Genomic DNA, 72,089 nt, shown 5'->3' with positions numbered 1-72,089 from the left:
ACAGTATATCATAGCACATATCACGTAAAAAGATATAATAAAGCGAATACGAATGTTATTTATTACATTAATGACAAAATGTCTGATACAGCGGAAGCGAGGTACAAATACGATAAAAACTCTCCGAAGCTGAGCAGGGCGCCACAGGGACGTCGACTGGGAGACGAACGCCTAGAAGTCCTCGTAGTCCTAGTAGCGCTGAGCGAGCTCCCTCGCATCGGCAGGAACTGAGCAGCAGTAGAGTGTCCAAGAGGAAAAAGTAGAGAAGAGTCAAGAGTGAGTACACAACTTGTACTCAACAAGTATAACACAAACTATGAGGCTCTAGGTTGGCTGACTGACTGCATTAGCTTTTAAGTCTTGGCAAAATTTTATTAAAGCTATTTACTACAAGTTGATAATTTACCATAAAACCCGGTTACATAGTAATTAATCAAAATTAATCATGTTACTACTGAGAACCAAACCAAAACCACCAAGGTAACCCCGAGAGGCACCTCCCTCGTCGGAAGGAGATAACCCCACTAATCAAAAGGAGGATCTGGGCTGCTCATGACCATGAGCACGGCTAGTATACTAGTTTTACACCCTGCAGAGGTTGCACATCTTTACCCACAAGTCGTGAGCTACGCCATTTGTTCATCACACTTCCTTAGGTGAGATGACTAGCAAACTCACTACGAGGCCGTTACAAAGAATCTCGTTGGTAAGGCGTAACCGCGAAGAGTTAGATCGGCGACATTGGGGCCCACCTCCAGGGGTACAAGCACCGGAGCGCAATCCTAGCACAGACCAAGCCGGAGGAGCAGGGACCATTGAAGCTTACTACTCTTGCCCCGCAGGTACGTTACTCCAAACCAAAAAGACCTAGTTAGTAAGCCAGGTCTATCCCATTCTAGCCTTGTGGTAGCGCTGTTATCCCAGATTGTCGCTCTATGAACCGGTCCTTATGAAGAGTGGCCAACCAGGCAGTAAGCACCGTGCTGGCCCCCTAAACCATGTTTCTACAAAAACCAATTTTAACGAGACGTGAGCCACTCAAGCCACACAGAGGGCCACTCTCAGAATTAAGTTGCATATACCATTAATCAAATTAATTAAAAAAAGGACCGAGTGTGTTATAGTGCGGCACCTAGCACAACTAACCAAAATGCAACCCAAAGGATATATATAAAGGATATAAAGTGGCTAGGAAATCCTTATAGGCATACAGTATTAAAATGCAGTATGAAAATGTATTTAAGAGTGATAGGTTGTTCATGTTATACTTGCCTTCCTTGTACTGCTCCTGCTGCTGCTCAAACTGGTCAGAAGACTGCTGCTCCGGGTACTCCACCGGTAGCTCAACGTCTACTCATGAACACATGGCCAAAAACAATGCACAACATAAACATACACGCAAATACAAACAAAAACTAAGAAATAGTACATCAATACATAAAAACAGCACACTAAACTAGTCTAAACCTATTCTACGCATTACAACAATCGCGTGGACATAAAGAACACCTAAAACGGAGCTAAAACGCAAAATCTAGGCCTAAAACAAGTTCCAGGGACCTATTTTTAAGAAAACTGGAGTTCCAGAGGGTTTTTGGGCAGAACCGAGGACTAAAACGTAATTAAAGGTTAGATCTGGGGTCTAACTCGCAAAAACAGCAGCCATGGACGGCGGGTTCCATTTCTAGAAAGTTTGGGGGGGTTTGTGCAAAAATCTGGGCCTAATTGGAATTAGTTTTGAACACAGCTGGACTGCGGGATAATTCCAGTAAAACCCAGGGGCTCTTTATAAAGTCTGCCAGGCCAAAGGGGTACGTTTCAATATGGGCTCTTGGATCTGGATCTAACGGTTTAGATTTAATGGCCTCGGGATCTAATCTGATCCGTTGATTGCGGATCGGATGGATCAGGTTGAAAGGGGGCGACGGCGGCGGCGCGGGTCACCGGGAAATCCTTTCCCGCGGCGGCGCAGCTCGGAATTTCGCCGGAGGAGGCCAATCCGGGGCTCCCGTGGCTGATTCGGGCCGATGTTGGGCTCTGGAGCATGCACGCAGCATGAGTCAACCTCCTGTGCACCTAGAACGGGGCTTTCGGGCTTGGACAAGGCTTGCCACGGCGAGGGGTGGCGCGGGGTGATGGTGCTCGCCGGAGCATGTCGAATGCGGCCTTCCCAGGATCCAAACGACTCGCGCCTGGGTCGGGGAGACTCTACAGGGCACGCGCGATCTACAGGTGGCCCTAGCGAAGCTTGGGGAGGTCTGGAGCGGCGATTTCGTCGGCGGTGGCGGGGTTGAGCGGCGGAACACCGCCGGAGTGCGGCGTGCTGGCAATCAGAGGGTGCTATGGCCTACGGGATCTAGCGCAAAGGAAGCGGGGAGTTGAGAGGGTGCTCACCGTGCGCGGAATCGATCGGAGAAGAGACGTAGCGATGCCGGCAACGAGTTCCCGTGGCGGCGCACTGCGGGGCTTGGTGACGAGACCGATGCAGGGGTTGGAGCGGGGGCAGTGGATTCGGGGAGGGTACTGGTCCCACGGAGACGCTCCTGCAGGGTCTTTCCGAGGCGTAGGTGCTGTGTGGCCACGTGGCCGCGGCGGCGCTCGAACTCTGCACGGCGGAGCGAGCGGGCGTGGTGGCTGCAGTGCAGAGGTGGCGGTTGCAGGATGGGAAGGGATCTAGGGTGCAGCTACGGTGCTAATTAAAGGGATCCCGAGCCCCTTGGTGTGCGCAACCGGCGTGGACGCAGCGGGGATCGCGGCCGTGATCCGAGCGCATGATTTGCGGATCGCCCAAACGGCTCGGCGTGATCCCGAGCGGGGGAAGACATCTAGAAGGTCGGGCATGGGCGTGGCTGGTGGGTGGGTCATGCGGAGTTGGGGTGGCCCACGGGGCAGCGAGGTCGCGGAGCGGGCAACGCGGAGCAGAGGGCCTTTGGCAGCGGGCTCGTGAGGGAAGGTAGGGGACGAGTCTGTCTTGTGGGACCGGGCTACCAGCGACCAAACAAGGAGAGAAGGCGTGGGTTGAGCGGCGCGTGCGGTTCTAGCAGGGCTGGGCGACGCGTTAGGCTGGGCCAACGCGGGACTGGTGTGCGGGCCGAGCGCGGCAAAGAGAGTGAGGGAAGTCTGGGCCGTGCGGGGTGTGAGTGGAGCGGAGGCGGGCTGTGCCGCGCGGGGAGTTTGGGCCATGCACGGGAGTGAGAGGAGCTGGGCTGGGTTGATGGTTGGCTTTGGGCCGGGTTTCAAGTTGGGTTGGGGGGTTTTCTATTTTCCTTCTCTTTTCTAATTCTAATACAAACTCAGGCTAAAAGAATTCAAATAAATTTGAATTCAAACTCTAACCAAACAACAAAAGAAGAAGATGCTCCAGCATGAATGCAACACCAAAGTTTAACCTATGATGAAATTTTAACTACTTGAGGAACAAAAATTAGATTAAATGCAACACTAAACACAATAAACCTTAGAAAATTAAATAAAGCCAATTAAATTTATTATTAATTGCTGAAATTTAAATTAGGGTGTTACAAATCCTACCCCCTTACAGGAATCTCGTCCCGAGATTCTGGGCTAGCTAGCAAAGAGATCCGGGTATGTCTCCATCAACTCTTCTTCCTTCTTCTGGCAAGTCCGCCGGAGAGACATCCGGGAATTCGGACACCACGCGAATACCATCCGTGGGTCTAGCCTCCATTTGGTGAAGAAAACCAGAAGCCTCTGTCGCACTGACCGTCACCTCTTGGCCATCAGATGCTGACAAGTGAACTGTCCGCTGAGCACAATCAATACGGACTCCCCATCTGGTAAGGGTCTCCATGCCCAAAATCACATCTATCCCCGAGGAATCAATGACAACCAAACCAGTGCATAATTCTGCCCCCTTTATGACAATACTAACTCTGGAGCATATAGAGCATGTGTGTATTTGGCCCCCAGGTGAGGTAACTACCATAGCTGTCCTCATACACAAAACTGGTATACGATGCTGCTCGGCAAATGACTTGGAAATGAAAGAATGAGTAGCACCGGTATCGAAAATCACTGTAGCTGGATGAGAGTTGACCATGAACGTACCAATAACCACGTTAGTAGCCTCGGCCGCTGACTCGGTCGTCACGTGGTTCACCTTCCCCTGTCGTGGCGCCCTGGGTTGGGCTGGGCGCCCCTGCTGTCCTGCCTGCCGTGGATTCTGAGGTGCTGGACAACTTTTGGCATAATGACCTTTTTGCCCGCATTTGTAGCACATGCGGTGGTGGTGAATGGCGCTACTTGGTTGACCTCCCTGTGAACTTAACATCACATCTTGCATTATTTCTGCTGCGTGCTCTTTGGACCCCTTGTGACCGTGTGGCTGAATCACATTGATAGTGATTGTCAACCCATCAACATAATCATAGAGTGCTTGGTTCTTGACCTGTGTATCTCTAGAGCATTCATGATCCTTTCTCTTCTGGATGGTCTGTAGCTCATTGACCGATGGACTATCGAGGAAAAGGGAATCCTCTACTAGCTGCTCTTGATGAGACCTCTTCCTCTTTGTACTGAAGAACAACCTCTAGTTCCTCCTAGTTGTAGCTTCATCTTCAGTTGCACGAACTTGACGACAAGGGACGCCGTAGAATTGGCAACATGGGCAATCTTTCTCACCATTCTTCGGATGGTATGTTGTTTGCGAAGACTGATCTTGTAACGTCATCGGCTGCTCCACAGAGACTGTTGCATGAACACCATCACCCATTGCACGGTCTCCAAGGTCTTTTTGTTCTGCCGACATCTGAGCTGGGGTAAAGAGGAAACACAGATTGGTAAGGTCAAGGAAGAGAGAAAAACTCCAGATAGGTGTTACATAAATCCGAGAAAAAGGGAACTGTAGCATAACTCTTCTGCCTCGTCTAAGAGATTCTCAAATTCTCCGGTACCAATTGTAGGCCGGGGTGTCACATCCCTACCCCCTTACAGAAACTGACATCCTCGTCGGTGACGTCCTTATCGGTGAATCCCTGGATATCACATCCTCTTCACACTATCCTTCTTCTCAACAAGTAAGACAGAAGAAACCCAAGGCAGGATAAGGTAGAGAGGATTGAGTGGTCGGTTTTACCCCCAACGATCTTACTCGTTTTATTAATTAATTAACTTTAACTTATGACTGATTTTCATTAAACAATTTAACTACTAAGCTATGCAACCAACCAAAGATCCAAATCAAACATGTAGCATAATAACAAGCATACAAATTTCACAACTTAGCTGAGTTTAGCACACGACTCGACTAACACAACGCGTCGCAGAACGTGCTATCGTATTATTATAAAAGGGTCACCTAGCTGATACTTATGGTGGTCAGATGACTGATTCAGGCCCAAATCTACGAAAACTATTCTTTAGAGAGAAATCAAGGCAAGACGGGTAAAGGTCATAGAATTCAAGGGGTATAATAGTAAAATAGTTTCAGCAGGCAAGGATTGGAGAGAAGAAGTCCTAAAACTCGACCAGTTCTATCTAGACTTCGTCCTACAATCGATATAGCTCTGATACCACTCTGTAACACCCGGTTTATAAAAGGATATAAACCGAGCAATCATATACGTGCCAGGATCAAGTCACACGTATATACAATAGAATGAACAGTATATCATAGCACATATCACATAAAAAGATATAATAAAGCGAATATGAATGTTATTTATTATATTAATGACAAAATGTCTGATACAGCGGAAGCGAGGTACAAATACGATAAAAACTCTCCGAAGCTGAACAGGGCACCACAGGGACGTCGACTGGGAGACGAATGCCTAGAAGTCCTCGTAGTCCTGGTAGCGCTGAGCGAGCTCTCTCGCGTCGGCAGGAACTGAGCAGCAGTAGAGTGTCTAAGAGGAAAAAGTAGAGAAGAGGCAAGAGTGAGTACACAACTTGTACTCAACAAGTATAACACAAACTATGAGGCTCTAGGTTGGCTGACTGACTGCATTAGCTTTTAAGTCTTGGCAAAATTTTATTAAAGCTATTTACTACAAGTTGATAATTTACCATAAAACCCGGTTACATAGTAATTAATCAAAATTAATCATGTTACTACTGAGAACCAAACCAAAACCACCAAGATAACCCCGAGAGGCACCTCCCTCGTCGGAAGGAGATAACCCCACTAATCAAAAGGAGGATCTGGGCCGCTCATGACTATGAGCACGGCTAGTATACCAGTTTTACACCCTGCAGAGGTTGCGCATCTTTACCCACAAGTCGTGAGCTACGCCATTTGTTCATCACACTTTCTTAGGTGAGATGACTAGCAAACTCACTACGAGGCCGTTACAAAGAATCTCGTTGGTAAGGCGTAACCGCGAAGAGTTAGATCGACGACGATGGGGCCCACCTCCAGGGGTACAAGCACCGGAGCGCAATCCTAGCACAGACCAAGCCGGAGGAGCAGGGACCATTGAAGCTTACTACTCTTGCCCCGCAGGTAAGTTACTCCAAACCAAAAAGACCTAATTAGTAAGCCAGGTCTATCCCATTCTAGCCTTGTGGTAGCGATGTTGTCCCAGGTTGTCGCTCTATGAACCGGTCCTTATGGAGAGTGGCCAACCAGGCAGTAAGCACCGTGCTGGCCCCCTAAACCATGTTTCTACAAAAACCAATTTTAACGAGACGTGAGCCACTCAAGCCACACAGAGGGCCACTCTCAGAATTAAGTTGCATATACCATTAATCAAATTAATTAAAAAAAGGACCGAGGCTGTTATAGCGCGGCACCTAGCACAACTAACCAAAATGCAACCCAAAGGATATATATAAAGGATATAAAGTGGCTAGGAAATCCTTATAGGCATACAATATTAAAATGTAGTATGAAAATGTATTTAAGAGTGATAGGTTGTTCATGTTATACTTGCCTTCCTCGTGCTGCTCCTGCTGCTGCTCAAACTAGTCAGAAGACTGCTGCTCCGGGTACTGGTACTGGGGCTCCACCGGTAGCTCAACGTCTACTCACGAACACATGGCCAAAAACAATGCACAACATAAACATACACGCAAATACTAACAAAAACTAAGAAATAGTACATCAACACATAAAAACAGCACACTAAACTAGTCTAAACCTATTCTACGTGTTACAACGATCGCGTGGACATAAAGAACACCTAAAACGGAGCTAAAACGCAAAATCTAGGCCTAAAACAAGTTCCAGGGACCTATTTGTAAGAAAACTGGAGTTCCAGGGGGTTTTTGGGCAAAACCGAGGACTAAAACATAATTAAAGGTTAGATCTGGGGTCTAACTCACAAAAACAGCAGCCATGGACGGTGGGTTCTATTTCTTGAAAGTTTGGGGGTGGTTTGTGCAAAAATCTGGGCCTAATTGGAATTAGTTTTGAACACAGCTGGACTGCGGGATAATTCCAGTAAAACCCAGGGGCTCTTTATAAAGTCTGCCAGGCCGAAGGGGTACGTTTCAATATGGGCTCTTGGATCTGGATCTAACGGTTCAGATTTAATGGCCTCGGGATCTAATCTGATCCGTTGATTGCGGATCGGATGGATCAGGTTGAAAGGGGGCGACAGCGGTGGTGCGGGTCACCGGGAAATCCTTTCCCGCGGCAGCGCGGCTCGGAAGTTCGCCGGAGGAGGCCAATCTGGGGCTCCCGTGGCTGATTCGGGCCGATGTTGGGCTCTGGAGCATGCACGCAGCATGAGTCAACCTCCTGTGCACCTAGAACGGGGCTTTCGGGCTTGGACAAGGCTCGCCACGGCGAGGGGTGGCGCGGGGTGACGGTGCTCGCCGGAGCAGGTCGATCGCGGCCTTCCCAGGATCCAAACGACTCACGCCTGGGTCGGGGAAACTCTACAGGGCACGCGCGATCTACAGGTGGCCCTAGCGAAGCTTGGGGAGGTCTGGAGCGGCGATTTCGTCGGCGGTGGCGGGGTTGAGCGGCGGAACACCGCCGGAGTGCGGCGTGCTAGCAATCAGAGGGTGCTATGGCCTACGGGATCTAGCACAAAGGAAGCGGGTAGTTGAGAGGGTGCTCACCGTGCGTCGAATCGGTCGGAGAAGAGACGTAGCGATGCCGGCAACGAGTTCCCGTGGCGGCGCACTGCGGGGCTTGGTGACGAGGCCGATGCAGGGGTTGGAGTGGGCGCAGCGGACTCGGGGAGGGTCCTGGTCCCACGGAGACGCTCCTGCGGGGTCTTTCCGAGGCGTAGGTGCCGTGTGGCCACGTGGCCGCGGCGGCGCTCGAACTCTGCACGGCGGAGCGAGCGGGCGTGGTGGCTGCAGTGCAGAGGTGGCGGTTGCAGGATGGGAAGGGATCCAGGGTGCAGCTATGGTGCTAATTAAAGGGATCCCGAGCCCCTTGGCGTGCGCAACCGGCGTGGACGCAGCGGGGATCGCGGCCGTGATCCGAGCGCATGATTTGCGGATCGCCCAAACGGCTCGGCGTGATCCCGAGCGGGGGAAGACATCTAGAAGGTCGGGCATGGGCGTGGCTGGTCGGTGGGTCATGCGGAGTTGGGGTGGCCCACGGGGCAGCGAGGTCGCGGAGCGGGCAACGCGGAGCAGAGGGCCATTGGTAGCGGGCTCGTGAGGGAAGGTAGGGGACGAGTCTGTCTTGTGGGACCGGGCTACCAGCGACCGAACAAGGAGAGAAGGCGTGGGGTGAGCGGCGCGTGCGGTTCTAGCTGGGCCGGGCGATGCGTTAGGTTGGGCCAGCGCGGGACTGGTGTGCGGGCCGAGCGCGGCAGAGAGAGTGAGGGAAGTCTGGGCCGTGCGGGGTGTGAGTGGAGCGGAGGCGGGCTGTGCTGCGCGGGGAGTTTGGGCCACGCACGGGAGGGAGAGGAGCTGGGCTGGGTTGATGGTTGGCTTTGGGCCGGGTTTCAAGTTGGGTCGGGGGGTTTTCTATTTTCCTTCTCTTTTCTAATTCTAATACAAACTCAGGCTAAAAGAATTCAAATAAATTTGAATTCAAACTCTAACCAAACAACAAAAGAAGAAGATGCTCCAGCATGAATGCAACACCAAAGTTTAACCTATGATGAAATTTTAACTACTTGAGGAACAAAAATTAGATTAAATGCAACACTAAACACAATAAACCTTAGAAAATTAAATAAAGCCAATTAAATTTATTATTAATTGCTGAAATTTAAATTAGGGTGTTACAGCTATGCAGTTTTCAGACATTAAATTGGCCAAACCGGAGGGGAAAGTTGATGAGGCTATTGTTGAGGAGGTGGAGCAGGAGGCTGCCAAGTTGGTTGGGCCATATTTGGTGAAGGAGTATGACTCCTTCATGGTTTGTTGCCCTAGGGGGTTCGAGTGAACCGTTCTTTTGCGGTAATGGGGGTGAAGTATATGGCCCGGGAGGAGCCTCAGCGGCCCGAGAAAAGGAGCAAGGGAACCTCGAATGAGGATCCTGTTGCGAAGAAGAGGAAACTTGCTCCTGCAGCGGTGGAACAATCGTCAAAGGCTGCTGGCGGGAAACCTCCACGGATGCCCTCTTCGAAGGTCACCATGGGCAAGCTAGAGTCTCTTAAGAGAAAAGGTACCCAATTGAGCAGATACCTTCGAGGGATTCCAAAGAGCAAAATAGGGAGTAGGTCTTTTATGAGGGAGCTGGAGGAGACGATAAGTTATTCCCCTCTTCGAGGGGAGACGATGGAGCTTTATCTTGATCAATTTGGGTCCCTTCTTTCAGGCGCAGACAGCGTGGGAGAAGTCATTGTAAATCTTCATCGGATGCACGGAACAGGAGGCCGAATGGCTAGCCTGCTTGATTTTGGAGTTGAAGTTGAGGCGGGAGCTTCGCCGAAGCTGCGCCCATGCCTCCTATTGCTCCTGTGAAGGAGGCCGACCCGAAGGTTGCGTCTTCAGCCGGGGCTGGAGCTGACTCGGGCGATGCAGCAGGCACTCCAGAAGCCTCGCCAACTCGTGAAGCTCTAGGGGAGAATGCTGAAATCCCAACTAGCGAGGACGCGAAGATGGACGACTTCGAGCGCTTCGCGGAACTAGGTGGGGTTTTACTGCCTCGTCCTGTTAATTTTCAGGGTCCTGATATTGACCCCTACCTTCCTTGGGTTCGTGAAGTAGATGTTGCCACCATGATGGCGACGCTGAGTGCGGAGATTGGGCTTAGCGCCCCGGGGGCTATTTTGCCTTCGGGGGCTGGTACTTCCTCCGGCGGTGGGGCGGCTCAGTTGGAGGCAGAAAGTATATATATATATTTATTTATTTGAAGGTAACTGAGGGTTGCCTTGTTTTGAGCAGGTTTCAAGAAGGAGCTAAGCGCGTACGGGACTGGTGACATGGGGCGAATTGTGGCGTTGTTGAGCGTGAAGGTCTGCTTCGTTATGCTTTGTTCGTAAGATTCTTATCTGGGTCCAAGTCCTTACGTTGCTTATTGGGTGTAGGCTTTGGTTGCCAGCAAGGAACTTGTGTGGAGAGCCAAGTATGGAGAGCCAAGACTGATTCAGATAAGATGCTGGCGGCCACCACCGAGAAGCTTTGCCTGGTAATGGAAAATGAAAAGCTCAAGGCGGAGTTGGCAACCCTCAGGAAGATTAACGATTTACAAAAAGAGCAGAATGAGGAATTGAAGAAGAAGGTTGAGGGTCAGGATGCCTCGATCATTGAAATGCAAAAATCCCTGGATTCGAAGGACGAAACCATCGAGGGATTGAGGCCAGAGATTGTGAATAGTGTTGAGAATGCCAAGAAGGCAGAGACCCTGGCCGTGCAGCTCTCGGCAGATTGTGCTAAGAAGGACCATTTGATCGAGAAGCTGCAAAAAGAGGCCGATGAAAACTTGAGTTTATTTGAAGATGCCTGTGTTGAGATAGAAGAGAAGAGCGATCAAATTTACGAAGAGTACCGGAAGGCTCTTGCTACCTTCGGGGTGGAGCCCGAACCTTTGGTTAAGGCGCCCAGCCAAGGGGTTTCCGGTTTGCTGGACTGGATCCTGAATAAGTTTTGTCTTAGGAAACATCTTGATGAATGCTTCAGACAACTCTGTTGTAGTCGCTTGCGAGAACGCCTTTGCTCTGCTAGAGCATGAGGGGTGCCAAGACTTGGAAAAACTGACTTCTCCTGGCCATCAGCTCCCTGAGTCTTAGGAGATGGAAGCTAGCATTACAAGGGTTCAATCTGTGAAGAGGGCTTTTCTGCGAAGGTTCTGGTTGACTGCTGGGCGGCAGATCATGCGGGATGCTGCTTGGGCACATCTCGAGGAGATTAGTGTCTTTGGTTGTTGTTAAGTTGGATTTTGTATACTTTTTGCTTGGCTAAAAAGCTGCTTGTATTTTCCTATGCAGTCCAAGCGATCTCGCGAAGCCAGAAAGGAGGTGGTTGAAGAAGGAGCGAAGGCGACGGACATTGCAGGGACTTCTGGTGGAGCTGAGGGTGATGATGATGATGCCCTGAAGGTTTAGGGCTTAGCTTTCTGTGAAGAACTTGACATTCAGATGACTTTGTGATCTCAGACTGATGTAAATATTCCCACCTTGGCTAGGCAATTGTTCCAGCTGAACAAGCGCTTTCAATCTTGCCGTTGCGGGTTGGATGTGATGGCGTCGCTGCGCCCTGGTCGGACTGGGACCGATTCAGCTTCGAGCATCCCAGCACGAGCGTCGCTGAGTTTTTGTGTGCTAGTGGGGCTAGGAGTATATGAGCGACTTGAACTGAGTTGTGTAATGAACAAGTTATCCTGTGTATGTTCGTTGCGATGAATGTGAACTTGGTTGGTGATGTATTTACGCTGGTAGCCCTATGATTTTTGGGTAGGCGAGGTTGTTTTGTCTTCGAGTGCTTATTGCGCTTTCGAATTTTTAGCGAATGTGTTTTGGCTTCGACCCATTTAGGGTTGTCAATCCCTTTACGTTCTTAGTGCTCATTGCACTTTGTAGGTTTAGGCGAAGGTGTTTTGGCTTTGACCTTTGGTCGATAGCCCGTTGCCGTTTTAGTGCTTATTGCACTTCGAGTTCTAGGCGAAGATGTTTTGGCTTCGACCTTTGGTCGACAGCCCCTTGCCTTTTTAGTGCTTATTGCACTTTTGTATTTTTAGGCGAAGGTGTTTTGGCTTCGACCTTTGGTCGACAGCCCCATGCCTTTTTAGTGCTTATTGTACTTTTGTATTTTTAGGCGAAGGTGTTTTGGCTTCGACCTATGGTCGACAGCCCATTGCCTTTTTAGTGCTTATTGCATTTTTGTGTTTCTAGGTGAAGGTGTTTTGGCTTCGACCTGTGGTCGACAGCCCCTTGCCTTTTTAGTGCTTATTGCACTTTTGTATTTTTAGGCGAAGGTGTTTTGGCTTCGACCTGTGGTCGACAGCCCCTTGCCTTTTTAGTGCTTATTGCACTTTTAGTTTACGCGAAGGTGCGCGGATTATTTGGAGCGGTGGAGGCAAACTGAGTTGAAAAACGTCTCCACCCCCCCCCCCCCCCCCCCGCCTTGCCGATGGTGCTCAAAATAATTTTCAGGTACCTTCGCTTTTTGAGGTGCGCATATTTTATGAGTCTGTGTTTTTGCGTTTAGGTAGAAATTTAGATAAGTATGCTAGCCTTGCGAGGAGTGCGAGCCTAGCTGACTTAGCTTTTGATTAACTTTCGAATGATGGTCGAAGTTCGCAGCTTTGACGCTGCTTCGTCCATTGAGAGCTTCGGGTTGAGGGGTAAGGATTCTTTATTCAGATTGGAGGAAGGTTCTTTGTGGACGGTTCATTACCGGAGAGGCTGTCTTACATTTTTCTAAATGTAGTACTTCTTCAGGCTGTCAGCATTCCATGAATGTGGCAGCTCTTTACCTTCAGAGTCTGCTAGATGAAACGATCCTGGTTTTTTGCTTGAAGTCACAAGATATGGGCCTTCCCATTTTGATTGCATCTTTCCAACTTTTTCTGCGTTTGGTTTTCTCTTTAGGACCCAATCTTCGATGGGGATGTCCTTTTTTACTACTTTCTTGTCTCGCCATTTCCGCGTTTCATGCTGGTACTTGTCCAAGTTGGAGGCGGCATGCAAGATGTCGAGCTCTATCTGGTCGGACTGGTTCGAAGGTTGGCCTTGTTCTTTGGCGAAGGTTGCTCTGAGGCTTTGGTGCTTGAGATCTTCTGGATTCATTGCTTCGGCCCCATAGAGGAGTATGAACGGAGTGAACTTGGTTGTTCTAGACTTAGATGTGTTGTGAGACCAAATGACCTTCGTGAGTTCATTGACCCATTTTCCTTTTTTCTGGTCGAAAAGACATTTTTTATGCTGGAAAAAATTATGTCATTGGCACGCTCGACAGCTCAGTTAGATTGCGGGTGATAAACAGAAGCAAACATGACCTTCATGCCTAAGCTTCGACAGAATTCCTCAAATGGCTGCGAGTCGAACTACTTGCCATTGTCAATTGTGAGTTCACTGGGCACTCCAAATCTGCACACAATGTTCTGCCAAAAGAATTTGTGGACTGCCTCGGAGGTGATGTTTACCAAGGGTTTGGCTTCGATCCACTTTGTGAAGTATTCTACAGCAACCACAGCAAATTTGTAGTTGCCTTGGGCTATGGGTAAAGGGCCGACCAGATCCATCCCCCACCGTTGGAGGGGCCAGGCAGGTGCTATCAGCTGCAAAGGTTCCGAAGGTCTACTGGATTTTGGACCCATCATCTGGCAAGCTTCGCATGTTTTGACAATTCTCTCAGTGTCTTTTAGGGCTATTGGCCAGAAGAATCCTTGTCTGAATGCTTTTGCCACCAGGGGGTCTTATTCCAATGTGAGAGCCGCAGATGCCAGAGTGAATTTCATTGAGCAATTCTATGCCTTGTACTGCTGGGATGCATTTGAGCCATGGTGTCACAACGCCGGATTTGTATAGCTCGCCTTGTGAGATCACGTAACCTCGTGATCTCTGTGACAACCTCTTTTCTTCTGCCTCATCCGAAGGTTCATAGTGGCCCCGAAGGTGCGCCATTATTGGCGCTCTCCAATCCTCACTGAAGATGACATTGATCTGCTTTCCTTCTTTTGTTTGGTCGAAGGTATGGTGATTTCTTCGAAGAAGACATCTGGGGGGAGTTGTTGCTTTCTGGCCGCAGCCTTCACAAGCCTATCAGCTTCATCGTTTTGTGATTGTGGGATGTGAATTATTGTGAAACCCCTAAAGTTCTTCTCCATGGCCCTCACTGCTTCCAAGTACTCGATAAGCTCGGGCTTCCTGGCCTCAGACTCCCTCCGCAAATTCTTTGGAGGAAGGTCCTCTGTGGACGGGTTGCATCGGGCTGCGTCATGTTCTTGGGATTTCCAAGATGGAAGTTCTCAAGGAATGGCATCTCCGGTAATGAGACAATCCTTGTTTAAACGTATTCAGGGAGAAAGAGAAATTCCTTTTCAAGATGTAAGAAGAGGACTTGCGAGGCGCTTACTGTAATCTGCCTCCTTGCTCTTGAAACTTTTCTCCCAGAATATGAGTATCGTTGTTCTCAATCTAGGAACAACAAGTTTTGCATCGTCCAAGCTGCAGCCGTCCTCATCCAGGAGGTCCAGGAAGTGCGCGTGCAGGTCTAGGCTGATTGAAACCTTGTAATGAGTATTCGAAATGTAATATCGAGTAGTTTTGTAAGATCTGAGCATTTTCTTTTATCCAGAATGTAATCCTAGAAAAAAGAAATGTCATATCAAGTAGTTTTATGGGATTTGAGTATTTTCTTTTATCGAGGATGTAATCCCAGAAAAAGGAAATGTCAAGGAAAAAATCCCGATTTTACCGCGAGAGGTAACTGACTCTCGGACTTCCCGATATTTATCTTATTACCACTGCCACTTCTATTTAAGTGAGCAGTAAATTAGGTTTTACCCCACCGCCCGCCATTTTCCGTTTCCGCACCAGATTAGATCTATTCTTGCTCTCTCCGCACTTCTGCTCCCAAATCCACTCTTTTTTCTTCCCGTTCGTCTTCCTTGTCCTTCAGATAGGATAGCTAGTGCATGCGCGAGAAGCATCTGGTGAGTTTTCGCATGGCATCCAAGAAGTCAATGAAGGGGAAGGAGGTGGAGACTGGACCCACCCGTGAGGCCGTGATGAGGGGTGGTTGGCAAGTAAGTGCTCAGAATCTGACTTGTAATCTCTTGTTAGCGAGGGTCTTTTGCCTTCTAGATTTGTGGTCCAGTGGCGTCCTGCCTTGGGCCATAGTCGTCTGTATGAAAATACGGATGAAATCGTTGCTTCTGCCCTATATTTTGAATAGGGATTGGGTCTTCCTTGCTTGATTTTTTTCTCTGGACTTCTGTATTACTACGGAATTCAATTGCATCATCTCACCCCCAATTCCTTCGTCCATATTTCTATCTTCGTGCATTTGTGCGAAGCCTTTCTGAGCATCGAGCCCCATTTTGAGCTCTTTCGCCATCTTTTCCATCTCAAGCCCCAACCCAACTCCAAAGAGCGATACGTAGTTGGCGGAGCAGGTATTCCGCTTAGACAGAGGATGGATAAAGTTTATATCCCATACAAGCTATCAAGGAAAGTAATCGACTGGAAGCAGAAGTGGTTCTATATTGGAAACCACAGCAACACTCTTCCAGTGATTGGCTAGGGCCACCAACTATCCAACCCGAGTGGAAGAAGGAGCCCATCGATGCAAGCCAGATCCTAGATCTACTTGAGTGGATTGCATATCTAAAGCATGACCGAATAACCGGGGAGGCTGTAGTAACGGATTGGAAGAAGTGTAGAATCCAACCGCTACAAGCCCGGAACACTTTTGGTTTTGAGTATCGAGGAACAAGTGACCCGTCGTGGTACTCGACCGCAGAGATCTCAGATAGGGAGGCGCTGCGTCGAGTACAACGACTACTTGAGAAGGTGGACGGAGTTCCACATATTCCTAATACCTTTTCAGTCTTGAATCCTCCAAGACAGGTATGTATAAAGTAATCGATTTGTTTTTTGAGTACTTTATCTTTGTTGATATCATATGTCTGACAGCCTTTCTTCTGGTTAGGAGGGCGTGGATGTTTATAGGAGCAGCCCTCCTTTGCCAGGCATATATCGCCCTTTCCATCTTCTTCCCAGCACCCATCTGCCGCCAAAACCAAATCCCGAAGATTCTTTAGTAATGAAAGACTATATAGATAGTTCTGACAGTGAATTTGGTTGTGCAAAAGCTGGGGGATCGACAGGAGATGAGGAAGAGGGTGCTCGGAGCCCTAGTCAAGGCGAGAAAGTGGGAGCTGATATTTTGAAGGCTCCAAGCTCAGCTACGCGTAAGCATCGAGCTTCTTCTCAGCCTGAGGATGCCGGGTAAGTCTTTTGATGTAATGTACTCGACTACTTTTTGACTTTCATTGGTTTGCTTTTCCTTATTTTTCTTCATTTTTGAAGTCCGGCGGACAAAGTCCCACAATCAGCAACATCTGGGGATGATATAGGGGCGGGAACAAAAGTCCCCTCTGCCTCTGTGGACCTGTCAAGAGGGCCGAAGGTTGCCCAATCGAAGAGTGCTACCTCTACAAGTAGTTCCAAGGGTGATGCCGCCACCCAAGGAGAGAAAAGAGCTGCAACCGGCAAGGCGCTAGTTATTCAGTCCCTCCCGAAGCTCACTGCGGCGAGAAGACTCCCTTTGAAGAAGGCGGCCATGTAAGTGCTTAATTTGTTGTAGCCGATTTTACTTTATTTGTCGAGTACTTTTATACTGATAGTCTCTTGCAGAACAGCAGACCTGGGAGTGGGGGATTCCTGCAGTGATTTGTCTGCAACCCCCAATCCCGCAGAGGAGGCTCCAAAATCGGCTGTGTGGACCCTCAAGGATACAAATGATGTAGACACCCGGTTTGCAGAGGAGCTGGAGGATTCCATGCTCAGGGATTCACCGCTCCCTGACATGGAAGAGGAGCGATTTCCTCTAGAAGAGATCCCCACAGGTGAGCCCATTGTGCCTTCTCCTCTTGACTTGAATTTACTGCCATTTGCTCAACCTTTTTATTCGAAGAACTTTTCCCTAGGTCCTCATCATCAAGAGGATCTAGTGGAGGAAATTAGTTCCGTGCCTCAGACCCAAGTTGAGGCGTCACTGGCGGTGGGGGCAAGCACTTCCGCGGTTCCTTCGGGAAGTGCTCTACCACTAGTCGACAGGATCAAGCTTGCATAGGAGAGCATAAAACTTTGCAAGCCCAAACGTCCGAGTGCCAGAAGCTCCTGGCAGTAAGTACTCAGTTTATCGAGTAGTTTTATTTCGTAGATCGAGTAGTTAATTACTGATCATTGTTTATATTTGTCTAGGAGATGGTAGAGCAGGAAGGCAGCAGGACTTGGGACGCCTCGGAGCTACTCGCTCTGAGAGAACATGTGTCCTGGCTTACTGCCGAGAAGGCTGTTCTAGCTGAGAAGTACGAGGAAAGCTCTAAAGAACAAAGGGGTAAGTCGTTTAATGACTTATTGTTCTTTATTGACAAGTAGTCGACTAGTTCTTGTTCGAGCATTTTGATACTTATAAGCTTGTTGACGCAAAAATCAACACACTGGTATCCGAGGGCAAGTGTTTGCCGAGTCACGGAAAGTTAACCAAGGTACCAGTCAATTTGACCTGAAATTGACAAGGGAGAAAATAAAGTCAAATTCGAGAGCGTATCGGCTGGGATTCCGAATATCTCTCAGATGGGTGTATCGGCAAGCTTTGCCGATACTATAGATGACAAAAAGATATTAAATGCAAGCGCATAGTAAATGACCATATCGGCAGGATCAGCCGATACACTAAACGACAGAACCAGCTTTGAATAGCCGATCGTGTGTGTATGACAAGATCTAAGCTACGAATGTGTAACTTAGATGATGTGAAGCTAAAAATTAGATCTAAACCGGCTCTTGAGATAACAAAAGTGTTACTCCAAAACCTAAAGCCGATCTAGTATGTTTTTAGATATGATAATGGCCAAAAAGCATAGGAAAACCTACAAATCTAGCCGATATCGATAATTGGTGAATAAATCTAGACGAGACAATAGCGATGCACTCGGAAGTCAAAGCCTAGATAAGCTCGATAACTTTTGAATAGATTTGAACGATGCCACAGCAATGCGCCCGATAGTTAAAGCTCAAATATACTCGGTAAAACAAAAACTCACCAGCAAATCAAGTCGCTCGAATGTGAGGCATCCTTGATCAACTTGAAAGAACTCGTCGAAAAAAGAAGAGAAAAGGCGAAGTCGCTGAAAAAGTGCAAAGGAATTGTAAAGTTTGTTGTATTGGATGTGTATCAAGTTTTTCCGATCCCTTACAACTGATATATATATAGCTTAGCGCTATCAAGTCCTAGCCGATTACGGCAAACATTACTTGACCCTAAAGAAAATACTATCTAAAAGATAAACTACTTAAAATATTACAACCAAATCATCAAGATTTTCGTAGAGTCCAGATCCTCTTCTCCTTCCTTGACTTCATCGGCAACTCTCCATCGGCCGAGCACCAGAGCTGGCGGATCAGCATCTTTGCAGAATATTCCTCTGGCCCATCGGACAGGCTCCATCGGCCGATTCCAACCCTGTCTATCTTTTGGTTTCTTCCAAATCGGTCATCTTCCCTTCACAAGAATCACCTTCCTTGACACGTGTCAAAAAATGGTGTCAACACATGCCCCCCAGTTTCGGAGTAATAGATCTGTTGCTCCGAAATTACTGTTAATCATTACTGCCAACATTCAAATTTATCTAAATCTCCCAATCAGACGGTGTATCGAATCCCCATTTTGCCCTTGAGCAAAGGTTATAAATATCTCTGTCTTCCCTTCCGCTGGCACATTTCCTGTAGCACCTCTACCTCCTCTCTTACTCAAGAACACATCTGACCTGCCGCCGCCATCGCAGCCTCCTAGGGTTTCAAGGACCCAAGTCCAAGAATCACTCTCCTGGCAATGGCGTCCATCTCCGAGGTTCCAGAGGTACATCTCCTTTCTTCACCCGCAGCATTTCTTTTCATTCCCCTTTTAATTTCTTCAGTTGCGTCATCTTATCTCCGTCCTTTTCTTCTAGAATCTTAGGGGCAATATGATTATTCCGCTAGAGAACCAACCCAGCATGATGTATTTAGGCCCTATGGGAAACCCAGATCTGATCAACATAATTAATCTAGAAACCAACAGAATCCCCCTGAAGTCCTTCGATATGAATCTAGATTGGTCTCAGGCCTTTAGATCTTGGCCGAGTGTCACTCCTGGGTGGAGAAATTGGTTTCGTAGGATGGCCAATTCTCAGAGAACCAATTGGGAACAGTATGATATCAGCCAATGTCTGAACTTATATTTATCGGAAATGATTAGAAATGAGCCGATGCTCATATCAGGCTCTTATTTCTGGTCTGACGCTGTTAACGCGTTCATGTTTAACCATGGGCCAATGACACCTACCCTGATGGATGTTGTGATGCTCACTGGCCTAAATATCAACGCTCCCGATAGACCTTTCCATTTGCTAGAAAAAGCATCTTTCAAGATTGAAACAAAAAGCATCAGCGGATGGAAAGGATATATCGGCAAGAATATGAAGACCAGATCAGTATCTGACAGAGAGCATACCGCCTTTCTTGACATGTGGCTTGAAAAATTCATCTTCTGTGACAAAACAGTTGGCCCAACAAATACTAATCTTAAGCTGGCAAAAACTCTAGCTACTGGCAATCCTGTCCCTCTCAGCAAACATCTTCTAGGGTCAGTTTACCACCTGCTTCATCAGGTATCATCCAGACTCAGAAAGAGCCAACCGATCACCAACTTGGGAGGCCCCTGGTGGTTCATTCAGTTGTGGCTGCATATGTACATGCACAAAACTATGACGGTTGAATTATCAGAGATAGAATTCCCATCAGAAAACTTCTCTGAAGAAGAAGAAACCGTCACTCGCCGATGCACATCATTTGGCGAAGCAGTTATCATGATTGCCAATGATACTAAGACCCCATTACTGACTTTTCAAATCCTTCTATAATGGGTTCCCAGAAATCTCCACTATTTGGTTTGCATATCAGGATGAAAAAGTTATGTATGAAAATCCCTTCAAATTCTAGTTTGACTCATGGAAAACTGATGAAGAAGCCACCAAGATTATGATGGAAATAATATCCCCAAGGGTGCTGCCAGTTAACTTCGCAACTGGTAAAGATATCCATAGTTATGAATTGTATAATCCATTAGTTGCAGCTAGGCAATTGGGATTTGGCCAAGTGCCACCCTCTCTTTTCTTTGCCGGCAAAGTCCAATTCAGAGAAACTCTCAATAGCTCTCTCTCTTACAGTCGGTTGAAAGATCTGGAGCATGATATAGACATGACACTCTTAGCCAATTGGCAGATTACACCTTTTGCTGCTACCCCTTTCATCCAATGGTGGTCTGAATGGCAAGAGCCTATCTTCTGCAAATCAGCCAACCTATATTGCATGGCCTTGGACAACAATTACCAATCAGGCGAGAATGAGGTACAATTCAAATTACCTCCCAAAATATCTTAACATCTTTCATTTGCAGCCTTTGATTTCAACTCTTTGTAGGATAATGATCGGAATCCTCCAACAATCAGCAGGAGTGGGCAGCCGATCAACTATGCCTTGCCAGCCAATAAGCCAAATATCGGCTATGGTGCCCCAACTCTGATAGATGTGGCCACTGGGAGAAAACGCAAGGTATCTTACACTAAGGTAACAACCCGTAAGAAAATGAAATCTCCAGGCCAATCTTCAGCACCAACAGCACTTCAAACAGATGTTCCAGTCAATCTTCCTTCTTCTTCAGAAGGTAAGAAAACTCGAATCCTTTATGACTCCACTTTATCTGAATGCTGATCATATTTCCGTCTCACAATCAAGATACCCCTGAACACCAATCCGAATAAGAAGAAAATCCTCAGAAAACACCTCCTCCTCCATCACCCATCATTCAGGTATGATTCTGTTTACTCAGTAAGTATCTAAATCTTTTCATAATTCTGAATCTGGTATTATTTCCTTTTGGTTTCATCAGAAACAGCATTCGCCTCCAACTCCTAGGCAATCCAGGGCGGATTCTCCATTGATACAAGTACGATTTCAGAACTTGCTCATGAACATATTCTGTATATTTCTGACAATCATCCTTCAGCTGGCCGACCATGCACTATCTGAATTACTTGGCCAGACAAACACTGCAATCTCGAGCTCTTCATCGCAACCCCTCATCCCTGCTAGCTCTAATCTAGAAGAAATACGCCTAAAGCAGGTAAACAACCTTCCCCTTGGCCGATTTCATCATCCCTTTGCCTCCATCGGCCATCCTAATCACATCTCCCTGTCAGGCACAAGAATCTCCAGACAATAGTCTGTTTCCTTTTCAAATTGGAGCCACTTCCCAGGAAGAAGGAGAAGAAGCAATATCGGTCGATCCAGTTGTATTATCAGATGAAATCAAGGCCAAACTCCAAGAATCCCTTCAATTCCTAAATCAAGACATCGGCCAACTGATCAAGAATGCACAGCCGATCCGCACCATTTTCGAAGAACTAGAGGGCAAGCTTCCAGAATCAATTGAAGAAGCATTAACTCCTACAGCCTTTATCGAGAGTCATCGTGCACAATTCAACAAGGCCCAGAAACAACTTGCCGATCGTCTTCAGCAGGAAGAAATTATCAAACAGAGGGACAACTTCAAAGTTTTAGCAGAATCGGCCGTTGGTGAAATCAAGTCCCTGAATGACACCCAGGCTAGCATCTTGAGGAACAAAGCTAAATTGGAAGCTGAACATGATCGTCTTCTGCAAGAACTTAATCAGATAAACCAAGCAATAGATATCACAGATCACGATCTTTCTCAGATTCCACTGGCCATCACCAAACTCCAAGAAGACAAGCAAAAATACGCTCGTCAAGCATATCAACTCCATAAGAGTCTGCAGCCGATTTCTAGCTCATCGGCGGATAATAATCAAGTGATCGCAAACATTGATCAAATTCGCCTACGTGCGATAAAAGTAATCCGAGAAGCTCTAGGATTACTGTGAAGGCACTCCATGTATTGTAATCTCCAGGAATTGAAAACACATGATCCATTTCCAGAAACTCTGTCTTTGTGATTTATTGCTCTAAGGGTGACTCATATCGTGTCGGCCATATTACAACCGATGCATCCAACTAGCGAATCGGCTTTCACATATTTTTTGCACTAAAGGAAATACTTTCTAGTATTGGCTATAATTTACAAAATCCGGCCGATACTACAATCGGCCATACCCCTCTTTGATCAAGACTCATCCGAAGAATCTCCTGACTTCACCGATGTGACTTCATAATCAGCCATCCGAAAGAAATCCTTCTCCCATGCTTGACCACAAAGACAATTCATCCGATCATAACTCACTATATGGGCTTCAGCTAATGCCACGCTGAATGACGAATCGGCCGATACTATTTCAACAGTATCATCAACCCACTGAATCAAACATTGATGCATAGTAGATGAAATGCAACAATTGGCATGTATCCAATCCCAATCCAGCAGCAAACTATATGAACCTTTGCCATTAATAACGAAGAAAGTGGTGGGAAGGGTCTTACTGCCAATTGTGAGATTGACGCATAATGCCTCTAAAGCAGGAGATACGACTCCTTCGAAATCCTTAAGCATCATATCAGTCTTCGTCAGATCATCTTGATTCTTCCCAAGCTTGCGTAGCATAACATAGGGCATTATATTCATGGCTGCACCTCCATCAACCAACATCTTCGTAACAGGCTTGCCATCAACGAATCCCTTCAGGAACAGTGCCTTAAGATGCTGCCTCTTATCATCTTCTGGCTTTTCAAATGTTGCTGGCAATGGTTCCAAAATTAACTGTGCCATGGCTTTCTCTAATTCTAGTTTATGATCTTCATCATCTGGCGCCATAAACTCTTTCGGCATTATGAAAACCATATTAATTGGCGCAGTCGATGATCCAGAATCTTGATCACTATCGGCCCTGGGCTTTGCACGCCAAACTTGTGACCTGATCTCTTTCTTACGCAGAATCTATTCTTGCTCTTCCTCAATGATCTCCAACTGGCGTAACCTCTGAACACGTCGCTTCTGAGACCTGGTCAAACCCCCTGGGCACCATTGAGATTGATCTATGCGATTGGGCTCACGTTCCGAATCTCTCCGCATCAGTTGATCATCTTGCACTCTTTCATCGGTCATCTGTTCTAGCCGATCGCGCGCAGTCACTTTTCTCCCAGCAGGATCACGTTGCATTGTCCTGCCCCCCAGTCGATCATGCACCGATACCCTTTTTCCTAGCTGATCATGCACAGGAGTATGCTCACGCCGATAGGGCTCATGATGTGACCTTTTATATGATCGGCTGCCTTGACCATTGCATTCGGGACAATCATATGCCGATGGCAATGTCAACCCTTCTTCTCAGCAGTAGACAAAGAAAGGACACCTCCAATGATCTTGCTCGCGTCGCTCCTCTTCTTCTCTATGCTGCCGCCTTTCACGATCACATTGAAACTTGATCAATAGCATTTGAGATGTTACACGTCTACGTGGTGCCGATGAATGTTCAGCATCCTTCATCGGGCCCTTTCCTTTGACCTCATCGGCCACTATCTGCGCTTTAGGATCAACAGCTCTAGATTTCTTGGCCGATGATGACGTCAGAATCTTGGCTTGAGGAGAACCTTCATCTCTGGCCACATCAACCATGTTCGTGGCGAAAGAATGTCCGTCGATCTTCATCATTTTCTTGGGAGCCTCAAATTTAAATCTTCCTTGTTTGAAAGCCATCTGAATCTGCTGTCGGAAGACCTTGCACTCATTTGTGTCATGTGACGTGGCGTTGTGCTACTTGCAGTACTTTATATTTTTGAGCCCGTCCTCCGATGGAATCTTGTGATATGGCTTCAACTTGATCAACCCGTCCAACAATAACAAGTCAAAGATCTTGTCGGCTTTGGTGATGTCAAACCCATACGACTCAGGCTCTTTCTTCCCAAACAGACACGTCACCGGCTTTTTACTGTTCTGTATCCACTCAGCCGATGCGACCATTTCTTGCTCCTCTTCAGACTCATCATTGGTAGAATACTCCACATAGTTGATCTTCTTCTGAAAAGGCTTCTTGGACTTGTACGATCGAGTCTCTCCTATCATCTGACTCGCGATCTGGCTAATACTTTCAAACTCCTGTGATGCATATTTATCTTTAATGTGCGTCAAGAGCCCATTGAATGCTGCATCGGCCAACTGCTGATCGGACAGAACCAAACTGTAACATCGATTCTTGACATCTCTGAACCTTTGGATAAAAGCAGCAACCAATTCATCGTTTCTTTATCTCAAGCCGGTCAAATCGGTCAAGTTTAACTCAATAATCCCAGAGAAGAAGAACTGATGAAATTGTCTCTCTAGATCGGCCCAATATAATATGGAGTTTGTCGGTAAAGTAGTGAACCAAGCAAAGGCCGATCTAGACAAAGACAAGGAGAACAAACAGACTCTAAGTGTGTCATGGTTGCCCGCTTCTCCCAACTGTAGAAGGAACCTATTAACATGTTCCATCACAGAAACTTCTCCCTGCCCTGAGAACTTTGTGAAGTCAAACATCTTGTACTTGTGGGGGAGAGGAATCTAATTGTAAGCCGGAGGATAGGGAGTCTTGTACATAACGGATTTTTGCTTTGGCCTCAAACCAAACAGCTCCCTCATCACTTCAGCTATCTTTGTGCTCCAATCAACTTGCGACTCAACTATTGGCATTTGCTGAGGGGAAACTGTACTCGCTGCATTGGCCATCATCGCAAGTTGTTGAGCTACATGGTTCATCGGCTGTCCAGCCGATTGCATCTGATGTGTTTGTTGTGCTATCCGATTGGGTGTTTGCTGAGTCATCGTCGGCTGTGGAGCCGATGGACTTGCCGACTGTTTCCCAATAGCATCCATGTATGGTACACTGACACACCATATCTGTCCAGTTGCTTGATTCCCTTCTGATGCGGAGATTGTGACAATAACACTTTTGAAGGAGACTGGGGTTGGAGCAGGACAGCAAGACGCTGTTGTGGGGTCATCGGCGATGGCGCCGATGCATTAGCTTGTGCTATCTATTGTGGACTCCATGCGCCTTGTGCATTCAGCTGTGTTGCCGATGCATCCTGCTGTGCACCCATCGGCTGATCGACCGATGGATCAGGCTGAGAGGCTATCGGCTGAGAAGCCGACGCATTAAACTGCATCTTGGGTGGCGTAGAAAAGAAATCTGGATGCATACCATACCCAGTAGCAGGATTCCACCCTTTAGGAAATACAGACGCAGATCCATCTTGCACAGTTGTAACAATCGGCGGCGTGGTTGAGTAGATAGGATCTGCTGTACCCGCCGATGCTGCAGTAGTCATCTGGGGTGGAGTTTGACTGTTGCTTGTTCCAGCCTGGCTATCTTGAGCCGACAGGGCTGCTGCCATAGACACCTCCAAGGGAGTATATTGCATCTGATCTGGTTGTATATAACAAGGACCCATGCACCCAGGTAACGTGCCTTCAACAAAAGTCTTGACCACTGCATTGTGCACCGTGTTGCCCATGACTGTTGCACTCTTGATGAAGGCTTGTGCCACAGCTTGACCAACTGCGTCTATCATCTTGCTTTCATGTTGAGCCTCTGTCAATGGCTGGAAAGATGGAAGATTAAATTTCTTGATCACCTCACCAGATCTGTTGACGCTGTACGACTTGAGGCATTCACGTTTGAATTTCTCCACCAGCTCTTCATATTCCTTATTTTGTTCTTCTTTGAGCTTATCTTCAGGAATAGGAATCTGGTTCTCTTCACTGACTGCAGATTTATTAGTAATGTCCACCATGTTGAAGCTTTCGGTCCCACCAGGCGTGCCAAAAGATGTGTTGACGCAAAAATCAACACACTGGAATCCGAGGGCAAGTGTTCGCCGAGTCACGGAAAGTCAACCAAGCGTGCTAGTCAATTTGACCTGAAGTTTACAAGGGAGAAAATAAAGTCAAATTCGAGAGCATATCGGCTGAGATTCCGAATATCTCTCAGATGGGTGTATCGGCAAGCTTTGCCGATACTATAGATGACAAAAAGAAATTAAATGCAAGCGCATAGTAAACGACCGTATCGGCAGGATTAGCCGATACACTAAATGACAGAACCAGCTTTGAATAGCCGATCGTGTGTGTATGACAAGATCTAAGCTACGAATGTGTAACTTAGATGATGTGAAGCTAAAAATAGATCTAAACCGGCTCTTGAGATAACAAAAGTGTTACTCCAAAACCTAAAGCCGATCTAGTATGTTTTTAGATATGATAATGGCCAAAAAGCATAGGAAAACCTACAAATCTAGCCGATATCAATAATTGGTGAATAAATCTAGATGAGACAACAGCGATGCGCCCGGAAGTCAAAGCCTAGATAAGCTCGATAACTTTTGAATAGATTTGAACAAAGCCACAGCGATGCGCCCGATAGTTAAAGCTCAAATATACTCGATAAAATGAAAACTCACTAGTAAATCAAGGAGCTCAAATATGAGGCATCCTTGATCAACTTGAAAGAACTCATCGAAAAAAGAAGAGAAAAGGCGAAGTCGCTGAAAAAGTGCAAAGGAATTGTAAAGTTTGTTGTATTGGATGTGTATCAAGTTTTTCCGATCCCTTACAACTGATATATATATATAGCCTAGCGCTATCAAGTCTTAGCCGATTACGGCAAACATTACTTGACCCTAAAGAAAAGACTATCTAAAAGATAAACTACTTAAAATATTACAACCGAATCATCAATATTTTCGTAGAGTCCGGATCCTCTTCTCCTTCCTTGACTTCATCGGCAACTCTCCATCGGCCTAGCACCAGAGCTGGCGGATCAGCATTTTTGCAGAATATTCCTCTGGCCCATCGGACGGGCTCCATCGGCCGATGTAACACCCGGTTTATAAAAGGACATAAACCGAGCAATCATATACGTGCCAGGATCAAGTCACACGTATATACAACAGAATGAATAGTATATCACAGCACATATCACGTAAAAAGATATAATAAAGCAAGTACGAATGCTATTTATTACATGAATGACAAAATACCTGATACAGCGGAAGCATAAAACAAGTACGAAACTCGAAAGCTGGGCACCACAGGGACGTCGACTGGGAGACGAACGCCTAGAAGTCCTCGTACTCCTGGTAGCTCCTGGTGATCTCCTCCACGTCGCCAGGAACTGAGCAGCAGTAGGGTATCCCCAAAGAGAACAAGAGGAAAAGAGTAGAGTAGGCAAGAGTGAGTACACAACTTGTACTCAACAAGTATAACACAAACTATGAGGCTCTAAGGTTGGCTGACTCAACTGCATTAGCTTTTAATCTTGGCAAAATTTTATTAAAGCTATTTACTACAAGTTGATGAAATTACCATAACCCAATTACATAGTAATTAATCAAAATTAAATTATGATACTACTGAGAACCAAACCAAACCACCCGGGGAACCCCCCCTAATCAAAGGGAGATAACCCCACTAATCAAAAGGAGGATCTGGGCCGCTCATAACTGTGAGCACAGCTAGTATACCAGTTTTACACTCTGCAGAGGTTGCACATCTTTACCCACAAGTCGTGAGCTACACTAGTTGTTCATCACACTTCCTTAGGTGAGATGGCTAGCAAGCACACTACGAGGCCGTTACAAAGAATCTCGTTGGTAAGGAGTAATCGCGAGGGTTGAATCGGCGACTATGGAGCAGGTCTAGTGGGCGTCAAGATACCACAGACGAGGCCACTCAGTATGAGGGCCATAGAAGCTTACCACCCTTGCCCCATCGGTAAGTTACTCCTAACCAAAAAGACCTAATTAGTAAGCCAAGACTTTCCCATTCCAGTCTTGTGGTAGCGTTGTTGTCCCAGGTTGTCGCTCTATGAACCAGTCCTTAGGGAGAGTGGACAACCCAGCACTAAGCACCGTGCTGGCCCCCTAAACCATGTTTCTAGAAAAACCACTTTTAACGAGACATGAGCCACTCAAGCGGGCCACTCCCAGAATTAAGTTGCATATACCATTAATCAAATTAATTAAGAAGGGTCAAGTGTGTTATAGCGCAGCAACCTAGCACAACTAACCAAAATGCAACCCAAGGGATATATATAAAGGATATAAAGTGGCTAGGAAAGTCCTTATAGGCATACAGTATTAAAATGCAGTATGAAATTGTATTTAAAAGTGATAGGTGGTGTTCATGTTATACTTGCCTTCCTCAAACTGCTCCTACTGCTCAAAGTGCTCAGAAGGTGGTGGCTGTTCCGGGTACTAGTACTGGGGCTCCTCCGGTAGCTCAACGTCTACTCACGAACACATGGCCAGAAATAAGGCAACAATATAAACATACATGCAAACAAGAGCAAACACTAAGAAACAGTACAACAATACATGAAAACAGCAAACAAAACTAAGCTAGAACTATTCTACGCATTACAACAATCGCGTGGACATAAAGAACGCATAAAACGGAGCTAGAACGCGAAAACTAGGCTTAAAACAAGATCTAGGGTCTTTTCTGCAAGAAAAACTAACTTCCCAGGGGTTTTCTGCAAAAACCTAGGACCTATACGTAATTAACAGATAGATCTAGGGTCTAACTCGCAAAACTGCAGGGCTTGGACTGCGGGTTCTAAAACCAAGAAGCTCAGGGGGGTCCGTGCAAGATTTGGGGCTGAACTGTAAATACTTTTGAACAGACTTGGACCGCGGGTTGATACTCATAAAGCGCAGGGGTTCTTTAGCAAAAACACCGGACTGAAGCGGTACGCGCAGATCTCGGCCGTTGGATCAAGATCTGGTGGCTCAGCGCGAAGAGGTAAGTTAGATCTAATCGTGGCCGCTGTTTAAGGATCGGGCGGCCAGGATGGATGGGGGCGCGGGCGGCGGCGCTGGGTCGCCGAAACAGAGGTTCCGCGGTGGCGCTGCACCGGAGTTGGCCAAATCGGCCGCTCCGGGGCTCGGTTCGGCCTGCTGTTTGGCCGTGGGTGGAGTACGCGACGTGCGTAGCCCACCTGGGGGGTTATTTGGGTTCGGGGAGGCTCAGAGCTGCGCGCGCGTGGGCGGCGGCAGCTCTGCGGGTTGTGGTCGCCGGCGGGCGCGAGTCCAGGCGGCTAGGGTGCGCTACGGGCTACAGAAACTGGCGAAAAGGGGTAGGAGGGTTGGGGCGTAGCTCACCGAGCTCGGAACAGGACGGGGAAGCGGCGCAGATTCGTCGAATGTGAGGTCCCGCGGCGGTGATGGCGCGGTGCTCGCGGACAAGGACGATGCAGCGGTGCTCCAGGCTTCAGGTCCCCTCGGGTCGGCTCGTGGTGATGCTGCGAAGGTGAACCAGGGCGGTCGGAGCATCAACGGCGGTGAGGGATTTCGACGGCGGCCCGATCTCACCTGAGATAAAGTACGGCGCAATCTCGGCCGCTGCAGGTGCTGGGGTCGTGCGTGGATGCTTGGCCAGGGCTCCGGTGCGGCGGTGCGGCGTGGCCGCGGCGGCGCACGAGCTCTAAACGGCGGAGCGAGCGGGCGGCAGCGGTGGAGTGCGGTGGCAACTGCGGTGTGTGGTATAGGGTTCCTGGGGCACAGCGGCGTGTTTATAGAGAAGATGAACCTAGACGTGCGTGCCCAGGGAAGGGTGCCGCGAGGATCATGGCCGGCGATCTCGGCCATGACTGGCGTGGGCGCGTTGGGAAAGAAGGGTCTGACATGGGGGCCGGGCTGTCAGCGGCGCTGGGGCAGCGGGCGCGCGAGCTGTCCGCAGAAGGAAAGCGCCGACAGGTGGAGCTACTCGATCAGGGAAAGAAAGGCGCACACGGAGGGGATGGCTGACGAGCGGGGTCGGCCTGTCAGAGGGACGCGGCGCGCGAGTGTGGGCGAACGGGCTGTGATGCTGGCAGGCTACGAGGGCGAGCGGCACGAGCGGGCGTGCGGGCGAACTGGGCCAGACGCGGAGGAGAAGCGGTCGCGGGACTGGGCCGAGTGCGGAGAGAGGGAGCGCGGGCTGGGCTCAGAAAGGGATTGGGCTGCTTAGCTGGGCCGGAAAACCGGGCCGCGAGCGGAAGGAAAGGAGAGCGGGAGCGGTTTGGGCCGAGCGGCTGCTGGCTGCTGGGCTAGATTGGGTTTTCCTATTTCTTTCTCTTTTTTAAACCACTCAAACCTATTTGAATTCAAACGAATTTGAATTCAAACTCCTATGCACTCAAATAAAATAAAACTTATGCACCAGCATGAATGCACAAACATGTTGAACCTAAAATAAATTTTAATTCCTTATGAAACAAAAAATAAATTATAAATGCAAGACTAAGCAAATTAAATCCTAGAAAATTAAATAAACCAATTAAATTTATTATTAAATACTGAAATTTTGATTAGGGTGTTATAGCCGATTCCAACCCTGTGTATCTTTTGGTTTCTTCCAAATCGGTCATCTTCCCTTCACGAGAATCACCTTCCTTGACACGTGTCAAAAAACGGTGTCAACAAAGCTTTTTACTAACCCAATACGCAGCACTCCGTAAATCATTAAAGATTCAAGAGAGCATGGTCCTTGACTAAAAACTTCTTATGTATCGTCGCGCAGATGAGATTGAGAAGCTCCAGAAGGTGAAGGCTGATTTCGACAAGCAGCTTCTCGAGATGCTTAAGCAGGTGAAAGATTTATCAGAATCCAACACTTCGCTGGAACAGGAACTCAAAGAGCTAAAAGTCATAGCTCAAGCTATTGTGGATATGGTGGAGATCCCAGAGGGAGATGCTGAAGAGCCGATGACCCTGGTGGAACAGTTCGTAAGGTTCCCCAGGGTATCATGAAGTACCTCTCGGAGACCACCCGACAGTACGTGTCACATGTACTTGGGTTGGTCAAGTCCTACTGTCCAAAGGCGATTCTGGCTCCACTTGGCAAAGGCTTGAACCCCAGCTGTGATGAGAGCAAATTTGAATAGTATCTTGGGGAGGTCAAGCCGGTAGCCAGATTCTAGGATGTATAATCTTTTGATGTAAAGGTTTGTTAGCCTGGGGGCCTGATACACTATTGTTTTGTACAAATTTAAATTTGTCCTTGTACTGAGTGTTAGTGATGATTTTTGAGGAGTAGATTTCCTCAATCATCGAGTAGTACTTTTTCACATAAGCGAGTACTTGATCATAGCGGCATCGCGCCGATTTGTTCTTGGGAGTGGAGATAGGGTCCTTTCTCCTTTAGATGAGCGGAATGTGCTCATGCTCGCCTTTGTTTTCTTGCGTCAAGGAAGGAGCTTAGTTCTGCTCGACCTTCTTTGTTCTTGAGTCACACTTGGCAAGTAGATTTTTGTATAAGAACAGGAAGAAGTTCATAGTGTTATCCAGTTAGGATGAACCCCTTAGGGTTAACCAAGTTGGAAGAACTTTTTGAAAATTTGCAAACTAGGCTGTAGCCTGAAACGTACTCGATCTAGCGAGTAGGGTGTCTGTCGGTGTTTAGCTGCCAAACCTGCTCAGGGATACCCTTAGCAATAGGATTGTAGGCAAGGGATCGACTAGCTCTCGAATTCGATGGTGCAAAGAACACAAGGATTTAGATAGGTTCGGGCCGCGAGGTGCGTAATACCCTACGTCCTGTGTGGTTGCTTGTATTACTTTAGGTGTTGATGCCTTTGGAGGGGGTCCCTGCCCACCCTTATATATTCTGTGGGGACAGGGTTACACGAAAAGTCCTAGCCGAGTACTGTTGGAGTCCTATTACAACCCGATTGGGTAGTTTCCTTGTACTGTAGCTAGTTCTACGCCTATTCGGATAGTTACAAAAGAGGTAAGCTACATCCATGCGCTATCTCTTACTCTAGAATATTTTACGCCTATGAGCAGTCCCGCTGCCCCGGGTCTGGCAAGCCCCCGAGCTCTTCGTAGCCGAATCCTGGAGGCGTCGAGTACTTGGCGGGGCGTCCTCGAGTACTTCATGTAATCAGAATATCCTTCTGGTTGCTTTTGGTTCTTCCGTCAAGTACGGCGAGTAGTCTTCCAAGTACTTCCGATTGCTTCGAGGCTGTGAGGTGCTCAAGCCCCATAATCTTGAACATATATGGTGCGCGAAGTACTCGCCCTCCATATGGAGTAGCCCCCGAGCCTTAGGTTGAATCGTAGAATCAGGATGAGAATCACTTCAGTCTTTTTCTTTCTTTATTTTTCAAAAAAATTGAAAAATAAATCTCTGATGTCACATATCCCACAGCCCCCGAGCCTTGAATGTGAATCTCTTAATTTAGATTTAAGGATCCTAGACTCGTGGCATATAATCTTATTTTGATAATTTTTGGAAACCGCTCAGAATAGAGGATGACCGTTGGACTTCTGATTATTCACTAAATTGCCACTCACAATCTTATTTAACTGTGTGCTAACTCCCTAGGGTTTTTACCCCTTTCGCTCCTGGCCGCCGCCAATTGCAGATCTGAGCTTCTTGAACTTTTCTTTGCTTTCAATTTCCTTGTGCCCCTCTCTCAGCCCCCGAGCGTATATCAGAGAACCCTGCTCGTGACATTAAGATGGCCCCTAAGAAATCTAAGTCCAAGACTCAGATTGAGGAGGTCCCTGATCTTGCAACAGGTTGGAAGAAATGCAAGATTTCGGAGGCAGCTGTGCAAGAGTTGAAAGACATGGGACTGCTTCAGAGCCGCGTTGTTATCCAATGGCGTCCTACTGAAGGAGAGGACCGTCCACACGAAGGTACTTTTGAGACCGTCATTTTCCATGACTTTGTAGAACGCGGTCTTGCAGTTCAGTTTCATATTTCCTCCATGCTCTTTTGCACTTCTGGGGAATTCAATTGCATCATCTGACCCCCCCCCCCCAATCCATTCTCCATCTGTCTATTTTCACACATTTATGTGAAGCTTTCCTTGGCGTCTTGCCACATTTCCATTTCTTCCAGCACTTTTTCTATCTCCGCCCAATTCCAAATGAAAGTAATCCTGCTGATGTTGGTGGAGCTGAACTAGTACTCCACCCTGAGAACAAGAGCGAGTACTTATCTTATCAACCCTCTGGTAAAGGAGTCGACTGGAAGAGTTATTGGTTTTATGTTGGAAATTTTGAATCTCCTTTGCCTAAACGAACTCCTGGAGCCCCCAAGGCACAGGCGAACCAAATGAGCGTCAGTCCTAGCGGGAGTCAAGTTTCAAAACTCCATGGTGCTTTAGAAAAACTGAAGAAGAAAGGAGTGACCGGAGACTCCGTAGTTTACTCCTTCCTGAGTCATCGAGTACAGCCATTGCAACGTCGATTGCATCCCGGGTTTAGATATGAGGATCTGGAAGATCCATCCAGATTCTCGCCTGAGAAGATCCATCAATCTGAACTACTTATGAGATGCTGCAAGGTACTCGATGGTTTTGATAAGTCATTGACTCTCCTAGTTTTATTCCGTGCAGCGAATCCGCCTGAAAGAGCTTGGGTAAGCATTGATAACCATATTCGAGTACTTTCCATGTGTACTTTCTTCTGTTTGCAGATGTAATCATTCTTGCAGGTGAACTATAAGGTGTGGTATTTAATGCCTCCACCTCCTCCTGAAGCTACTTCAATAGCTAATGCACAGTCTGATGATGAAAATCAGACTTCTTGAAGATATCTAGCCGATTGAGTTGAAGCATTGAAGATATCTAGCCGACTGAGTTAAAGCATTGATTCTTGCTTCTTCGACTGAGTCTAACTCAAGTTGTCGAGCTTCATCTGCTTCTCCTCCTTGATAAGCCTCGACTCTTGGAGACTTCCACATAATGTCTGTGGGTAGTATAGCTTCTGATCCATAAGTGAGGAAGAAAGGAGATTGTTCAGTCGCCTTACTAGGCTGCGTTCGCAGCCCCCAGACCACATGAGGCAATTCTTGAATCCACTTGCCACCTGTTGACGGCCATAATTTCACACTCTAGCCGTCAACTTCTCAGGAATATAAAGAGCTTTACACTATGTTTCATTCATATTTTGTTTATTTCTAACGAGTTCCACATATTTTGGATGAGTTATGATTTCAGGAGCAGGTGTACCAAAATTGAGCAGAATTGGGCAAAAACCCAGGCCGACCGGCCTCTCCTAGGCCGGCCGGCCTGGCACCTCTAAAGATAGTGCCCCGTCTTCGATCTAGGGGCAATTTGACACACCCACAGCCTCTGAGTCGTGGATTGGATGTCAGTTTGATCAAGTGGATCGAAAGGCTTGTACAAGGATCAAAGGACCCACAACTCAGTGCAAACTCGTGTCTGAGTCATCGGTCCACTACTCAGGCAAGATCACAAGTGTGCAAGGGAAACGTCGGTGCAACGGAGGGCTGATATGGGCTAGAGGGAGGCTGGCCGGCCTCCCCTAGGCCGGCCGGCCCAGCACTATGCGCGTTCAAGTCACGCAATGAAACACCGACCTAAGGAGAGGATTAGGGACGTCCACACAAAGGCGGTGGCCAGATGGCCAAAATCCCAGGCCGGCCGGCCTAGGTGGGGCCGGCTGGCCCCACTTTCCAGCCTCTCAAGTCTCGGCTTCGCGTGGAAGACAAGCACACCGACCTTACCTGCTTACAACTGATGCTACGGGTTTTAACGGCCAAGAACCAACCCTGGAAGGCTATAAATAGAGACCCCATCCATCACTTGTAACACACACCATTGGAGCTCTTCTCTCTTCACTTTACTTTCTAGAGTAGGTTAGTAGCTTGGGAGTTATAGTCGAGTCGAGCTTGCTTGGGATTCCGGAGTCGTCAGAAGTCTGGTATAGCTCTTGTATCTTTCTTTCGACATTATCAATATAAGTTATCTTCTTTACTTTTCTGAATCAGCTTTACTTTCCGCTGTCTTTTATCTTCTCGAGTCTGAGTGTTCAGCTCGAGCGCGGAAGTTTACCTTTAGCTTAGGCTAAGTTATCTCTCTAGTAATCGAGATCTTATCTTATGGGTTTTCTCGCCTGGACAAGAGTATCTCAAGTTAGTGCTCTAGGTTGAGGGGGATTTCTCTCGAAGGCCTCGACAGAAATCCTAACACCAAGTTCAGACGTGGTGTCTGACCTTATTGTTAGCTAGAAAGTGTGTTCCACCCCACGGAACCTTTGTGGTAGGCGGCAGGTGGTGACAGTCCTGTCCGTCCCTTGTAGTCCACCACATTCGGGTGTTTTCATAGCAGTAGTGCAGGTTGCCGTTGGACTCCCCTCTCATTCCTTTCTGAAGTCCTTGCTCTTCCAATCGCCGAAGTAAGCTCTGCTTTCCCGAAGACTAGTTAGGTGTTTAGTCTGATCTAGAGAGACTAGCTCGATAGTTCAGAAGTGTTTCAGGTGTCTTATCTCGCTCGTTGACCTCCCAGATGCTACCTCTCTAAGGAGTTGAAGCTCCGTGTGTCACTCGGTCATCGACTGGCCATTTATCTTACCTATTTATCTGGCTTACCCCCGTCTAGTTAGCCGGTTGATTAAGCTAGTACGGTTATCACTCGATTTACGATACTCTTTACCATAGTGCATCCCTGAGGAAAAACTACGATACCCTGGAATACTCCAAGGTGAAGTGCTACATTGGTGATTCTGTGCACTTGCAGAATATCTATTCTTTTGGGCATAAGAAATGCCGACACCACCCTTTTTAGAATTGGCATCATAGATCCTCTTTTTTAGGCCATCGAGTATCAAGCCATTGATGCGTTCCACTTGACCATTGGCCCGTGGGTGGGCCACTGATGCATACTTGACTTCTATGCAGGAGTTATCACAGAAATCCCAGAAAGATTGTGAGGTAAAATTAGAACCCAAATCTGTGATGATTGTGTGAGGGAAACCTAACCGATGTATGATGTCGGAGATGAAGTCGACTGCTCTATCTGATGAGATCTTGGCAATTGGCTTGTACTCGATCCACTTGGTGAACTTATCGACTGCCACCAGCACATAATTAAATCCTCCTGGCGCTGTAGTTAGAGGCCCGATCATGTCCAGGCTCCAACATGAGAATGGCCAAGACGGAGGAATTGTGATTAGGTTATGAGCTGGGACATGAGCTTGTTTGCCAAAAACTTGGCTACCAGGGTATCTTCGAACAAGGTCTTCTGCGTTAGACATGGCAGTTGGCCAAAAGAAACCTGATCTGTAAGCCTTGCTGACTAGTGTTCTTGATGCAGCATGGTTGCCGCAGACTCCTTCATGGATTTCCCTTAGAATATCCTTGCCTTCCTCAAGAGTGATGCACTTCATGATGATCCCTGAAGCAGAGTGCTTGTATAAGTTGTCACTGTTGGCATTTCTTAGCGCAATCACTAGGAACGGGGTTGTTAAGCTCGTCCCCGGCAACGGCGACAGAAATGCTTATTGGAATTTCTTAGCGCAATCACTAGGAATGGGGTTGTTAAGCTCGTCCCCGGCAATGGCGCCAGAAATGCTTGTTGGTATTTCTTAGCGCAATCACTAGGAACGGGGTTGTTAAGCTCGTCCCTGGCAATGGCGCCAGAAATGCTGGGTTGGTATGTCTTAATGTTTACATAAATATCTGCAAGCGCACGGATATACCGTTGTAGCATTTCACCCGGAAGTATTCAGGGTATCGTTATTTATATTTTCCCAAGGGATGGCGAGGTTGTGTAAAGATATTTACTAGTTACATAACCATGACATTATGAAATAAGGTGCAGACTGCTGATTATACAGGGGTAAGTGATAAATAAAGGATAATCAGGGGTAATATGATACACACAGAACAGCCAACTCTCATGAATAAAGAATAAACAAGCACACCTAAGGTTAGTGGGAGCATACGCACAGATCCTAGTATACTATTCATGTTAGCAGATAAGTTATGTTAGCCACATGCTTAGAGTTGCAGGTGCCGGGAAATTAGGGACATCGGGGAGAATGACCCGCACTGGAGAACATCCAGTCCTGTTTCATCTTTGCATGAACTCTTACACGATACCCGAACGTCGAGGAGTACGCTAACCGAGAAGTAGCTTCCCGGCGGACCGACAGGGCTGTCACCACCTGCGGTCTACCCCAGTCAAACCGTGGAGCACCGTCATATCCGAGGGATCCCACATACCCAGGCACCATGCCCGCATATGAGGTCACTACCTTAGCACCCCCGGGTCCCCCACCCTTCGGATGGACAGGTAAGATGCTAAGGTAAGCCCGAAAGCACAACGAACCGATATCCTTACCCAGATCATCTGGTCTAAGCAAGTGTTGACGGTGCTTAAGTGCCATTTTCAGCCGTCAACTATACTCAATAATAAAGGAAAACTACATGCCTTACTCGCATATTTGTATCACTAACGTTACTCCACAATTATTTTGGAGTTTTGTACATTTCAGATGAGCAAGAGCGGAATAAGACGAAAACACATAGCAGACGCCATACAACTACGCAGAATATCGCATCCGGCGTCACCCACTTACAAAGAGGACCCATCTGGCAGAGCAAACGGGCGCGCCACGCATAATGCATACAAGGAAAGATATCAGGGCCCACATGTCAGCTTGCCAGAGAAGGATAAGGACGAGAGGCGGCCAGGTGGGGCCGGTAGACCCCCTGGGTCGGCCGAACCAGGCCGGCCTCCTGTCCAGGTGCATTTCAAGGAGGAGTCGCCCCCAAGTCTCCTGATTACCTTCCATACGTGCATTTGGCGGGAACCGACCTCCACTAGTATAAATAGGGCCCCCTCTTACCCCTCTCAACACACACACACACTTCATTCCATTCTCTCCAAGAAGGCTCTCCTCTCTCTTGCTCTCTTAGCTAGGTAGTGGAGCTAGGTTAGTTCTCTTTAGCGAGCAAGTCGTCCTCGGGGTCGTTGAGCAATCCTCGGCTCCTGGTATGGCTTTGTATCCGACTTGTCAGACTTCTATTCATAATATAGAGTTCTGCCATGGTTGCTTTACTATCTTGATAGTTTATCAATCCATGCTTAGATCGTTCATGTTATGCTACGATCTTGGTTAGGCCAGATGATCCGGGTACGGATAGAGGTTCGTTGTGCTTTCGGGCTTGCTCTAGTGTTTTACTCGTCCATCTGAAGGGTGAGAGACCTGGGGGCACTAGAGTAGTGACTTCATACACGAGCGTGGTGCTCGAGTATGCGGGATCCTTCGGATATGACCGTGCTGCACGGTGTGACTGGGGTAGACGACAGGTGATGACAGCTCTGTCCGTCCGGCGTAACAGCAGTATTGCGTTTAGCGTACTCCCCGACATTCGGGTTCGGTGTAGGAGTTCATGCAAAGAGGTAACGGGACTGGATGTACTCCGGTGTAGGACCTTCTCCCCGCTATCCCATTTTCCTGGCACCTGCAGTCCTAACCATGATCTAACATGACCCTATCTTTGGATAGAAGCACTAGGACACCTAACCTAGCCTAAGCTCCAGCTGACTTGACGTAGGATAGAGTAGTCATTTGTTTTATAGTTTCTCTCCTTTATTCCTTCCTCTTGGAGTGTGGATGTGTGCTGTGTCACATTACCCTTGCTTATTCTTTATCTGTACTTACCCATGTTAGAGTATTGCCTATTGCTTGAGGCACAATGTCATGGTTAATGTTGAGTACAATACCTTTGCCGCTGCCATCCTTTGGGACACAAATAAATGACGATACCCTTACTCTCCGGGTGAAATGCTACAACGGTATATCCGTGCGCTTGCGGATCCATCTGTAATTGTATTGATTATACCATGAGAGTGGCACCCCTTGGGTGCAGTTGCTAGGATGGGTTCGGCGCCCTCATTTCTAGTGATTGCACTAAGGACTGCCAACAGGCATTTCTGGCGCTGTTGCTAAGGATTAACCATTCCTAGTTATTGCGCTAAGAAATATCAACAGCAAGCAACTAGTAGAACTTGATAAAGCATAGGTCAAGGCTAAGCAAGCTAACAACATAGCAAGATAACCAAGAATGAACTCAGTATGAATAGCATAATGAATTTCATAATACAAAGCCATACCAGAGGCTGAGGATTGCTCGCCGACCTCGAGGACGACTGGATTCGCTAAAGAGATGAAGTACTAGCCTAGCTCCACTACCCTAAGGAGTACATGTCACAAGAGAGTGTGAGAGAGAGGCCTTCAAGTGGTGTGTGTGGAGTGTGTGGAGGGAGGCCCCTTTTATATCTTGGATAGGTCGGTTCCCGCCATCCCCTCATATGGAAATATCAGCAACAGACCTCTAGTGGATCAGAACAATCTTCCCACCAAGACGCACCTGGACGGGAGGTGGGCCACATTCGGCCGACCCATGGGGTCGGCCGGCCCCACCTCGCCGCCTCTGGCCACCGCCCTTCTCTGGTACACTACCTGGTGGGCCCTTGTGTTGGTACGTCGGTGCCGGGGCTTCGTTGGTCGGTTTGGTCAGGTTTATGGACCTCTTTTGCATGTGTTACGCAGGATGCGATCTTCTGCGACTTTGTTTGCGTATTCTTCGTGTTTTCTTCTTATTCTGGACTTGTGCACCTGAAAGCATAAATCTTCGAAAGCAACTGTGGTGCTAGGTTAGTGATACAAATATGCGAGTAAGAGGTATGATTTTCCTTTTTTATGAGTGTAGTTGACGGTCATATTTCACACTTAACGACCGTCAACAACACCTTCAAGCTAGCCTTTTGCTCGTACTAAGCAAAACAATGCGCTTGTTGTTGATCAGGAGTTGCTACGATATTGAATTTCCAACTTATACTTAGGCACAACCAAATGCTTCTTACCTTGATTTTGAATAAGTTAGCCTTTGTTCTTACCTCTTACTTTACTCCAGTGGAGCTTATAGCTTCACCTCATCTTTGGCGGTTGAGAGTCAGAACGGCATCATAGAGTGCACATATTTTTTTCTCCTTAGTTCAACCGTCAATCCGGAGGTTTTGCAAAGTATTTCAAAAAGAAATTTATAAAGTTCCTCGGATGATCTCTCGGATCGCTCAATGTGTATAATTCCTTACCAAGGCTTTTTATTGTGCCTTTCTTCCTCATCCTATCTCAAATGGTTGTTTTTGTGGAGCTGTAGGTATGGAGAATTTGAAGGCATACCTGCTTCTCATATTTTGCTAAGTCAAAGACCGAATCCAAAGAAGAAACAAGTCATAAACCTTGATCAAGATGTGCAAGCGTGTGAATATTTTTGGTGGATGGTGTATGAACTCCATTGTATGCACCATCTCTCTTTTTCTTTCTTTTTGGATAAGGGGCTATCTTTTCTTTTCTCTCTTTTTTTTTGACATACCTAAGCATGTGGCATACCTTCTTTGGGTATCCATCTTTTCTTTCTTTCTTTCTTTTTCACATGCCGAAGCATGTGGCATACCTTCTTTGTGTATGCATCTTTTATTTTCTTTTTGCATAGCCCCATATCCTTGATATATTTTCTAGAGAGAGTGGTGTCATACATAGACATGGAGTTTTATTTTGTGGATGGATGAGTATGTTGCTTACTTCTGGTGTAGAAGCATAGCATGTGGTGGAAATGTGTACGTGATCTTGATCATGGGAGTATGAAAAGAATCTCACTAAGGGTCACAATAATTTGACAAAGCTCAAAGAGATAGCAAGTTGCATATGTGGAAGGTTTTTGCAATGAAAACAACATATGGCTCTGGATAGGAATTTTCATATCATCGAGGAACTTTATTATATTTTTGTGTTTTCAAAATTAAATACTCCGGATATCAAGCATCACATAAGAGAAGATCATAGCAACTCTATTTAACCATATCATAGCTCACAACAACTTAGATTTGGATCATGCTTTTTGCTACCCACAAATTTTAAGTTTAAGGTTTGAACTTTTAAGCCAACGAACCCAAAACTAGGTAGAGCATAAAGTTGTAACTAAGCATATGAAGGAAATTAACAGAGCAACTATTCATCATCTCCACAAGGAAAACTCACACCATGCTCACTACACATATTAAAGAAATATTTTTGGTGTTTTCTAAGTTTTACAAATTTTAATTTGTTTTTAATTATGCATATTTTTATGGATTTTTTAGATTTTGCAATTTTTTATGGGTTTCATGCAAGGTTATGAAAGCTGTAAAGATAAATGATACAAGTTACTTCTTGTGGGGGTCCTCCTCCAAGCTAGCTTCAGGCTCACTACGGCTGATCGGAGTTGAAACCCGTCCAGCGGCAGTAGGCCCTCCACTCCTCCTGTTGCTGCAACTGCAGCTGCTCCATGTCGTGGAGTCTCTCGCCAGTGTGATGCTGCCATTCTTGGGATGTATCGATGTGTTGGTGCAGCGTCTCTTGTATGTTGTCGCCCTGCTCCCGCAGCTCACCTAGCTGCTGGGTGATGGCGCTGAAACCTTGGGACGAGGCCGTCCGTCTAATGAGGTTCGGAGCTCCGCTGGAGCTGGAATTGGTGGACCGGCGGCCTGGTGCCTGTCGTGCCCATTCCTTAGTGCTGGCACTGCGCCATGACGAACCACCGGCCTCATGCTGATGTGAGTGCTGTGGCTGCTGAGGCGGTGGTGTCGGTTCTGCTTCCCTTCTGGTCATGCTTCTTGTCATCCTGCCAGGCAAGCCAGAAGATCTATGCCTACGAGCCCCTTCTCGTGGAACGAGAGGGATGGTTAGCGAGTGGCAATTATACAAGTGGAACTCCACATTGGGTAGCGGAATCTCATTTGTATAGCCCAAGTAAAAGAAAATCAAAGAGTCATCCGGGCCTTTCTTGAGTGTGTGACCTTGGATCAAATAAACCTCGTCGATATGCGCACGGTCACCCTGAATGAAAGGAATGAAATTCCCCTCTAAGGCACCAACACGTGTAGCGATACAAGTAATCAAAGAAGTGCACTCAATAGGACCCATCATCTTGAAATTCGAAAGCCATTGCTTAACCAAAGCTTGCACGGGAGAGATTTTGATCTTGTTGACCATGGCATATAGTATGATCAACTCATCATTGCGCACTGGGTGGACATCATCTCTTGGAAAGAGAGTGATGGCTAACCACTTGTGCATCGACTGAAGAGTTGGATTATGAATATCGTTGCACCAAGGTGCAAACTTGCCATGGACAACTTGACCCAAAATCTGGCCACAAAATTCATGACGATTAAAACCACGGCAAGCTTGCTCAAGAGAAATTGGTCAGCGTTTGTTGAAATCGAGGTGGGTGGCAAAAGTTTTCCAAGAAAGCAAATATTCTTTCCCGAAAAGTCAAAAATAAACCCCGTTTTCCACCTCCCGAAGAGTGCAAAGAAATTGGATGGTGAGGAGTCGAGAACCATACTCCTCAATGGGAATGAAGTTATCCCATCCAATTTCATGTCAAACGTTAGAGAAGTCTTCGTACATACCTATTTTGATGAGGAGTTCCAGATCGAAGGCTCGAGTATGGACAAAGCTTCGGTTTTTGAGGATGGCGTAGCCTTGTTGTTCACGATCATCTCGCAAGTCAAGGTAGGGGGCATCTTCTGCGTCAATTTCTATGGCCTCGGCTTGCGGTTCGGCTTGCATCTCTTCATATTGTTCTTCTTCTTCGTAGTCCATCGTGCTTGGTGTAGATGTAGGTTCAGGAGTGTACGAGCTTGAGTCACCCCGAGAACGGGATGAACTTCCACCCATCATCTTCTTGAATGCGCCGGAAACCTTCTGCCCTAAGCCTTTCATGATGGAGCAACACAAACACGTACAACTCGAAACGGGTTACGTTAGTGAAATCGGAATGAACTTTCTTACCCGCGAGTTGCTGCTTCTTTCTTGCAGTAAAGAAATGAGAGAGAGAGAGGTTTCTTGAAGTCAAATTTTGAGCAAAAATCCAATGAAAACACGAGAGCAAAGCTTGAGAGAGTTTGAGAGGGAGTGAGTGAATGAGAGTTGAGTGTGAGAGCTCAAAAATCACCCCTCGACCTCTATTTAAAGGGAGAATGGCCGGGCACCATTGGAGGAGACCAGCCTCAACGGCTAGTGACAGTTGGAGAAGGATGGGCCCATTAGTCGTTGGCAAGGGGCCGGCCGACCCTAGGGTTCGGCACCCTGCTGACAGCCAGGGCCCACTGCCCTTCTAACGGTCATATTCTTTTTAAACTTTGGTGCTGGCCAAACTTTGCTTTGAAAAGATGTTCAAATTTATTTTTCGAAGGATTTTAATGCTCGGACATATTTTTCGATTTTTTGTGAAAAATAGAAAAAGTGCTAGAAAAGTTTCTAGCATGCATGAGTGTTTTGAAAATTCAAATATGCAATGGGAAAATCAAAAAAAAGTTGGGAAAAGCAAATGGTGGAAAATAGATATGAGATACGTACCGATTTACCTTCGGCAAGGGCTCGTCGTTTTGCGTCTGACGAGCGGGACCTTTCTCCTGCTTTGGTTACCACTGTTCGGCTCGTCCTGGAGAATTGGACGAGGATGAACTCGCGACCTTACGCCACATCTTCCTCGCATGTCTTCTCTTTGATCGTGTGGTCATAGGTCTTGGTAGTTGGGATTCTGGTGCATCCCAGAGTGCCTGCCCTTCGTTATCCTGTTGGTTCAGGATGCGCTGCTCTTCCCTTTGTTTGAATCTGAAGAACATGTTCTCCTTTCCAATGCGGAAGCGGATTTCTCCTCTTCCCACGTCTATCCTTGCTCAGGCGGCCCTCAGGAATGGTTGCCCAAGGATGAGCTCGATTCCGAGGTCGCCTTCTATATCCAAAACCACGAAGTCTGCAAGGACAAAGGAGTATCGCATGCGGACCAAGACGTTCTTGGCTATCCCTTTGGGATACCGGATTGTAGAGTCTGCGAGCTGCATACACATATATGTTGGGGAGAGCGTAGGGTATAAGAGTTTCTTGTATATTACCATGGGCATAATGTTGACACTGGCCCCCAGATCGCAGAGCGCGTGCTCATAGTACTGATCGAAGATTGAGCAGCTGATCATGGGGACCCCTGGATCTTCTTGAATTGCTGGTACCAGGCTATCCCAAGTGTCATTCTTCGGGGGATTGTACCTGCCTACATGGTTAGTGCGAGGAGTTTGCCAGGGAAGGTTGCCCCACCCGATAGACACCATATTTACAATTTCAACGGAGGATTCGGGTTGCCCCGAAATCTTCCCGGTCTCAGAAACAGGAACAGCAGCAGCAATTTGAGCCAGTTGTGTTTCTATCATTTTGTTGAAACTCAATTAATTTTTAATTGCAGAAGAAAGAGTTTCAACTTTAGCATTTATACTTTCCAAAATTTTATCATTGGTAGCAAGCTTTTTGTTTAAAGATTTATTTATTTTAGCTTGGCCAAAGACTAGATCTCTCAAGGAGGGTTGGTTCGAATTGAAATTTGAGTTAAAGTTGTTACCTCCTCCTTGGGAATGGTGGGCATGCTTGACCCCACCCTTGGCCTCCTTGTGGACGGAACCTAGTGTTGTTGTTGTTGTTGTTGATGTAGGCTGCTTCTTCACGGGTCTCGGGGCAGTCATTCCCCGAGTGTCCACCGTCACCATAAACCTCGCACGTTGAGTACGAGTTCATGGCATGGATGGGAACGGGCATCTGTTGCTGGTTCCCTTCATCGAATTTCTTCAGTAGGAGGTCTAGTTTGGCGGCGAGCATATCCGTCTCCTTGACGATATGCATTCCGCCCTTGGTTCTGGGCTGGGAACGTTTCTCATTCCAGCCTTGGTTGGAGACTATATTTTCAATTAAGGTCGTAGCCTTGGCAATTGTCAGGTCCAGATAGGCTCCTCCAGTAGCAGCATCAAGGTGGGCTCTGGATGTAGTCGTTAGCCCAATGTAGAAGCTTTGAAGCACGAGCCACTCGTCCATCCCATGATGAGGATAGGAGAGTATGTATTCTTGGAGTCTCTCCCAAACTTCTGGGATTGATTCCATCCCCGTCTGCTGGAAATTTGAAATTCTTCCACGTAGGGCATTTGTTTTGCCCAACGGGAAAAATTTTGTGAGGAACGCCATGGAACATTTGTCCCATGTGCTGACGGCTTCCTTGTTCTAATAAAACCACTGTTTTGCTTTCCCAAGGATGGAGAAAGGAAACAGACGGAGCCTGATGGCGTCAGCCGTAACGCCCCGTATGGTTACGGTCTTGCATAACTCCAGGAAGTTCTGGAGATGGGCGTTGGCGTCCTCATTTGGCTTGCGATAGAATGGGCTAGCCTGCACCATGTTTATGAGGCTGGACTTCAGCTCAAAGTTCACGTCCCCAACATCAACGTTGGGTCCAGTTGCCACATTGGCTTCTGAGGGGGCAGAGAAGTCGTGGAGAGTCTTCTCAGCCATAGGTTCGGTGATTGTTGATGGTGCTTGGAAAGCTGGTTCACTTGTCGACTGCGAGAGCGGAGGAGGGACGACGCGAGGTCGAACCCTTCTCACGAGCTTCTCGGGATTTTCAACAAAGTTTGTCGGCAAGGAGAAACTAGATATACACTATCCTATTTTCATCCAATCAGGAGAAAACAAAAAGATAAACACATTAGCCTGTATAAGCAGTAGCTACCACTTACTCATATTGCCAGGTTTATGTGCTTAGTAAAATCTTTACACCTAGTGCCATCTCCGGCAACGGCGCCAGAAATGCTTGTTGGCATTTCTTAGCGCAATCACTAGGAACGGGGTTGTTAAGCTCATCCCCAGCAACGGCGCCAGAAATGCTTGTTGGCATTTCTTAGCACAATCACTAGGAACGGGGTTGTTAAGCTCGTCCCCGGCAACGGCGCCAGAAATGCTTGTTGGCATTTCTTAGCGCAATCACTAGGAACGGGATTGTTAAGCTCATCCCTGGCAACGGTGCCAGAAATGCTGGGTTGGTATGTTTTAACATTTACATAAAGATCCGCAAGCACACGGATATACCGTTGTAGCACAGAGCCTATTTGGCTGGATACATTCCTACTTTCGTTCTTGCACAGATTTCCTGAAGCCTTGCATCTTCTATCTATCAATCTTCCCTAAGTCCCAGGTCATCCGGAGGCGGCGTTTGGTGATGAGATCGGTTGCCGAGGGTTACTCCAAGGACAAGTCCAACTATATTGCAGATGAGAATGGGGAGGAGCTCTTCTCTAAGATCATTGAGCTGAGCATGATTCAACCACCAGAGCAGGCAATCATCACAAACATGAGAATGATTTGGTTCCAAGTCAGTGCTTTCTTCCATGAATACATCATCTCGAGGCCCAAAGAGGAGAATGTTACCTTTGCACTGGAGGTCTTTGCGCTAGCGGGATGCTGCCGCCAAACCACCGGGCGCACAGGACGGCATCTTGTTATAGAGGAAAGCTGGGATAGAGACAGGATTGTGTTTGAGAGCATTGACTTCTCTCGGCTACGCTCCTTCACAGTGTTTGGGAAATGGGAATCATTTTTCATCTCTCCAAGTATGAAAGTGCTTCGAGTGCTTGATTTGGAGAATGCATCAGGTGTCACGGATGAAGACCTCAAGAAGATTGTAAACCTTCTGCATCGCCTAAAGTACCTTTCTCTGAGGGGATGTGGTGAGATACGCCATCTGCCAAGTTCTCTGGATCAGCTGAGGCAACTCCAGATTCTTGATGTCAGAAACACCAACATAGTCACATTTCCGGCGTCCTTCACCAAGCTAAAGAAGCTGCAGTACATCCGAGGTGGCACTACCACCCCTGCCGAGCTCATGAGTCCTCATAAACGAGTAGCTGTTGAGCTGCATGTTGGGATTGAAAAGCTGACCGCATTGCACACGATTAGGGTTGTTAATGTCGATATTGCAAGGGGGAAAGCCATCCTGAGTGCGCTCAGGAAGCTCACTCAACTGCGGAAGCTCGGAGTATTCGGTGTAAATAAAAAAAAAATAGTAATCAGTTCTGTTCTGCCATCTCAGATCATGCTCATTTGGAATCCTTGTCAGTGTGGATAAATAAGAACAGTCAAAATTGTTTGGATGGCATCTCCAGCGACACCCCGCCTCCGAAGAACCTACAGAGCCTTAAGCTGTCTGGCCTTGTAAACAAGTTGCCAGTATGGATCAACTTGCTTAGAAAGATAAAAAAGTTGGTTTTGGAGATAACCACACTATCAGAACATGACATGGCAGTGCTTGGTGGTCTCCAAGAACTATGTGTTTTGCGCCTCTGTGTCAAGCCAATTCAAGATGGCAACCTCAATTTTCTAGTCAAGACTGTGGAAGGGGTAGAGGTCCTGTCCTATGAAAAGGTCAAGGTCCTCGAGTTTGCTTGCAGCTCCCCGTTACTTGTAACATTTGGATCATTAGCAATGAGAAGTCTTGAGCAGCTGACAGTTCACTGCTGCAGTGGGTTGACGTTGCCATTTGATGAGATAAGAAATCTCACTAAACTCAGGGAAATTCGGCTTATTGGTTCCCAAGATGATGCACTCAAGAAACAATTGGGGGAACTACTCAATCGCCATCCAAATAAACCTGCTTTGAAGCTTGGGTGACCTTGTACTGAAGTCGAGATAATTGTCATCTGTTCCACCTTGTGGGTTCGCAGGATTACATGGCAGGTGCCCTTCAGATCATCTTTGCTCTCTCTCTCCCTCTCCCTCAGGCATCTCCTTGCTTTTTGACCTTGAGGCCCTGTTTAGTTTCTAAAAAATTTTCTATAGTACCCGTCACATTGAATCTTCGGACACATGTATGGAGCATTAAATGCAGTTGAAAAAAATAATTAATTACACAGTCTAACTGATTAGCACGAGATGAATCTTTTAAGTCTAATTAGTCCATGATTGGACATTATTTGTCAGGTAACAATGAAATGTGCTACAGTACCAAAATCCAAAACTTTTCACCAACTAAACAGGGCCTGAGTTGTCATATTCAAATATCAGTACGATTGTTCTGCACTGGCAGGAAAAGTGGAATACTTTCACGGGATTAAGTCAAGTTCATTGGAGTTGTACCGACAATGGCAAGGCTCAGCTCATATATATGCCAATAAAGAGGCCTTGTTGGTGTAAACCATGTGTTTAGGAGGATCGGACATGCAAATTGATGTCGCAGTTTAGTTGTGTTGCTGTAATTTGATTGGGTACTATCAGTGCCATTTAAGTATCTAATGTTTCTCCGTGGTTTGGTGTGTATATTTTCTGTTTATGGGTTCTGTAATAACTGGTTGCTAATGGCATCTAGCTGACTTGATTAGATGGCTTCAACAACACTCCTCAGGTTCTGGGTTCAACTCCCGGTGGGAGCAAATTTCAGGATCACATTAAAAAAAAACCTCTCGCTAGGCAGAGAAGCCAGGATTAGGTTAAAAAAAATCTCTCGCTGAGCAGAGAAGTCAGGGTTTGAGAGATTTCCTCATCCGGGGAGCTGAAGTCATTTTCTCTTATTGAAAAATGCCCCCCCCCCCCAACCACCGTTCGAGTTTTTTTTTAATAACTGGTTGCAGGCTTGTCTACAATATAATTGGCGTCTACAGTATATAATACCATCTCTACAAAATCTTAATGGGTGTTATCCATTGGAGTGTAAAAAGGCAAAATTTGACGCTTCTCTCAAAATATTCCCTCTTATATTTTTCAAGTACAGACTTCATAAAAACACTTGCTATCATTCTAGCGCTAACTAATCAGCCGCCAGCAACGTCTATCACCATAATTTTCACTGAACAGGCGTGCATTTTGCAAATGCCATTCTTTGTGCCAAGTATATATCCTCACGGGGGATGTTCAGATGGGTGTGCATAGCAATGGAAGTTCCATAGTATTTGCCCAGCTTTTTCCAAGCGCGTGACCACATGCTCTCTCAGAATCTCATTGGACAGGGCAAGCTTGGGTCAAGTCAACTAGTCTTTGCTTTACGCGGTTGGTCCCTAGCCTGTCTGCTTCTTTATATTCTTTGCAGCAATAATGGAGGCACTCATCTCACGGCCATATCCGCCTGTATGCTCCTTCTCCAAGATCCATCCCTGCAGCTAGGATCCTTCAAGAGTTCTTCTCCAGGTCAGTGCTTCTAATAATCTGTCCATTTCTGAAGTTATTTTCACTTGCTACAATCATACTTGTGCTATTCAGTGTTTTATGAATCGAAAAGAAAAGAAGCGTGGTTGATTTCTAATGTTTTAAGAACAATCATGTTCTTGCTATATGTATCCATGTGTGGTTAAGAAAACTTTCTTGCTTGTTTTGGGTACAGTAGAAGCCTTGATTTGTAGCAGGTCAGATCCATAGCTACTCCAATCATCAGAAATGGCGAGCCTGCAGAGCCAGGAGAGTCTTGCGAGTACATTACCGACAAACCTACCAGCGACCTTTATGAAGGAAATTACCGCCGATTTTGCTTCTGAGCGAGAACTTTGCCGCTCTGTATTTGGAATAGTTTACAAGGTAAATGATCAGGCCCTAACATTTAAACATCAAATTCTTCGATACAAAACCCTTGTACTAATGATCCATGGAGGAGGTTAAATTAACAGGGTGTTCTTCCAGAGACAGAAGGGAACCGCATGATTGCTGTGAAGAGGCTTGCTGAAAACTCACCTGTGCCGGCTGGCAAAACATTTGAAACTGAGGTTACAAATCTTATGGCCACAGAAATGTAGTAGAGCTGGTTAGCTTCTGCCACGAAGCGCAGAAGAAAGTAGTTCAGCATAATGGGAGATATGTGATTGTAGACGTGATCGAAAGCTGTCTTTGCTACAAATATCTACCAAAGGGAAGTCTTGACAAGCATCTTTATGGTATGCAATGCCCTATCCCACACATTTGTCTTCTGTTTGTACTATTGATTCTTGAGATGTAAACAAATGTGTGATATTGATACTTGAGATGTAAACAAATGTGTGATACATCATGATTCTTATTTTTGATGTTCGTTTTATTGCCACTAATGTAAGCAGTACACACTTTTGTACAATATTATCTTAGAATACCTATGATCTTTACTTCTTATTTCTTCAGTGGACACTACGTCACTAAACTGGGACACACGGTTCAAAATAATTAAGGGGATCTGCGAAGGTTTACATTTCCTTCACAAGGAATTGGATGGGCCCCTTGTTCATATGAACCTTGTGCCTAGCTCAATATGGTTGGATGATAACTGGGTGCCAAAGATCGCCGATTTTGGTCTCTCAAGACTCTTTGGCCAAGAGCAGACCAGGATGTACACAGTCAATGTTAAGGGATATAAGTAAGCCGAAACAAACTGCAAAGTATGATTACTCCTTCCAGTTGGTATAAATTAAAATGTGTTTGATTCTTTGATAAACTCTTGCAGTGGGTACATGGCTCCAGAATATCTATACAGAGGTGAAATTTCCACCATGTCAGACATATATAGTTTAGGCATGCTTATTCTTGAGATCACGACTGGAGAGAAGAACTGTGGATATTCTGAAGACAGATCTGCAAGAAACTTTGTTAGCAATGTAAGACAGCATTACTTGATGACTGGAAATTTGAAACATCGGCTTTTAGAATGTTTCCATGTATTCAGTTAATACATTTTCAATAAGAATTAAATCCAACTCTTCAGGTACATCAAAATTGGAACACAAAAGAGCAAATAATACACAAGTACCCATCACTAGATTCAAATGGCCTGCAGCAAGTAAATGCATGCATTGTAATTGGGCTAAAGTGTGTGGAGGCTGAACGGAACAAAAGGCCTTCCATAGTTGATATTGTTGATAAGCTCAATGGGAAACGTGTACCAATTTTTGACCAGGTACAAAAAAAATTTCAGACATCGTCAGATCATCTAATTTTATTATGTTGTCTTATGTATTCAAGAAATGTTTCCCCTCTTTTTTTTTCCAAGGAAACTAAACCAGAAAAAAAAACTTCGTTGGATACACTGAGTATTTCTAGAGAAGCCAAGACACATGTTAACGCAGTGTCTAAATGTTTTCATCTCGTTAAATTTTTTTGACATGCAATGACATTCCTTCTTTACGTTTCAAACCAGATTCTATCAAAACTTTTTACCATCGATTTTAAATACAACTTCGTCTTTTACTTAAATGCCTAATACCAGTAGAATCACAGAGTTTATGTGCTATTCTTCTGCGGTGCTAACATCCTATATGAAATTTCAGGCCTCCACTTCCCAGGAGCGATGAGAAATGGTCTTTCCAAGTTGAGATCAATATCCAAGATGAAGTAGAACCTGCTCTATGATCAGAAGATGACATGAATTTTCTTCTGAACAAATATTTACGTTTTTAAAAATATATATATATTAGCTCTTCCTTGCAACAACGTAACTGCCACTTTACTTATCTTTCTAATTAGATTTGGCACTGTATTGTTGAAGCACTCTTCTCTCTGTTGACCCTGTCACTGTTAATTGGTGTGGAATCTTTTGTGGTATTTCGAATTAAATATGGACATACGAGATCAGAATCAGAATAAAACGAATCCAACTTATTTCCAGGATCCAGGCTCGGCTTTCTCTTTCCACAAGCCCATATGTCCTCTCTTCCCTCTCCCCAGCCTTCTACCGCAGCTGCGGACCTCAGTGGAGCCGTGGAGGCCAAGCCTGCTTGCCCGAGGAAAATTTTCCGATGTCCCATCAGCACGCGCCTCCTTACGTATTCTCGAATCTTCAGATGAAATATGATCACTCGATTAAGTATTTGTTTGGGGATCTCAACTTCAAGACTGATCAAAGCATCATCAGTAACAGAAACTGAAAAGTTCTAAGTAGTGATGTGCCGAGGGTGTCCACCGTGCATTCTATTTTCTATATACCGGCTGGGTCGAGCATCTCCAAAAGTTCCCAATATATCTACTTCTAAATCTCGGATTGGGAACTCCCTAAAAGATTTTGGGCATAGAAAAAAAATCTCTTTCTCCAACAGTAGTCCTATTTTTATTCCCAGAAACTTCAAAATATGACACGTCACCCCACGGTCCTTCCCAGATAGCGGCCAGGCAAGCTGCTGTTTTGGCAGCCTGATCGCCGGCGGCCTGCAGCAACTACTCGCGATTGATTGTAGAGTGCGGCAGTCCTGATCTGCCCGGGATAGACAGCGAGTTTGGCGCAAGAACGCTCTGCCGGAGAGGGGCTGGCATGCTGCCTGAAGATTGGCAGTAGGAGATCATTCAGGCAGCCGTGCGGTATCGGCAAGGACACAAGAAATTGTTACGCTTCATGTAAAACAAAGTTGGCACTTGACAGTACATTGTTGATTTGAGATCCCATAATCAAGAACGGCAGACATAGTATGATCAGACATCCCTCTCTATCTCTGAAAAAAGCATGTACCATAGTTTCATAGCTGAACTAATTAAGCAGATACAAGGGTGCAAAGTAAACTTTTCCTCAACGAACACATAGTAGGAGTAGGACAGTACAAATAAACAAAACAAAGTGCAGGTAAACTGATCACGTGAATCTGGTGAAGGCCTTATTCGGTTAGCCTCAATCCGGCCCGGAATGGCCTTCAATTCGGCCGGAACAAAGTGACCCGGTTTGAAATCGGGTCCGGCCTGGAATCGTCGTTCGTTTAGGCCCAATTTGGAATGAAAACGGGCCATTCCAGTCCATTCCAGGCCGGAATCGATCCGGACCTCAAGGGTCCAGGAACGAAGCCGTCCCGACGACTCGAGGGCTCCTGGAGGCTCCTGGCGGCGCGGTGTCCCGGCGGCGCGGCGTCCTGGCGCGCGAGGCGACGGCGGGCGAAGGCAAGGGCGACGGCGCGCGAAGGCGAGGGCTCGGCGGCGCGGTGAGCTTCTCCTCGTCCGCTTTCTCACCGGTAAGCCGCCGGCTTTCTCCTCCTTCCCCTCCCCGCGTTTCTTGGTTTCCGGTGGATCCGGCGCCAGGGCCAGCAGCTCGGCCGGCGCCGCCGCCGCCAGAGGTACGCGCCCCGGTCGCCCCTCTCGTCCTCGCTCCGATCTGCGCCCCAGTCGCCCCTCTCGTCACTACTTTTTTATCGCACCTAGCATCGCTCGATTCGGTGTTCAGAGCATGGCGTAACTGCAAATAATTGAAATAGATAGATAGATAGATATGTACAGGAGATGATGAGTCAAAAGCGTAGCTGGCACTTGAGGATTTGCACTGAACCGGGTACGGTGTAGTGGCTGCCTTGATAGAACCTGCGTATTCTTAGATCTCATTTCTTTAGCCCTGTGTGATGTCTGAAACTTTGGCCTGATCCTTGTGCTCTACTTGTACTAGATATTTTCACCTATCCCAGAACCTAAATTCACCTTTGTCCTGACCCGTCAATCTCCCATCTATATGTTTTAGAAACCAAAACTAATGCTTGTTCTGATCCCTAATCATCTGCCAATCCAAGCCAGGCCAAACCGAGGAAACATTCTAGATGAGAATTTATTAACGTTGTTTTCAGGAAAGTTTGGTGCAAATGTGGTCACCTGATAAAGAAACAACTTGGGCTTTTGAACTTCCCGTGCATTTCTTTTGATTTATAGGCTAAAAAAGGCCTGGATACAGTCTAAATTTCTATTGAATAGTGGGCAAGATATGTTTGTATTTGCCGACCTTTGGATGCCTACTTCTAAAGAAGACACATTAGCCACACATCACTACATCATCAACTGTAGTCGGGTGTTTGACCTTTGAATTTTGCGATTGATCTCTGCATGCTATTTGTTGAACTCTGGTTATTCTGAATTCTAGTAGCGTTGTTAGTTACTGCTGTTATTCACATAGCTTAACATGCAAGTCCTTATTTTATCGGAACTACTCTCAGATTTTCATGTGAATGGCATATACATAGCAGCGCATTGAATTTGCTAACTGTTTGTGCTTTCAGCATAGTTCATAGTTAATACTCTGGTATGTACACAATTATTTGTGAAACTAGAGAAGGGAATTCTTACCTACTATTTCTGCACCTAACTACCCATTTAATTGAGTTGTGCATGTAGAAAGATTTCAGAACAGTCACCTTTTGAGTTAAATTAAGATAGCATGGATTGGCTCCATAAATCTTGTGCATGAGTAGCAAGATTCCACATCAGGTCTGTGAATGGTTTGTATAGTTCTGCAGTAGAGTTTATGCATCGCCCAGCATCATTTCCTATACTTGTATACCATCTCATTTCCTAATAGAAATGAGTTAGTACCTGCAGCCGTTCTCTGTCCATTCCCCAGCTGAAACAAATAGAGTGTGCACTAGCTTATCACTAGTATTCCCTATGACCATCATGTTGTTCAAACAGAGGTAGCTGGTTCAACTAATACACTAGCTTTTCTGTATATCTAGTTTTTCTTTGGAGTTGACACGTCACTAAGTTATAGATAATTTCATATTTACTGATTCAATGTTCTGTTATCATTTCAGGAAGTGTGCAATGCTTGAGTTTGTATGGTGCGCCTTCTCGTCTTTGGCTTCCAAGAAGAAACATCTTGAGGTTAATTTTAACGTATAAATGAGAGGATGCGAACATGTAACATGTGGTTTAAATTTTATTTTTCTCAGTGTAGTTTGGATTCAATTTCTGAATTAGAAGCTTTGCATGGATGAGTGGAAACACTTTGATGCTCATTTGGTGTCAGGACCGAACATTTGTTAGCCATGATTGGTCCCCTTTGTACAGCTAAATTCAATTGTTTTGTTTGGTTTTTCTTCTGCTATTTGTTCTGGGAATCATGCATATTTTACAGGTTAAAATTTATGTGTGGCTGAAGTTATTTTGGATTAAAGTGAAGTGATCCAGTCCTTTACTGCCGAACGCATGATAATAGCTTGCCTGGAATCATTCCTGCTGAATTTAATTCTATGCCAGGAATGAGTGAAACAGCTGGATCCACTGATTCCTGGCCTGGAATCGTTCCTGACCGGATTTCAATTGTTTGCTGCCGAACGAGGCCGAAATGAGTTTCGGCAAGCAAGACGAAGCCGTTGTTGGCCTGCCATTTGTTTTTTGGAAAAGAGAGACATTATTGATTTCAAGAAGGTACATCAAGATGATACAGTGACTTGAAACTTTCCCGGCTTCTGCCAAACGGCACATTGCTTAAAAAGGTATGAAACACAAAAGGACAAACTAATCCTAAGACTAGACCACCATCTATGTACCTGGCTAAAAAAAATCCTTGGCCATCTGCTCCAAAAACCGAGATGCCGCAACAAACACCTCCTGGGATGTAGGCTGTTGAAGGATAGCCTAAGTACAGAGCCAATGCACAATCGAGTAAAGGATAGCCCAAGTACAGAGCCAATGCATAATCGAGTATAATACCTGCAAAAAAAGAAGAATGTTTGTTCTCAAATACGACAGCATTTCTGCAAAGCCAGACTGACCAACACAAAACTACCGCTCCTACAAGGACTATAGGTTTGTAGTTTTTTGGTACTCCAATGAGCCAGCTTCTAACATATTTGATACACCGTAGCCCAAGCTATCCGTGTGAACCGACAATCAAAGAATAGATGTATCGTTTCATTTTTATGACAGAAGCAACACTGTTGATTACCTTGCCAATTTCGATTGGCACTTTGTGAGAATTACAATAAGGTACCAAAGAAATATTTTAATTTTAAGTGGGATTTTTAGCTTCCAAAGACCTTTATTTACATTTGAAACATTCTGATTGATTAGACCTCGATAATGTGATTTTACCAAAAAGTACTGGTCGACACTACTACAAAAAACCATTTACGGCGACCTTTGAAAACAGCCTCAGAGGCGGGCACGTTCAAAAACCGCCTCGGTTAATGCCTACAATTAACTGAGGCGGTCATTTTTTATTAACCGAAGCGGTTATGAAAAACCACCTCTCAAATCCATTAACCGAGGCGCACGCCTTAAAGTGTCCGCCTCGGTTAATACCCCTATTTTCAGAGGCGGTTTACTTATAAAAGACCGCCTCAGTTAATAGATTGAGCCCACTCAAAGCCTATTTGAGCCCAGTTGCTGAGAAGATTATATATAACTGAGCCAAACCCTAACCCACTCACCTTCCCACCCTTACCAGCCGCTCTCCCTCCACTCTCTCTCTCACCCTCCCTCCCTCCCCTCCCGCGCGGCTCTCTCTCTCCCCCTCCCTCCCCTCCCACGGCGGTGCACTAGGCCTCACGCGCGGTGCCGGGGCATGCACGCGCACGGCCCCTGATGCCCCCTCCCGTCGTTCCCGACGCCGGCCCTGGGTCCCCAGTGGCGCACGGCGCAGGCGCGGCCGAGCCCAAGGCGGTGCATTGGGCTCGGCCGAGGTGGATCCGGCCGCAGCAGGGTGGATCCGGCGGCGGCGCCGACGGCCTGCGGTGGCAGACGCGGGCTGCGGCGGCGGCAGCCCTGAGCAGGGGGCGCGAGGAGGTGGCGGCGCGGCGGCCCCGAGCGGGGGCGCGGAGTGGGGGCAGCCGTCGCCGGCGGTGGGGCGAGCACGGATCTGCTGCGGGGCGCCGGTGGCGGGGCGCCGGCGGCGGGGCGAGCGCGGCGGGCGAGGTGAGGTCTGCGGCGGTGGCAGCCAATGGGATCGACGGGCCTGTGATGGGCTCGCCGGGCTTTTCCTTTTTTAAATTTTTAATTCTATTTACCGAAGCGGGCATGGAAACCACCTCGGTTAATCTCACGATTAACCATGATGTTGGCTCCGAGGTGGTTGTAAAAAACCGTCTCGGTTAATGCTTTTTGCGCGCCTTGATAAAAGATTTTTCTAGCAGTGCGAGTCTAGGTTCCACCTAAAATTACCATTTTCGTGGGTAAGGGCAACTGTTGCAAGATGTGAAGCCAGGTTGCTCCACATCACTAACATGCTGCCTATTAGATCTCTATACCAGGTTAGATTGGGATTAGGTGTACTAAGAACTTCACCCACCGTATGCTGTTTTTTCCTGACAATGTTATAAAATTGTGGGTATTGGTGCCGTAGAGGTCTATTGCCAAGACAAGTATCCTCCCAAAATCTCATTTGTGACCTATTTTTTATGTGGAATGTTCCAAATCTAAGGAACGCCCTCTTGACTTTCATAAGACCCGCCCAGAAATGAGAATCTCCGCTTCTCCACTGAACTTGCACCAGAGGCTTATTCCAAAGATATTTGTTCCGTAGAATCTGCTGCCATGTACCATCTGTTGTGATCAGTCGGTACATCGATTTATTGAGCAAGGCAATATTTTTGAGCTCTAAGTTTTGTATCCCTAGTCCCCCTTGTTATTTTGGTTGACACAGGATATCCCATTTCGCTAACTGATATTTCCTTTTGTATTCGTCACTTTGCCAAAAAAAAAGTGTGATCGAAAGTAATCCAATTTTTTAAGGACCCCTTCTGGGATCTTAAAGAAGGACATCGTATACATAGGTAAGCTACTAAGAACGGAGTTGATTAGAGTTAAGCGGCCTCCAGTGGAAAGATTTTTGCCTTTCCAGCTACCGAGAAACTTTTTCAAACCGCTCTTGCACTTTCAACCAATCCTTATTTGACAACTGCCGGTAGTTGTAAGGATCTCCGTGGTGTCCGACCCTAGAGGGGAAGGGGGTGAATAGGGTCGCTAATCGCTTTTTAACCTAGGGCTCAAACTACTTGCATAAGATAAACCTAACACATCCTATACATGCTAGTTATGACTAAGGTTTATCTTTGCTACTCTCTACTTACCCCAAAATACTTGCAACCTATAGCCAATCCTAAACAAACTAACTAGGAAAGTAAAGATACGCAAGATAAAGTAAATGCGGAAACATAATATGGTAAGTAAAGAGCTAAGTGCAAGAGGGATGCAAACTCCCGAGTAGACACGGTCATGTAACGTGGTTCGGCACAAACGCCTACGTCCACGGGACACCGAGGCTCTTCCGATCACCGTCTTGCACTACGCCACCAAGGCGATGCCGGCAAGCAAAGGCAAGTGCCCACAAGACACCGAGTCTCATGCACCGCCACCGTATCTCTCGGTCACCCAGCCGAAATCCACTACGGAGCTTCTCCACCAAGGAGGGGGTCTCCTCTTCCCCCGCACAAAGTGTCGTTGCCACTCCACACCAAGTTGGAGGGTCACACGACGGATCACAAGGATTTCTTGCCACAGCAAGACTTCCCTCAAGGGAGCTCTCGCAAGAACTAGTCCCTATTACAAGCACTAAGCACTCTCACAAGTGTGCTTAAGCCTATATGATGTACAATGAAGCTCTAACGTGATTGGAGATGATCTTTGGCTCTTGTATACTTCCTTGGTCTCCAGCAACCTCAAATGAGCCGTGGAGTGGTATATATATTGCACACACACCCCAAACTAGCCGTTGGAAAAAGGCTGACAAAAAGCGTTATCACCGGTTAAACCGATGCTCCTGTTTTTGTCATCACCAGTTTAACCGGTGAGTGCATTTTCCAACTAGCCGTTATGCTTCAACGGCTACCTCAATCGACCGACGTAATCAACCGATGCAGCGTCGGTTTAACCGGTGAGTATAGTTGCTGAAAAACTAACTCTCTGGACAACTGCACCGACGTTCACAAATATCTAGCGTTGGTTCATCCGGTGTATAGATTTTGCCTCAGCTGCTGAGTTCATTGCACTGCCAGAAAAACGCACATTCGTCCGCGGCCGTTAGTACCGGTCACGGTTTCGGCCGGTACTAATGTGCAAATTTAGTATCGGGTCAAAGAAACAGTGCCCATGGGAGCCGTTTAGTACCGGCTGGTGGCTCCAGCCGGCACTAAAGTGCGCCACCGACAGCCCCCGACAACCGCCGTGACAATTTAGTACAGGCTGGAGCCATCAGCCGGTACTAAATTGGCGCCAGGAAACTTAGTACCGGCTGGTGGCTCCAGCCGGTACTAAATGGGTAGCTTTAGTACCGGCTGTAGCCACCAGCCGGTACTAATGCTCCCACTATAAATTGGGGCTTCTTCATCCCCGAGCTGAGCCAGCGCCCATTTCACCAGAGAGCTAGCTCGAGCTCGGTTTCTTCTCTCATATTAGACTTGCGCCGCCATTATTTGATCCATTTTTTGTGTGATTTGGACTCATTCTAGTGCGCCAAAGGTTTGCAACTTCATCATCTCTTCATTGATAGTCTTTATTCTTCGTTTTATGCTCTATAGTTAGAGAAATTTGTGACTTTTAGAAATAGTGAGGATGAGTATGATTTCTTTGATTTATGCAATGATTTGAGATATATAGAACCGATGACTTGAATGTGGGAGTAGGTTTATTGGCTAGGTTGAATATGAAAAATTTATAGACATATTTTTCAATCATTTTCTATATATTACAAATGACTGTAGCACATTTTTTTATTTTTAGATTCAGATTTTTAGATTCAGATGAGCATGTGGATAGTAGAAATTTTTAGAATGAGTGTAGACAAAACATGTGATTGTAGTAGATATAACCATAATGTGGATAGTTAATTTTTTTATAATGAACTAATGAAAGAATTATAATAGATTTTTTTATTATGAATTGATTATTTTGACACTCTAGTGATGTATTTATTCAGGCTCACATTGAAACTATGTATAAGCTTAAAAAATCTTTATTTTGAAACAAGTATACGCCGTTAATCTCCATCCAATAGTGATGACACTACCTTTCGGGGAAATACTATGCGCTATATGGACGTCGCGAATCGGTTGGTCACATCACCAGCACTTCCGATTGATACGAAGACAGCATTTGACGCAGTCAGCGTGGCCGTTGTTGCACTGAGAGCATATCAACGAGCACGCTGCCTGTGCCTAGTGCTGTGTTCCTATTAACTGGAAATGTTGGTGCTGCGATGACCGATTGGTGACATCCTTGTACCGCACCGTGTCCCCCCGAAAGGCATTGTCATCACCGCAGGGTCGAGGTTACCGACATATACATTTTCCGAAATAAAGTTTTTTTTCTTCTAGATGGTTTCTGGATATTGAAAAGAGTGTTCTCCTGGAACTGAAGGGTGTCAAAATAATTAGGAGTTATAGAGATTTATTTCAATTAATTAGAGATTTCTCTCAATTAATTTATTTAGGTTTTTTGATTGAGAATTAATGTGATTTTGCATTATTCAAGTGGCATGGTTAATTAGTTTGGTATTTGTTATGTATTTAGTTGCATTATTTTGGCACTCTAATGATGTATTTATTCGGGCTCATATGGAAACCATCGAGAAGTTTAAAAAATATATGTTTCGGATCATGAATATACCGTTAACCTTGATCCTGCAGTGAAAACACTGCTATTCGGGGCTAGCATCGATATGCACGATACGGTGCAGTATATATGAGGACGCGATGAAGGAGTACGGTCTTGGTCTCAATTATGAAATCCACACCATTTGAGCCAGTTAAGAATGAAATTATCCGGACCAAGGCCGTACTCCTTCATCTGGTCCTATTGTGCCGCACTGTGTCGTGGATGTCAATAGTAGCCCCGAATGTCAGTGTTATCACTGCAGGGTCAAGGTTGACGACATAGACATGTTTCGAAACAAATAGTTTTTCTTCTCGATGGTTTTAGAAAAAGTGAGCCTGAAATAAAGCCGCGAACATTGATTGCGCATCCCTTATGGCGTGGAAGGACGTGTTCGCGTTGAACTGAAGAGTGTCAAAATAATTATAGATTATAATTTATGTTTTCATTTTAAGAAAGCTTGAGTTCCACCCTGCAGAGCGTGTTGGTCTTGTTAGCGGTCGTATTCGTCGTTTGATTAAGAAAGCTTTTTATATATTCTCCCTTGGCAAAGAAAGTCGTAAATTTTGTCGTGAATTTAATGTCGAGTTGCATGGTACTGATGATGATCGTTAGTTGATGGCTCTATATAATGCAAGACGTGAAGAGTCGGGGCTAGCGGAATATGACCGTTCCGTGTCAAGACTTCGCGAGGCAGTTCACGAGGCATTGGTCCAAAGATCTCATGATGAGTAGTTTGTATTAGGTAGCTAGCATGTAGTGTAATGTATGTATTAATTTGGACTTCTATTTATCATGTTCTATAATTTAAGCATGTAGTGTAATGTATCTGTTAATTTGGACTTCTATTAATTTTGTATTTCATTATGTTATGTGCCAATTTAAATGATATGAAAACAAGTAAAATAATGTTGTTACTTAATTCAAAAATGTAGATCGATGGACCGACAATGGATGTACGGCGACCGGTGCATCATGGTGTGGATTAATGGTTTAAAGTCTTTTCTCGATGCGGCGAGGCCCACAAGTCATCGAAAGGTTTTATGTGTTGTCCGTGCCGCGTTTGCCAAAATAAAAAGGAATACTCTAAGAGGAGCACTCTACATGCCCACATTTATGAAAAGGGTTTCATGGATAACTATACTCTTTGGACCAAGCACGGTGAACCTGGAGTTGTGATGCAAGATAGTGAAGAAGATGATGATCATAATATTGCAGACTGGGCTCATCTATATGAAGCGGGAGCCTTTGAAGATGAACCCATGGACGATGCTGAAGAAATGGACGAGGCTAGAGAAAATGCAGCAGAAGACCAACCACCTGATGAATTAGGTCAGGTTCTAGTGGATTCACAAAGAGACTGTGATACTTTAAAGGAGTCAAAGAAGTTTGAGAAGATGTTGGAGGATCACAAAAAATTATTGTATCCAGATTGCAAGCAGGTGCTTAAAAAGTTGGGTACCACACTTGAAATGCGGCAGTGGAAGGCAGCTAATGGTGTTACCGATAAGGGATTTGAGGAGCTACATGGAATCGTAAAGAACATGCTTCTAGAGGGAAATGAACTGCCCTCTTCAACATACGAAGCAAAGAAGGTTGTTTGCCCTCTTGGATTGGAGGTACAGAAAATTCACGCATGTCCTAACGATTGTATTCTCTATCGAGGCGAAGAATATGAGAAACTGGATGCTTGTCCTGTCTGTGATGCAAAACAGTACAAGATCAGGCAAAATGATCCTGGTGAGGTCGACGGGGAGCCCGTCAAGAAAAAAGTTCCCGCTAAGGTGATGTGGTATTTCCTAGTAATACCACGTTTGAAGCGCTTTTTCATAAATAAATCCAATGCTAAATTGATGTGGTGGCACAAAGAAGAGCGTAAGCAAGATCAGATGCTGAGACACCCTGCAGATGGGTCCCAGTGGAGAAACGTGGATAGAGATTTCCCAGATTTTGATAATGACCCAAGGAACATAAGGTTCGGTTTAAGTACGGACGGAATGAATCCATTCGGCGAGTGGGGCGGCAGTCACAGTACATGGCCTGTGACCCTCTGTATGTTCAATCTTCCTTCTTGGCTATGCATGAAGCGGAACTACATGATGATGCCGGTGCTTATCCAAGGCCCAAAACAACCGGGCAATGATATTGACGTGTACCTAAGACTGTTGGTTGATGAACTTTTGCTGCTGTGGAAGGAGGAAGGTGTACGTGTTTGGGACGAGTACAAACAGGAGAATTTTGACCTTCGAGCATTGCTTTTTGTTACCATCAACGATTGGCCTGCACTTAGCAATCTGTCCGGACAGTCGAATAAGGGATACCAGGCATGCACTCATTGTCTAGAAGAAACCGACAGCTTGTATGTAAAAAATTGTAGGAAGATCGTATACATGGGTCACCGTCGATTCCTTCCCCTCAACCACCCCTTAAGAAGAAAAGGAAAACATTTCAAAGGGGAACCAGAAACTCGTGCTAAGCCTATATTCTGAAACGGGAAGCGTGTTTTCTCGATGGTGAAGGATGTCCATGTCGTGTTTGGAAAGGGCCGTGGAAGCAAATAAGTTCCGAATGATGAAAACGGTCATGCCCCAATGTGGAAGAAGAAGTCCATACTATGGGAGCTCCCATATTGGGATGTCCAGGAGGTCCGCAACGCAATCGATGTGATGCACTTGACGAAGAATCTTTGTGTGAACCTGCTAGGATTCCTTGGTATGTATGGGCAGTCAAAAGATACACTAGAAGCAAGACGTGATTTGAAAAAAAACAAAACAACGAGAAGACCTACGTCCTGAGAAGAGAGAAAATGGACAGCACTACTTACGTCTTGCTAGCTACACTCTCAGCAAAGAGGAGAAGGAAAGCATGTTTGATTGCTTGAATAGTATGAAGGTACCGTCCGGTTACTCCTCGAATATGTAGGGAAGAATTAATATGAAAGAGAAAAAGTTCACAAACCTAAAGTCTCATGATTGCCACGTTTTGATGACCCAATTGCTTCTAGTCGCGTTGAGGGGTATTCTACCAGAAAATATAAGATTAGCAGTGGTGAAGCTTTGTGCCTTTCTTAATGAAATTTGACAGAAGGCAATCGATCCAAATAAGCTCACAAGGCTACAGAATGATGTGGTCCAATGTCTTGTCAGTTTTGAGATGGTCTTTCCACCTTCGTTCTTTAATATTATGACCTACCTCCAGGTTCATATTGTGAAAGAGATAAACATTTTAGGCCCTGTATTCCTACACAATATGTTCCCTTTCGAGAAATACATGGAAGTCTTAAAGAAGTACGTTCGGAATCGTTCTCGGCCAGAAGGATGTATCGCCAAGGGCTATGGAACAGAGGAGGTCATTGAGTTTTGTGTTGATTTCATTGATGAACTTAGTCCGATTGGTGTCCCCATGTCACGCTATGCTGGGCGATTGGAAGGAAAGGGCACACTAGGTAAGAAATATAATATGCACATCCCTGAAAGTGAAATCCACAAAGCAAATTTCACCATTCTACATAATTCATCCCTCGTGGCCCCATATATGGATGAGCACATCAATATTGTCCGATATGAAAACATAGGGAAGTCTGAGGCATGGATTACACGTTATCACATAGATAGTTTTGCGGTTTGGCTGAGAAGAAAACTCATAGGTGACAGCACGATTGATGTACAACTACAATGGCTTGCTAGGGGACCATCGGCCACAATCATGCAATACCAAGGATACGAGATCAATGGATATACGTTTTACACAAGAGCCCAAGATGAAAAGAGTACGAACCAAAATAGTGGTGTGCGTATTGATGCAATAGGCCATGATGGAAATAAGGACAGCTACTTTGGTGTCATAGAGGAAATATGGGAGCTTGACTATGGCCCCTTGAAAATTCCTTTGTTTTGATGCCAATGGGTGAACCGAGCAGGTGGCGGCGTAACGATAGACCGGTATGGAATGACAATGGTGGACTTCAAAAAGATTGGATATAAAGACGAACCATTCGTCCTCGCCAAGGATGTGACGCAGGTTTTCTATGTGAAGGACATGGCAAGCAAACCTAAGAAAAATCAAGGCAAGTCCGACGACGAGCCAAAATATCACATAGTTCTTCCAGGAAAACAAAAAATCATTGGAGTTGGAGACATTTCGGACAAGTCAGAAGATTTTGATCAACTTGATGACCGTCCTCCATTCTCTGTCGATGTCGACACCAGCATCATGTTATCCAAAGAGGACGCTCCTTATCTACGCCGCGATCACGATCAAGGGACATTCGTAAAAAGAAAGGTTGTCAACGTTCCATTAAACAATGATGTGTAATCATTATATGTTGTACTGTTGAATATCAATGTGATGAAGTGATGTATGTAATATATTTGAAACACTTTTGATTTGGCAATATAAAATTGCATGTGACATTTTATATAAAAAATGTTATTTCATATAAAGACATTTTAAATAATGAGACATTCTATATAAAATTGCATGATTTTATTACACACGAAACACATTTAGTGCAGAAACTGTAATGCCATAATTTTTCATACTAAAAATAGTAAATGTATATATTTTTTATCTCTTTATTTACTTTATTTAAACACAAAATGATTTTTTTATCTCTAATTTAGTCTAATTACTTTGAATTTTGAGTACAAACAAATATTAGAGTAATAAAGTAATTTTGCATGCTCAAAATAGTATGTAAAGAAATTTTGCATGGTAAAAATAGTAAACATATACATTTTTAAATCTTTTTTTTAATTTTATTACACAAAAGACCCATTTACCACAATTATAAAACAACTATAAAACAAAATATAAAATTGCCACAGTTTTGAAGTTTAGTACCGGCTCAGTATATGGCCCGGTACTAAACTGTCCCCAAAAAATTTCCCGCCAGATGGGACAGTTTAGTACCGGGCCAAGTTTCTGCCCGGTACAAAACATCGCTGTTTAGTACCGGGCCGTGTTCTGAGCCAGTACTAAACGTGCCTGACGCCAGTTTAGTACCGGGCGTAGCCACAGCTCGGTACTAAACTGTGTTGCATATAGGGGGGATCCGGGACTTGGCCGTTTGCATCCCCCTTTCTTCCTCTCGAGCACGTCGACGTCCATCGCCGCCGCCGCTGCCATCCTCGCCCGCGCCGCCCCCTCCGCGCTGCACCCGGCCCGTCCCCTCCGCGCCGTCGACTCCGGCCTGATCCGTGCCGCTCCGTCGCCTCCGCGCCGCGCCATCGCCTCCGAGACGTCTCCGCGCCGCGCCGTCGCCTCCGAGCCGCCGCCTTCACGCCCGCCGGTCGACGCCGCCGCCTCTCGTGCCTCCTCCACGCCGCCGCCCCCTCCGTCGCCCCCTCCTCTGCACCGCCGCTCTACTCCGCCGCCCGGTAAGCCGCGGGCACACGCCCGGCGGCGCTCCTCCCGGCGCCCACCCGCTGCGCGGACCACCGGGCCGGGCCGGCCAATTGTGCTGACGTCAGCATTTTTTTAATTGCATAGTTATAGGTGTTTTTTTAATTAGATAGTCAATTAAAAAATGTTAGAAAATGGTAGTTAATTAGATAGTTGATTAGAAAAATGTTAGATAGTTAATTAGAACATTTGTGAACATTAGTAAATAGTGGCCAAATGTTAAGAATTATGTCTAATTTTAGTTTACTATACTATAAACAGGTGAAATATTTTCATGTACTTGTTTTCCATTAAATAGGAGGAAATCTTACAATATTTTTCATGTACTTATTTTTGTATCAATATCAATATTTTATAGAAATTGATGATATTTGTGAACACTTCTAGAAATTGATGAAAATAGTTAGAAAATTTGTAGAAATTATGTCTAAATTTTAGATATTTGTACAAATAAAGTAAATAGTGGCCTAATGTTAAGAATTATGTCTAATTTTAGTTTGCTATACTATAAACAGGTGAAATTGTAGAAAATAGTAGAAAATCTTTGAAATTGGTGAAAATAGTACAAAAATAGTAGAAAATCTTGGAAACATATGTTAACTCACATAGGAAACATATGTTAATTCACATAGGAAACGAAATGGAACCCTTTCGCCGTGATGACGACGAGGTCTTTCTTGCAGACATAATTGGTACGGGCACGCACCACAACGAAGAGGATGCTGCCGAGGATGATGGCAGCCAATACCTTAACGATACTGGCGATGGCAATGATAACCAGACAGAACAAACGACTATGCAAGATGATATCACAGAGGTATATACAATTCGTGCTTATATATATAAACATACGCATTAATTCTATATGTAAGTACAATGCGTACTAAATACATATTTTTAGGCATCCGGATCGACTAGGAAACCAAAACAGAAACGAGGGTCGAAGAAAATCATGGAGGGGCACACTATTATCACTTCATTGCATCCTGACGGTGAACCAAAGTCTCCGAAGGGTGTGAAGACGACGGTGGTGAATCAATGTGGATGTTATGTCAGGGACCACATTCCCATTAGCTTCAAGCTATGGAAGAAAAGTAAAGCCACAGATATTGATGCTGACGTCGTTCCTGAGACAGAGAAAGAAATGTTATGGGCAGATGTCAAACGGCACTTCACCTTTCCGGAGGACAAAGAACAACTGTTTAAGGATTGGGTCATGAAGAAGATGGCTATTGCTTTTCAGACGTTCAAGAAAAATTTGAACAAAGATTATGTTAAAAAGGGACTCACGCCGGACTTTGAGAAAAACTTCAAGAATCAACGTCCTTATTGGGAGGCATTTGTGCAGTACAAGTCGTCCGAGGATAGCGAGAAGAAGACAGCCCAAGCCAAGGAGAATGTGAGCAAAAAGAAGCACTTCCATCATCTTAGGCAAGGAGGATATGCATCGGCGATTCCGAAATGGCAGAAGATAGAAGATGATCTCGTTGCCAGAGGAATCATACCGGCGACTTTCAACTGGCCGTTGCGAGCAAAACATTACTTCTACGCTCATGGAGGCTCATTGAATATGGAAGATGGGTCGTTCGTCACTAGCGATGCCATAAGGGAAGCGGCCGACAGGCTCGATGTGGCACTAAAGGCCGTGTCCGAAGGCAGCTTCAAGTCAGACAGAGAGAAAGACAAGCTGACGTACGCTCTTGGCACACCGGAACACACAGGACGTGTGCGAGGCATGGCTTCAGTGGCGACATAGAGACGTATCGAAGCCGACAGAGAAGAAAGGCTGAAGTAGCAGAGAAGGTGCGTGCCCTAGAAGAACGGGTTGCTTCGATCGAAGGTGCACTTACAGCTAGCCAACAGCAGCCACCAGAAGCCAGATCAACGGCTCAGCAGGAGACTAGCCCCGTCGGCTCGCAGCGTCGCTTCAACGGAACACCCAGCCGCAGATCGAGAGGAAACGGTTGCGGAACATTACCCCATGGACGACATCGCCGTGAGGACCCCCTGTGAGCTTCTATTTCCGCTAAGGAAAAAATTGAAAGTAGTCGCTCACGGGGTTGCTGAAGTCCCTGTTCAAGGCGGGACAATCCATGGCATGACGATTCCAGAAGGATATGCTAGAGTCATGGTTGACCGTGTCAAGAAAGGATGGGAAGACCTCGACCTCGAGATCCCTGGAGGCGATGGAGAAGAGGAACTAGGCCAGGCCCTCCACACTTGGATCTGTTGGAAAAAACAGTACATAAAAATTGCAGGAAGGGATCCTAGCCCGTCTCCGAGGTCACCGCCAGCTGCTCAAGGGTCTCCGAGGCCCAGTGTGGATCCACCGTCACCGCCCGCAGCCCGAGACCCCAGTGTTAGTCCATCACCGTCACCGGCTGCTTCCGGGGAGCCTAGTGTTAGTCCGCCTCCGCCATCTCCTCGCCCCGCAAAGAAGAAGAAATCAGCTTGGGTGCCGCCACCGCCACCTCCAAGATATAAGAAGACCCGAGAACGAAAGAAGAAAGAGAAGCCCGCGCCAGAGAAGTTAGGTTACGAAATGACTCCAAAGGAATTGGATGCTTGGGTGCAAGAAGACGTGCGCAAGCAGTTGAAGCCAAAGAAGCCTCCGCCAAAGGAACCAGTGGATGTAGGATCAAGAACACCGACTAGAGGGGGGGTGAATAGGCGGTTTAAAAACTAAAACCAATAACACTAGAGAAATTTAATTAGTAACAAAGGAAAGCCCTATGTTATGCTACTACTATCTCTAGATGGGTTTGCAACCTAGGGTGACAAGATACAAATCAAGCTCTAGTAAAGTAAATTGCTCAAAGTAAAACAACAATTAAAGAGAGCAAGAGAAGTAACCAAGCTTGACACAAGAGTTTATCCCGTGGTGTCGATGACTTGCCGGTCACCCCTAATCCACGTTGAGGTGGATTCCAAGAATCAACCGCTCCTCTATCAAGAACCTCTTGATCTTGAGCCGGCTTGAATCAAGAAACCGCTCCACACCTCGATTCCACTAGAGTTGCTCTTCACCACTCCGGTGAGGTGAGCACAAAACCTCTCACAACCGAAATCGGGGCTCCTCAACAATCTCCTTGGAGGTGCTCCATGAAATCCTCTTCTCCAAGCCGTCTAGGGAGCGGCAACTCCCAAGAGTAACAAGTTGATGACGCTTGCTTGAAGTTTCCCTAATGCCACAAAGCTCAAACTCTTGATGCAATGCACTAGGAAGCTCTCACACTCTCAAAAATGCAATCTCTAAGCAAGTGTGTGTGAGAGAGGGATGCCTTAGCTCTAATGTGTCAAGAATGCTGTCCAAATGGCCAAGAGGCCCACCCAATGGCCGGGCATTGGGTATATATAGACACCCCTCAAAAAACTAGCCGTTACACTCTTTTCTGCGAAGTCGCGGACCGTCCGCGTTTCAAAAACCGGACTGTCCGCCGTTATAAACCAGTGAGTCAGAGTGCAATAAATGCATGTCAGAACTAGCCGTTAAGCCCTGGCAGACCGTCCGCGCCCCAGTGGCGGACCGTCCGCAGTTAAGAGTTCCACACCACCAGAGACTAACATCGTCTCTGGAACAACTTTGAGATTAGCCTGCGGACCGTCCGCGCCTCAGCAGCGGACCGTCCGCAGTTTAACTTTTGAGCCCAAACCAGAGAAACAACCTCTCTGGTACAAACCTGAGATTAGCCTACGGACCGTCCGCGCCCCATGGGCGGACTGTCCGCCGTTCATCTTTGAAGCTCACACCAGACAGACACCCTTTCTGGTACATATTTGAAAAACAGTGGAGGACCGTCCGCCCACCTGGGCCGGACTGTCCGCGAGCCCACCAGAGACTCTGCAAGCTCTCTGGAACGGGCGCGGACTGTCCGCCCCTCTGGTGCGGACTGTCCGCCGTTACTCAGTCAGCTCTCAAACTTAGTCTTTTTCAAATCTTTTCAAAACGCCGTTAGCCCTCATGCATGCAACTAGACATTTTGAGCAAAATGGCACTAAAGACCCGTCAAGCATGAGTACACAACCCCTCTTGATAGTACGGCTATCTATCCAACAAATCCGGTCACTTTTCATCCACTAAACGCCTTGTGACCGGTAAAATACAAAAGCCCTATTTTATACCTTTGCCTTGAGCCCGAGCTTTGCTCATCATCTCCAAAACTCCATACGTTCACCATCAAATCTCTTTCATCCGTGGATCAACCTATACTCATTTTCTCAACTGAAATCGTTAATCCACAAACTGTTGTCATTAATTACCAAAACTCGAATTAGGGGCCTAGATGCTTTCAATCTCCCCCTTTTTGGTAATTGGTGACAACACTAAATTTTGGAGTGATAAAAGTTTTCAAGTCAACTTTATACACTAGGCATAAGGTGGACTTGGAATTGAACTTTGGAAGAACTTACTCATTTTCTTGAAAATTTCAGAATATGGTATGAATAAATTCACAAAGTTCGATGAGTAGAGAGAACTCCCCCTTGATATATGCATATAAATTTTCATGAATACCAAGTACACATATATATTTGAAACTTTTGACGGAGTTTTCCCTACAAGTGGAAATCGAGGTATACAAGATACAAGATATATATGATATGAATTTTAGCATGGTTAGCACAACCTCACAACCACAAGATGAACATAAATAGATAAGAGTAGCACAAACTAACATAGTTCATCACACATTACAAACCAAATGTTCAAATCCAAACACAAGTCTCAAACCGATCAAACATAAATATGTAAAGCAATACAAATGATCATGAGTGGCAAGCGGAAGCCAAAAGCGAATGATCTCCATGAGAAATCCATGAGCTCCCCCTAGATCCAAGCACTCCAAAGCTCCTTCTCCCCCTTTGGCATCAATTGCCAAGAAAGTCAATCCATCGGCGGTGGAGGAGGTGGCGGTGGGTAGAACGGCTGGTGCGGGTAGAACTCTGGAGGCGGCACTGGAGCCGGAAATACCGAGTAGAAGTGGTCTGAGAACCCTGTGAAGGCTATGCTGAAAGAATCAAATCTCTGCTCTAGCTGTTCCTGCCTCTGCTCAAGCTGCTTAAACTGCTCAGAAGAGGGCAAATCCTCAAAATGTGAGTCAAGTGCTGCTATATCTGAGTGTAAACTCTCCTGAAACCCCTGCATCTGAGCCATCATGGGCTGAAGCATCTGCTGCTGCATGTTCTGAAAGTTGAGGTTCATCTGATTCTGCATCTGATTAGCCAACCCCGCAATCTGAGAGGACATGCTCTCCTGCATGGATGCAAAGTATGGGTCAAAATAGCCAGCTGGAGGAGCCCACTGCTGCTGTGCTGGAGGGTGCGGTGGTGGCATGGCATGCTGAGCTGCAGCTGCTCCCATGTGAGCATCATCATCACTATCATCATCATTCCTCTGTGCATCAGCATCCATATCATCTCCAGGGAAAGGAGTTAGAGGCCTCAAAAGAAAAGCATTGTCATTCTTAAATGGCCTGAAAGGAGTGTGCTTGCTTTCACATAACCCTCTGAAGCTAGTCTTAACCTTGATGATGGACATAATGTATGGAGCAAAATACAAGTTCATCTCCATGTTAAGCCTCAAATCTGCAAGCTGATCCATGATGAGAGCAATGACATTTATCCTATTTCCATTCATGACATGAGATATCACATTCCAATAGTGTCCTCTAATCTTATCCTTGTTGCCACTCTTAGGCATGAATGTGACTCTAGCAATCTTATTGATCACTGCAGGATGATGCCTCAGACCCTGAGTGCCCCCAAAAGTTCTAGCAATTCCAAGATGTGCAGGCTCATAGAACATGGGATAGTCATTCTCATCTAGAGGGTTTTCTAACACAATATTCATACTTTGCTCACTAGTGATGAAATTATAATCCAATTCATTTGCCTCAGCAAACTGTGCAAATGTAGCACCATAGGTTCTTTTCCCAATTGTCCACCTAAAAGTTTCCTCAACCATGTTGATTTCTAGAGTGGCATAGAACTGGCGTATCACAGTTTCATTCCAATCACACCTATGCTGCAGAAAATTAGCTAACCCCATTTGCTGAAATCTATCCACTAGATCAGACATGACTTGATGTTGTCTCATATAGCCTAGGTCAATGGTCTGATGTTTGAATACATTTTTCTTAATTAGATGACCAAAGTAAACATCTTTTTGTACCTCGGTTTTGAAGAAGAGAATGTTGGTGTCACGAGGCAAGCTGAACTGATCCACTGCTCTTGCATTTGCATAGCTTTCTGCAGTCCACTGTCGACTAGGTAGATCCAGCCCCATCAAATCTGTAACATCATTGTCAACCCCTTCAGTATCTTCCTCTGAAGACTCATCACCAACATCTCCCACTGAAGATGCAGCAGCCATCTCACTGACATTTGGAGCATAGTCAACATCATCCGAGTCATCACTGTCTCTTTGCCTTTTAGAAGTCATTGCCTTCTTGATTTTAGAAGCTGTGGCCTTGATGATCTTCCGAGGTGGCCTGAGTTCAAGATTTAACCATAAGAACAATTACTAAAGCAATAGGATCAATCCATAAAGATATAACTCAATTCAACATTTCTGAAAAATCTGATACTGGCGGACCGTCCGCTCTTCTGAACGCGGACCGTCCGCGGTTCATGAACTACCACGGCGGACCGTCCGCGTCCAGCAGGCGGACTGTCCGCGACCCATCTGTTCTGCGCAGGAACACAAAATCGCCCTCATCT

At 46.0% G+C, this 72,089-nt stretch overlaps 1 long non-coding RNA gene and 2 pseudogenes across 2 annotated transcripts; all 3 read left to right on the top strand.

Moving 5' to 3' along the window:
• The first annotated feature begins 17,249 nt into the window (after positions 1–17,249).
• On the top strand, positions 17,250–47,369 carry LOC120684817 (annotated as a pseudogene).
• A 1,348-nt stretch (positions 47,370–48,717) lies between these two features.
• On the top strand, positions 48,718–51,311 carry LOC120685644 (annotated as a pseudogene). The gene is made up of 7 exons (XR_005679675.1): positions 48,718–48,878; positions 49,072–49,262; positions 49,352–49,615; positions 49,836–50,067; positions 50,155–50,305; positions 50,413–50,604; positions 50,975–51,311. The product of XR_005679675.1 is annotated as a cysteine-rich receptor-like protein kinase 6 (transcript).
• A 1,107-nt stretch (positions 51,312–52,418) lies between these two features.
• Positions 52,419–54,539, top strand: LOC120685650. The gene is made up of 2 exons (XR_005679680.1): positions 52,419–52,636; positions 54,194–54,539. It is a non-coding gene; the product is annotated as an uncharacterized LOC120685650 (long non-coding RNA).
• The last annotated feature ends 17,550 nt before the right edge of the window (positions 54,540–72,089 follow it).

Source organism: Panicum virgatum, chromosome 8N, assembly GCF_016808335.1.
Source record: "Panicum virgatum strain AP13 chromosome 8N, P.virgatum_v5, whole genome shotgun sequence".
Taxonomy (NCBI): domain Eukaryota; kingdom Viridiplantae; phylum Streptophyta; class Magnoliopsida; order Poales; family Poaceae; genus Panicum; species Panicum virgatum.
The sequence above is the reverse complement of the archived record's forward strand: the minus strand, read 5'-3'. Positions and strand labels throughout refer to the sequence as shown.